Source organism: Spinacia oleracea, chromosome 5, assembly GCF_020520425.1.
Source record: "Spinacia oleracea cultivar Varoflay chromosome 5, BTI_SOV_V1, whole genome shotgun sequence".
In the NCBI taxonomy this organism is placed as follows: domain Eukaryota; kingdom Viridiplantae; phylum Streptophyta; class Magnoliopsida; order Caryophyllales; family Amaranthaceae; genus Spinacia; species Spinacia oleracea.
The window spans coordinates 69,305,032-69,377,120 of NC_079491.1; the positions used below are offsets into that span (position 1 = coordinate 69,305,032).

The 72,089-nt window shown below is 33.0% G+C and overlaps 6 protein-coding genes across 7 annotated transcripts; 3 read left to right on the forward strand and 3 right to left on the reverse strand.

The window, feature by feature from the left end:
- The first annotated feature begins 23,725 nt into the window (after positions 1–23,725).
- LOC130461587 (protein FAR1-RELATED SEQUENCE 5-like) lies at positions 23,726–26,096 on the forward strand. The gene is made up of 3 exons (XM_056829740.1): positions 23,726–24,226; positions 24,976–25,434; positions 26,005–26,096. Exons 1-3 carry the CDS (start codon positions 24,037–24,039, stop codon positions 26,094–26,096), a joined length of 741 nt encoding a protein of 246 aa, XP_056685718.1. The 5' UTR covers positions 23,726–24,036.
- Positions 26,097–26,111: 15 nt separating this feature from the next.
- LOC130461588 (protein FAR1-RELATED SEQUENCE 5-like) lies at positions 26,112–28,972 on the forward strand. Its single transcript, XM_056829741.1, has 4 exons — positions 26,112–26,516; positions 26,817–27,375; positions 27,725–28,255; positions 28,550–28,972. Exons 1-4 carry the CDS (start codon positions 26,112–26,114, stop codon positions 28,777–28,779), a joined length of 1,725 nt encoding a protein of 574 aa, XP_056685719.1. The 3' UTR covers positions 28,780–28,972.
- A 1,331-nt stretch (positions 28,973–30,303) lies between these two features.
- On the reverse strand, positions 30,304–36,031 carry LOC130461589 (uncharacterized). The gene is made up of 9 exons (XM_056829742.1): positions 35,507–36,031; positions 33,804–34,764; positions 32,916–33,300; positions 32,460–32,805; positions 32,203–32,380; positions 31,987–32,109; positions 31,233–31,370; positions 30,946–31,137; positions 30,304–30,804 (listed from the first exon to the last, which is right to left on the reverse strand). The coding sequence occupies exons 1-9, from the start codon at positions 35,881–35,883 to the stop codon at positions 30,304–30,306; spliced, it is 3,201 nt and encodes a 1,066-aa protein (XP_056685720.1). The 5' UTR covers positions 35,884–36,031.
- Positions 36,032–39,022: 2,991 nt separating this feature from the next.
- LOC130461590 (uncharacterized) lies at positions 39,023–39,883 on the reverse strand. The gene is made up of 2 exons (XM_056829743.1): positions 39,331–39,883; positions 39,023–39,036 (listed from the first exon to the last, which is right to left on the reverse strand). Exons 1-2 carry the CDS (start codon positions 39,881–39,883, stop codon positions 39,023–39,025), a joined length of 567 nt encoding a protein of 188 aa, XP_056685721.1.
- Positions 39,884–39,943: 60 nt separating this feature from the next.
- On the reverse strand, positions 39,944–47,957 carry LOC110802905 (protein FAR1-RELATED SEQUENCE 5-like). The gene is made up of 6 exons (XM_056829744.1): positions 47,790–47,957; positions 47,534–47,671; positions 42,093–42,180; positions 41,384–41,796; positions 40,858–41,171; positions 39,944–40,781 (listed from the first exon to the last, which is right to left on the reverse strand). The coding sequence occupies exons 1-6, from the start codon at positions 47,955–47,957 to the stop codon at positions 39,944–39,946; spliced, it is 1,959 nt and encodes a 652-aa protein (XP_056685722.1).
- Positions 47,958–51,734: 3,777 nt separating this feature from the next.
- LOC130460865 (uncharacterized) lies at positions 51,735–53,770 on the forward strand. 2 transcript variants are annotated; one of them, XR_008921054.1, is made up of 3 exons: positions 51,735–52,710; positions 52,802–52,862; positions 53,045–53,766. XR_008921054.1 is itself a non-coding variant. In XM_056828554.1 (3 exons), exons 2-3 carry the CDS (start codon positions 53,067–53,069, stop codon positions 53,571–53,573), a joined length of 423 nt encoding a protein of 140 aa, XP_056684532.1. In that variant the 5' UTR covers positions 51,758–52,862; positions 53,045–53,066; the 3' UTR covers positions 53,574–53,770. The 2 variants fall into 2 exon arrangements, 1 of the variants encoding a protein (XP_056684532.1); XM_056828554.1 differs by having other exon boundaries at positions 51,758–52,862; positions 53,045–53,470; positions 53,555–53,770.
- The last annotated feature ends 18,319 nt before the right edge of the window (positions 53,771–72,089 follow it).

Here is a 72,089-nt window from a genome sequence, read left to right on the forward strand (position 1 = left end):
GGAAAGTTATTTAACCTTAATTCTGCCATAAATAAGGCAACACGATAATATCGTCACCAATTTTTACTTTTATATTTTTTTTAAGGAAAATCTCGTCACCTATTTCCTTACGTGTTGGTAGGTAAATTAGTCGAAGTTCGAAGTAGCTTAGAAACCAGGGAATTGAATATAGACGAATCTAGGGATCGGAATAGGATCTATGACTACTAATAATTAATTCATCTTGTGGTACAGGTGGGAAGTGATAAATCCAAGGAAAATTATACTTCTTCCAAGGAAATCCACATTTTTTTTAAGTTGATTTCCTTGGAAGAAGTGAAATTCTTCTTTGGATTTATCAATTCCCGGTACAGGTTATATACAAGCCTTTTTTTCATTGGACTATCACTAATTAATTTATTTATTACGGACCATTTTTAATTTTTGAAAATAAATTTTTATAGTTAGAATTTTACTCCTAACTAAATTTACAAGAATATCACTTAAATAGGGGTTCTAGGGGTTGAGCCGCATGTCTAAAAAAAAGGAGTTCACTTAACAAATTCAAAGAGCTTCCACTTTAACACCATAAGACAACTAAGAAAATAACTCTATAGTGTTATTAAGTGAATAATTCTCAGATTGTTTTTACTAATGTGGAATGCTCACAAATATAATGTTTTGTACGACATATCTTAACAATATTCTCTATAATTAAAATGTCTTCACTAGTCACGTACACTATATTAAAAAAAATCAGTACATGAACGAGATGCAGTATTGGCCATTGGGTGTACCGTTTACGGTGTACCATTACAAGAAACCGTCGAATTTCCGACCGCCAAAAATAGTCGGAAAAGAGCGTTTTTGGTCGCAAAAAAATTTTCCGACTAAAAGTAGTCGATAAAGGGTTGTCGGTGATACTCTGGTCGGATTTTGGCCAAATTCCGACTAAAAAGTAGTCGGTAAAAATTTACGACTACCTTACCGATTACAAATAGTCGGAAAACTACCGACTACATTTTTAGTCGGAAAATTACTGACCAACAAATTAGTCGGAAATTAACGACTAAACAATGTAGTCGGTAATTTTCCGACTAGCAAAGTTGTCGGTAATTTACGGTGTAATACCCCGAAATTTTTAAAACTTGATTTATTAAAATTAAAAATATTTATTAACTTGATTTCGTTTTAAATAATTACGAATAATCGAATTTCGTTATTTAAACATTTTTACGATTTATTTTAAACGATAAATTTATAAACAAAAATTTATTTATTTTCGTTAACGATATTTTTTTTATATAAGAATTTATTTAGTTACACATTTCTATTTTTATAAATTTCTGAAAATTACAATACTTTCTGAATTTTTGCCTAATATTTGTGAAATTACTAAAATACCCCTCAAGAGCAAAATTCCATTTTGCTCTCTTCCCTTGCTCTCCACGTACAAACCAGGAAGTAAAATTTCCTTCCTTCCCACAATTCAGTCCAAATTCAGATACTTGGACCCCAAGCACACCTCCTTGTTCTTCACACTTCCCATATACAAATTCAGAAATTAAGATGGAATTTCAACAACAAACCAAATACAATTTCAATTTCAATCTCACTCCTTGATTTTCTGTGATTCAAACCAACCAACCAACATCAACCACCGTCTGCCGCCACTGCAGCCACCACCGTCCACCACCATTATCACAACCACCCAACACCCCCCCAACCACCACTCACCACCGAACACCACCACCCCACCGTAGATCCCTTCCTCTGCTCTCTCCTCTCTTCTCGCCTCCCCTGCCTCTTTCTCTCTTTCTCTCGTTGCACCACCCACGACAACCACCACCACTTCCAGCCACCCACATCACCTTGCCAACCAACCACCGCACCAAAATAACCTGGCGAGCCTCCCCTTCCTCCTCCCAGAACCGCCAACCACCACACCACAAATCCCTTGCTTCCCCTTTTATTTTCGCTCGACCTTTTCCCCTCTTCCCTCGTTGCTCCGCTGCCGTGAACCAACCACCATCACCGTCGTGCTCACCAGCGTACCCGGCGCCACCGAACCCAGCCCCAATCGCCTCCCTCCCTTTTCTCTTTCCTCCTCTCCCTCCTCCCATGTCGTGCCTTCTTCCCAGAAAAACCAAAACCAAAGATCAGATTTTTAGACTTTGTTTTTATTTTCCCTCAAACCCATTTTGAGGTTGGGCCATTTCAGTTGGGCCTTTGGGTGAGTTTGAGTTAATTTGTTAATTTTAGATTTCCAAAATTATGAATTTGCATGTTATAATAATGTTTTTGATATAAATATTTACTGATAAATGGGTTAATATTTTTCAGATTTAACTAATGATTTTAATAAAATAAGATACTAGCTTTATTCAACAAAAACCGAATTTATATAATATTTTTATGGAAATCGATTTATAAAAATATATATGTATTTTGATCGAAAATTTGATTAATAATATTTCGTTAAATTTCGAAATTATGTTTTATTAAAATTCGTTATTTATAAATTCATTACTTATAAAATTTACGAATTTATAAAATATTGATTTTAAATTAGTTATCGAGTTAGTACTAATTCAAATTATTTATTATTTTGAAAGAAATTGGATTCGGAGCTCAAGACGAACAAACCAAGGAAAATCCCTAGCAAATCGCGGAGTTAAGTAACGGCTATTGCTAGTACCCGCAAATCCTTTATAAATGCGATTATGAAATTACAACGTTATGATTGATTTATGAACTGATTGTTTTGACATGTTTTATGAATTGCGGGAAATGAAATATGTTTTGATTGAGTTATTTATTATCATATGATTTGATGATTACTCCTTATAATATTAATATGATTGATTGAAATTCTTATAAAAATGGTGTTTATGAGAAATGATGAAAGAAATGATGTTTATATGATGCCATGAAAGAAATGATATTTTATTGATCCCAGGATCTAAATGATGTTTTATTATGATCTCATGATCTAAAGGAATTATGTTACTTCAACTGAAGTAAAAAGGCTAAAACGTAAAATTAAACGAAACATGATAAAGGAAAGTGAAAGACCTAGTCCGTTTGGCAGTATATGTTCACATGTTACGATTTTCGATCATGCATGTACCCATGGGGCATCCGCCCATTGAGCCAAGGCTCTCATGTTTTCGGGCCAAGGCCCCATGTTTATGGACAGCGGTCCATCGTAGAAGACGTTCCACCATGTCATACTTGCCACGGCTAGCATGTGCACCCTAAAGTTATAAATGAATTAAATAAAGGACTTTATAAAATGTTTTACATTATTCTATTCTCCCTGTGTTATTAAATAAAATGAATTGAAATGAATTTACGCTGCTAGAATATTTCGTTACTGAGTATTCGGCTCACCGTTTTTGTTTTCTGTTTTAGGTACTGTTGGGAACGATGGGAACGAGTAGTGGCGAGGATTTCACCGGCCTTAATAATTTCCACCTAGTTTATGTTTTAATAGTTAATTAAAGATTTTTAGTAAGTTATATACTTTTACCTTGGGAATATAAAGGATTATTATGTTAATTTTTAGAGGATTTAATAGCTTATGATTGATGGTTGCCTTGTAATTCTCAAGCGAGAGTTACGGCAGATAATGTCCTGACCAGATTAGGTTAATTCCGCTGCTTATTATGCTTTAAAACTTGAATTAGAGGTCAGGGCGTTACATACAGACTACTTTGTTAGTTGGAAAATTACCGACTACTTTGTTTAGTCGTTAATTTTCCGGCTAAAAAAGTAGTCGGTAAAATTATATTTTGAAAAAAAAAAGGACTTTCGTTTCTTCCAATAGCATGCGTGCATATATACGGAGTCCCTGAAAAAATATCAAATCCATTCATTGGCTAGTAAATTTCATAAGACAGAATTTAATCTACAATCAAACACAAATGAATGAAACATCTTTTATATTTATTGTATACAAGATGATGTACCGAGTGTACAAAGAGAATTTCCCCACTTGTTTGGAAATGTTATCGTCGGTGACATTTAAATATGACGGTCATAACCAACAAATTATGTTGAAAACAATATTTTTGACTTATTGGAATAATTTCAAAGTATGATTAATTAATTCATAGTAAAGGAATTGGCATGAACAAAGCAATAAAGGATTCGTATTAATATTCAGCAATGTAAAGCTTAATTTTCGATCTATACAAAAATTAAGGAATAATACTTTCTTCCTTAAAAACAGAAAAAGTAGTATAATTATGTGAGCGAGAGAGCTAACTAGAGTAACAATAATGAAGAAACTAAAAAATCAATGACCGACCCCAGGACTAGGCACGGACCCTAGTATCCGATCAATCGCAGCAAGGTGTCGAGCGAAGAGCTTCTCGTTGTTGAGCGTGGTGGTGGTGGTGGAAGAATGACTCTTACTTGGTGAAGAAGGTGGGGTGTTGGTGCCCTTTGGTAGGCCAGGAAGAAGTAAACTCTCATATGATGATAATGTCTTCCTTTCTTTTGGATGGTTAATCATCCCTAACTTTCTAGCATGACAACTTACATGTGAATAATAATTTGATAATATTAAGCATAATATAAGTAACGTAGACTTGAAGGGATGCATTTTTGGGGGGGTTTTGGGAATGTACTATAAAACGACCTTACTTGAACACATATTGAACAGGATATGTTTAAGAGGCTTGTAAGGGAATGGAGTATAAAAGAGAGGAGAGAGAAAGAGAGAGCTCTTTTGACTAATAAATTTCAAGATTACAAATGGGAATGTATGTAAATTGTACCAGAAGTGGTGTAGCAGTGGGTGCATATATAAAGATTCTGGGGTTTTATTTAGAGATTAATAATTAATGAGGAAAAATAATGTTTGACAAATTGATGAAATATCGTGTGGGGAAGATTATTGGGAAATTTTTGACTAAAACTACGTGGTTATCGGCCACCATATTTAATTTTCTAATCTTATAGAGCACGATTGAAATAACTTTTAATTGTTTCAAAGTACTAATATAAAATTTATTACAATAAAAAACGAGTCAAGTAAAGGGTGAAAAGAAGAAATAAGCGTGAACAATATTTTTAGGAGAAAAACATTGTATAGGCAATAGTAGGATAAAATAGTCATTTTCATTCACTTTCTCAAACCTCTAATTACAAAAAGTACTTATATTCTGTTTTACCATAATTAGTTTTTTCATCCCAAAACTCTCTTTCAAACCTCTCATGACCAAACACTTCCAATTAGTTTTTTCTAAAGGTCAAATCTCTAATTCACTATAATTCACTCTTTTTCTCTCAAACCTCTCCTAACCAAACACCCCCTAAGTCTATGTTATGTCCAACTTACTACTTTTAACTTATGTCTAAGTACGGAAAAAAAAATTATCATATTAAAATGACTTTTTTCAATAATTTTAATTCACAAATATGGCCGGAATACTACATTGATCTTTAATTCCTTTATCTTCCTATTTGTGTGTTCTAGCCAGTTATCCTTATCAGAAACATAAATTTATTAAAATTTATAAATTGTACAGAGTATTTCAGTGGACCATAATTGTTCTAAATTTATATTATCGATCTGAACTTATAAAAATTTATTTTAATTAAAATTGTACATTACTTAGTAGTTTTATTTTTCCTGAACTAATCATATTTGATTTTATCTAAACTTATTTTTTCTGAAATTAGGTGAACATAACAATGTCCAAATACAGTTTCCATTTCTCAAAAAAAGAAAAAAACTGTCCAAAATAAAATAAATAAGGTAAATAAATAAATTATTAACTAGTTTTGTTTTTCACAAATTCTTATTTATAATGGGTGTACAATAAATATTGTACACCGGATTAAAAGTTGACTCAAAATGCTTAAAAGTTACATTTATATATGTAAATTTATCTATTTTTTAATGATAAATTTTTTCATTTGAATCAAAATTATTTCTTCAAAATCACTAATAATGTATAAATTAATCATTTAACCCTTTAAAATGTTTATCTATCAACTTTTTATTTTTATAATATAAAAGTTACAGAAAAATAGGTTAAAGTTACAAAAAACTGTATAAAAATTATCTTGGTGTACAATAATTTATTGTACACCTTGTGCGCGCAAGACCTTTTGTTTATTTTTTTAAATTATCTTCCAGCTTAACAAATACTCCATCCATTTCTAAATAATCGTCATTTCACCATTTGCACAATAACTTAGGGGAGAAAACTTGATGTTTTATTTGTCTTACCACTAACGTCATTTATTAAGGAAGTTCAATTCACTGTAATTGTTGACATTCTCTTGGAACTTATATCACTCTTTCACAGTGTTTAGAACCCAATTTAATGTGTGAAGTTTGAGAACAAAACTATGGAAAAGTCAATCTGGAGAAATATGTGGAAATATCTAAACTTTAATTTGCTTGGCTAATTATCATGGAAAACTATAAAAAAAACATTACATATTTTTCACTTGTTTAATTTTGTTTTCTACATGGTTCAATAGTTTTCCTATCACTTTCGATTGGAAAAGTGTGAAAAATAAAACAGGCAAAATATAACTAGTTGATTTCCATATATTTTTATTCATTTTCCTCACTTTTCCATTATCTAATATTTAGGAATTCCCTCAAAAAAAAAAAAGTTTAGGAATTCTCCTATTTCTACAATTTTCATACTTTTACTCATTAAACTGGAGTTACCAAACACGTTGTTAAATTCTCCTAGAAAATACTTTAGCTTACCCATATTATTCCTAATGAGAGTGGGAGATAGTTTAGTTGGTGAGCTTCTCTCCCGGTTTCAGGTGATCCTGGGATCGATTCTCATCCCGCCATTATGGCTCATTTGCACCAAAAAAAAATATTATTCCTAACTACTTTATACATAGTATATGTTATTATATTTCCTAATCTAGCGGTTTTACAATAATAACAAATACTACTATAAATTAAGTTATCAAAGTGAAATCTATACTATTATTAAATCTCAATGTCATTTCATGCCATCTCGCCACATGTTGCCACCATTAGATGGCAAGTGACATGGCATAGCCACATTGACATATAATATTTTCTTACAAAAAGATGAAGAAATGCAAACATCAATGCTTGAACCCATGACCTCATGTTTATAAGTTATAACTTTAACCACTAATCCAATAATACAACTTATGATATTAAAGCAATTCAAAATATATAAGTTATGTTTATTAATACCCTGTATTAAAAATTTAATGCCTACCATAATTATACATTTTAATAATTTTCTTATGAAACTAAACTATACTTTATTTTATTTTATTTTATTTCATTTTCATTTTCATTTAGGTTTATTTATGATTACGTTTTTTTAGCATGCCAGTTCATGTAAGTTTACCTATAGCAATAAAAAACGAGTATTACACATAACAAAAGACTATTCCATTTTAAATTTAGTTTACTAATATGTTTAACCAAATTTTATATTGAATCACCCTTACATAAATAAAATATAAAAATAAATTATGCACAAATATTTATATCATATTATATGTAAGTATTTAATTTCAAAATATTGTAATTGTATTTAACCCAAATTTTATCAAGATTAATTCTTAAATTACATATAGTCACCGGGGCATCGCCCGGGGCAATAACTAGTTTATGTCGAAAATTTAAAAACGACATTTAAAGAAGAAGAGAGGAAGTTAGTTAAAGGGAGTGATTATGTAAATCCAAAGAACACGGATTAAAACTTGACGGGTTTGAATTGACAAAAATTTGGTAGGAAAGTTGGCGTGGTCAAAGATTTAGCAGTATGTCCATAATCAACACTCGATCTCTCAATTAATATTGTTAGGTAAATGTAGAGTAACATGCATGTTTACATCAACTTTAACAAAAAAAACATGTTTACATCAACAATGCCGCCCAAATTTCAGCACTCGTGAGCTTTGCATATAGTTATGATGCCATGTCTATAAGCGTGTGGGTTAAAACTAGTTCAGACTCGGATTTTATTGAAACACTAAATAAATACTTTATCTGTTTTTATTTACATGATATAATTGGATTTTGGACATTATTCACACAAGCTCATTTGACTTTCTTTTGTGGTTTCTACTTAAGAAAAAACATAGTCGTGTGTGGTTTTATTGGATTCGTCTCGGTAAATATTTTTTAAATATCAACTTTTTATAATTTTTTCTTATTTATAATTGGAGATATTAACGTTTGAAATCGTGTATTGACAAACGTGCCTAAATAATTGTGTCATTTAAAAAAAAAACAGAGGAAGTATATCTCTCTTGATAAACAGTGGCGAATCTAGAAATATATGTAGTGGGTATCTATTTCATATTTGTCTCCTAGAAGAACATCATTACATTTATTTTTAAATGTATTTTTACTGCAACCTCCGTTTCATAATTTTAATTATGATTATTATTTGCACAAATATCTTACAAAAAAGAAAAAATGTGTAAAATGATGGATGGGTGTAATAAAATATAGATAAAGTAAGTGAGGGAGTATATAAAGGTAAGTAGATGTAAAAAAAAATCAATAAAATAAGAGTTAGTGAGTGAAAGAGATAAATGGTGTGGAGTAAGAATGGTAAGATAGTAAATTTCATTTCCAAAAATAGAATAAAACACAATATAAAAAATATTATGAAACGGAATAAAACAAAAAGTGAAAAAATCATTTTAAAACGGAGGTAGTTGATTTGAAGATATCTCCAACGAAGTGCATTAAAAAATGCATATATTTTTTCCGCCAAAAAATATATGAATATAAATTGAATAAAAACAAAAATCTATAAATTATAAGGTTTATGTCAATCTATGATGTTCGTTTTGTGAGAAATGATGTTCACATCTACTATTATAAAGATTAAACTTATGATGGTTAACTTGGTTAAGTTGCGGAACTTAAAAATGTTCATTTTCTGATAATGAAATGTTCATTTTTATAAAGTTTTATGTTCAAATTATGGAAAAGTAAGAGGTATGGTGTTCATAATGTGAATGTGTAAATGAATTCTCTCTTCATTTTCTAAAAACACATTTTCATATTCATTTTAGTAAATAATACATAAATTGTCTATATTAATTGAATAAGTATTATGTTTATTTATAAAATGATTAGGGATGTCAGCGGGGCGGGTTTCGTGGGAGACCCGCCCCGCATCCTCCCCAAGTAGGCGGGGATGGAGGTAGATTTGGTGGGTGGTGGGGCGGGTATGGGTAAAAAAATCGTACCCGCCATGGGTGATGGGGCGGGTGTGGATTTTGTGTTGAATCCGCCCCATCCCCGCCCGCCCCGCCCCATCCCCATCCCCATCCCCATCCGCTCCACCCTATCCCCACTCGCCCCACTTTATACCCGCCATGTGTGATGGTGCGGATGTGGATTTATTTGTTTGTAAGTGATAATATGAATTTAGATGAGACTTTTAAGTTTTTTTGTTTGAATTTTCTTTGTTATGGCGGATACTTTTTTTCGATTATATATGTTACTTTTAGTATATGGTACTTTTTCTAAAGTTAATTTTTCATTACTCCGTTTATGTGACAAATATTTGCTAAATGAGAAAAATTAGGAGGGTATTGGCGCGGGTATGGGGCGGGGGTGAGATGGGGATGGATACCCAGGCGGGTGGTGGGGCGGGGATGGATTTTAGTTTGTACCCGTTGGGGCGGGGATGGGGATTAATTTTGTACCCGCCATGGGTGATGGGGCGGGGATGGGGATGAAAAATTTAGGTGGGGATGGGGATGGAGGGACCTACATCCGCATCCGCCCCGCCCCATTGACATCCCTAAAAATGATTTACTATGTTAATAGTGCTTGATTTATATGATAACAATTCAAAAACATGTTAAAATTCATTTTGAGCATGTACATTTATAAAAGGTCGAGCGTTCAAGTATAAGCACATTTATTAATCTTTTTTATTTTTTAATTCATATTGATTATTCTTGTATATTACCACTTAAACATTTTGCATGCTCATCATTTCAGTAATGTTCATTTTTAAATTAGTTTTGATCATCTATTCATCATATCAAATTACTTATTGTTTTTATTTTCAGCCTACAGTTGTGAGGAAATTGAAATCGTGCAGGTCAAATATTGTGTTCAAATCACACTTCATACATACATTCAAAAGTATCAGAACTCAAAACTACATCAAAAGCAAGATTGAAGATTGAAAATATGGAAAAATAAGAGGATGATTTATACCAATATCATGTAATTCAAATACAATTTTACATAGGAAATTCCTAAAGTGTTCAATTTTTAGTAAAATATTTATTTTACATATTTTAATTGCACAATATATGTTCAATGTAATAACATAGTAATACAATAGCTATGTTCATCTTAAAATTAGTAAATACGCAGTTTACAATATGTAATTTCTAAATTGGTTGAATAAATGATGATTTCCAAATATTTAGATAAACGTTGATTTTCGCATTAGTTGATAAATGTTCATTTCCAAATAAATAAATAAATGTTCATTTCAAAATAGTAAATGTTTATTTTCGAATAAATAAATAAATGTTCCTTTACAAAATAGTAAATGTTCATTTTCATATTAGTAAATTAATGTTTATTTTAAACAACACAAACGACGTCGTTTTGGATGAGGGTACAGCCAGCTCTGGCTGTACACAGATACAACAAAAAAATTTGCGAATTTTAAACGTACAAATTTTGACATTGTTACATTTACCCATTAGGCGGATAATCCATCAACTAATACGGAGTAGAATATAAAAAATTATGGATAAGCTGAAAGTGGATTTCCTTTGTTTTGCTTCATTTTAACATCCTTATCACAAGTATAATATAATCGGGCCTTTTTCCACAATAGTTTTAGATACCGGTAAATTTGAATAATATTCCAGCAGGAGTCAGGAGTAGAGTTGTCAAAAATTAACCCGATCCGAGAAATCGATCTAAATCGACCTGTATTTTTAAGGACCCGAACCCGAGCCGATATCCGAAATTTTGTTAAAATAGGAAATCCGTAACCCGATCGTATCCAACCCGTTAAAATCGACGACCGATTTTGACCCGTTAATGCATGACCAGGACCCGAACCTGATACCCGACCGAAATATAACCGATAACAAAACTGAGTTAGCTTACCCGACCCAAAAAATGACCCGAACCGATTCAACAGCCGACCCGATGTCAACCCGAAACCGATTATAACCCGATGAAACATGTTATTGACTCAATTCGTGACAACCCGTTACTTGAATTTACGCGACATGTTGATAACCCGATTTGTCATTGACCTAACTAAATAATAACTTAAATCAAGTTAATATTATGTTTTATAATTACCTAATCTAGAACAAGTGAAAAGCGTTAAACCAAATTTAACCAAATTTATAAAAGTTAATTATAAGGTTGAAACTTGACTAATCCTGATAACTATCGTACATGGTCTTAAACCGTGTCCGATAGTGAACCTGACCTGAATTTTAAGCGACCCGGTAAGTATTTGATCCGAACTTGACCCGACTCGTTAAGACCCGAACCCGTAATTGTACCCGACTTGAAAAAGACCCGACCCAAACCCGAACCGAACCCGACCTATACCGAAATGGAAAAATAACCCGACATGACCTGACAAATTTTCAGCCTGACCGAACCCGACCTGAACCCGACCTGCACTCGGTGATAAAATGACCCGACACGACCCGACCATATCATGACCCGAGATGACCAGACCCGAACCCGACTCGAGTAAGCGTTTTGACAACTCTAGCCAGGAGTGGTTGTTTAATTAAATTAAAAGGTTAATCTATACTAAAAGCACTCTAATGGTTGTATCTAGGGACTTTCTTGAAATTTATAAAAGTTTCAAGCTAATAGCTACTCCCTCTGTGTTTATCTAAGGGATACCCTTGCCTTTTCCGGCCGTATTTATTTAAGAGATACACTTGCCATTTTTAGTAACTTATCAACCCCACCATCTAATTAAATAATATATCTACACCCTACCCCCACCCCCACTCCCTAAAATGACATGGTCCCCACTTGTTTTTCTTATTAAAATATGTACTCAACCCCACTTGTTTTATTACTTTATTTCATTCAATTCTTTTTCTTAATACCCGTGCCCGGCCAAATGTATATCTTAAATAAATACGGAGGGAGTATAACATTAGAGTGAAATAATAAATTAGATTGACCAAGAAAATTAGTTTAAACAAGCTAATTAGCTTGTCAACTAGCTCCCAAAAGTTGCTAAATATATAATTAACAAGTGAGACTAGTCTATACCTATTATTTAGAAAGCATAACTATGGCTTATTAGATTCCACGTGGCATCTTCTTCTTTCATCAATCAATTTAGTTTTTTCAATTTCCCTTTTGTTATTGTTTTTACAACTCTAACGTCTCTTCCACTTTACTATTGTCCATCAACATCAATTCACTATTTAATACATTTATTCATCAATATTTTCACCTCATCTCCCTCTTTAACACTCGATATGAATTTACCATTAAATTTATTTATATAATATTTTAACCTTCAAATTCTACATCTATTTAAATTATGTATTCCCACTAAAATAACAAACCCTTGATAAAATTAGAACTTTAAAAGACGGTTAAATAATCCTTATATGTATAATTGCCCGTTCTTTGAACGAGCTCAAGAACTAGTTTAAATAGTTAGTTAGTTAGCCATTGGAGCACAATTAGCTTGAATATGAAATAGCTTGAAATCTTATGTGGCATAACAAGCTAATTGTCAAATTATCTTGCCATTGAAGATGATCTAATATAATAAAAACGTTTATAACAAAGTATATGTGCCACGTGGAATCCTTTCCCACAGGAAATATGACATGTCATCAACTTAGCAAGAAATGTATGTACAAAAATTTCGCATAGTAAGTCTCGAACATGACCAACAAGATGTACAGTAGAAGTTTTACCATCTTAGCCAACTATTCATTATGATTTATATATATATATATATATATAGGGGAGGGATCCGGTAAGAATACTCCCTTATGTAAGTACACTTCTTATAATAAGAACACCTTCTACACCATTGGATTAGAATTGAATCAAATCGATGGCCACGATCATCCCAACCACTGCCATAATGGCATGATCGTAAATAAGAAAAAACGGAGCAAAAATATATATAAAAATAAAAAACATTCTCTCTCATCAGTTGCCATAACTCCCATTCTCTCACCATTTTCTCTCTCCTCAACCTCCCACTCACTCCCTACAACGGACGTTAAACCGCTCAAATTCTCTCTATTTAATAGAATTCCGGCAGAATTATTGCAAAAACAACAACAATTCATCATTCTATACTTCAATCACGCTTAATCAAAAAAATTGCAACAAAATCGCAAAAAATTTTGAAAGCCGCAAATTGTACGCATTTTCGATGGAGTCAGGTGACGAAAATGCGATTGATTCTTCGAACAACTGCGAAAATACAAGGTTAGTGATAATCTAACAAATTCAAATAGTTTAAATGTTTTCGTCAATTTCAATTAATTTTTTAATTTTTGTTGCTTAATTTTGAAATATTAAGGAAAATCGAGCACATGCAAAGCGAGGAAGCTGAAAACGCAATCGATTCTAGTCTCAATGCTCCTTCAACAGAAGAAAAAGCTACAAATACGTAAGGATTTCAAGTTATTTGGAGTTTCAAATAAAGAAAATCGACCAAAATTGTTATTCTGAACATGTTCTAATGTGTAAATTTATGTTCAAAATAAAGTTCTACAGTTAATTGTCATAATTTAAAGTTTTTATACCAGATCTGTTATTAAATATGAATGTTCCAATTTTTTCCGCATGTTCTAATAATATTAAGACATGTTTCAATATTTTTATGATGTTCAATACATCTTCTAAGCATGTTCTAATGTATAAATGATGTTCTAAGGCAAGTTCTAAATTTAAAAGTCATTATTGAATGTTTTAATGATGGATCTGGTGGTAGCTAAAGAATGTTTGAAAAAAATTACCATGTTCTAAAGATGTTAAGAATGTTCTAAAGTTATTCGAACATGTTTCATTGTTTTAAGCCAACATCTGCTTTATAAAACAAAACTTTTGAATTTGGAGCATGTTCTAAAGGTTTTAATCATGAATTAATATTTTAGCAAATATTCAAATGGTACATTAATGTTCAAAGCATGTTCTAATTTCAAAATGTTGTTTTAAGGAAAGTTCTAAAGTTATCAGTTATGATTAAAAGGATATTATAAAAAAAAAAATCCATGTTCTAAACATTTTAAGAATGTTCTAATGTCATTGCAACACATGTTCTAATAACATAAATATATGTTTCAATGTTTTCATCCTATTCTAAGCATACATTAATGTTCAATCCATGTTTTAAGCATGTTCTAATGTAAGAATGTTGTTCTAAGGCAAGTTCTAAAATTAAAACTAATTATTAAATATTTTGAGATAGATATATTGTACAAAAATTACCATGTTCTAAAAAACTCTAAAAGTGTTCTAAAAAATATTACCATGTTCTAAACATTCAAACATGTTTCATTGACTTAGTATATGATCAAATTTTATAAAATGGATATTCTAAAATGTTTGAGCATGTTCTAAAGCTTTTTAACATTATCTAACAGTGGGATTTATGTAAATATTCTAATATTTTTTCAGCAAGGAGGATGACCTCCACTACGAAAAGGTTGATAATGCGGTTGTTTCAAGTATTCATACAAATCCTACAGAAGAAAATATTTCAAAAACGTAAGAATTTAAAAGTATATTGAGTGACAAATAAATACTGTATGTTCTAAATGTTATTTAAAGCATGTTTTAAAGTTATAATGCATGTTCTAAAGTCATGCGTAAAATTTTCAAATATTATCATGCATGTTTTAAAACATATTTAATTGAAAACAGAGAAAAAACAGAAGAGGATGTTGCCAAAACAACAAACAGTTACATTTGGAAGTCCAACTGTGAACCAAGAAATTTTGAAAAATATTGTTTTGGAATGTGACATTATTAGGTAATTTTCCAGAATTTAAATTATAATATATTTGCAAATATTTAGAACATAACAAAAATCTTTAGAACATGTCTTCTGCACTTTGATTTAGTATACTTATTGTCTGGTCATTTCATATAATTAAATACAATTTATTCGTAGGAATGAGAATATGGAAAGAACAGACGGTGAACAAGAGACCGTGTTGCAAACAACTTCAACTGAATCAACAATTTCGATTCAAAAGTAAGTTTCAGAATTTTACTTCAATATTAAATGCATAATATGTTCTTTAATATAATATTGAATGGTCTTACCGCATTTTTTTATGTTTGAAAATGTTTTAACAATGTGATAGGAGTGTTCCTGAAATTGAATACAATAGAGTCCCTCAACCGAAAGAAAGGATAAAACATACCATGAAATTTATTACGGAAGAGGTACAAACCACTTCTGAAGTAATTCCAATCAAGAGGTAATAATCCTAATTAAATTTAACCATAAGAAAAAATAAATTTCAATTTAAAAACATTTACTAACAAATGTTTAAAATTACAACTAAACAGGAAAGAAAAAGAAAGGATCATAGTGAGGATTAAAAATCCACAAAAGGAAAAAATAAATCCTAGGTATGCTACTTATGTTCTAAATGTGTGTCTCTTATGTTCTAATTGTTAATTACTTAGAACTTGTTTAAATGTTCATACATTATAATAAAAAATTATGTTCTGATTTTGGAATAAATTATAATCATTTAGGAGTCAACCACCAAAAAAAGTTACATTCAAAATTAAAGGTGATCTTCATGGAGTGAAGGCGGTACCTATATTGGCCCATAACCAAAGGTAATTATTTTTTGTCAAGATATTAACACATTCAGAATACTTGAAAAACAGAACTAATTTAGTTTGATTTTAAATTTAAGTCACATGACTCAATGTTATATTTATCTGTAATGTATGTTCTAATATAGTACACTTATGTTCTAATATCATAGCTTTATGTTTTAATTATTCTATCCCATGGTATAATTTCATATATATATATGTTTTGATTTAGTTGTATGTGTGTAATATGTTATAATTTTTGTTTAAGGAATGAATCGAAAAAGTTGGAAATACCAACTGAGAACAAAGAATCTGAGAAGTTGAAAGAGAACACAAAAGAGCATCAAAAGGAAGAGGTGCCCCTGAAAAATAAAAAAGAAACAGAAAGTGCCGAGGCAGAGCCAACAAAATCAGAGGAAAAGAAGGAAGAGAAGAAAGACGATGATGAGTTAAGGTTGCCAACTGTTACAACTCATTCAAATGAGTTAGAAGCATCATCTTCGGGAACAAAAGCAATTATTGAAGAAAAAGAAGATGAGGAGTTAGAAATTGCAATACAATTGGCAATTGCAAACTCGTTGGAAAACATTGTTTCAAAGTAAGTCAAAGATACAAAGTTGGAATATAATTTTAATTTAAATATATATTTTAATGATAAAAAATATAATTACATATCTAATATATGTTTCAGGGATGAATCCAACAAAGAAAAAAGGATGATGAACAAGTTAATTATAATGATCAAAAGGAACAGGAAGAAGTCATCGTGGAAACTGAAAATGAAGAAACAGATGATGAAGAAGTTGGTGATGATGAAAAGAATGATAATAGTGACCGAGAAATACCAAGAACAGCTACAGGGTATGTTCTAAACTTAAACAAATATATTTTAGTAAATTATTTAAATTATAAGATAATAAGTTTTATTCATAAATTAACAGGTGGGAGAATGTTAAGAAATCAACTGGTTGCCCAATAGAGAAAAAGGATTCCAGGGAAGAGGATGATAATGCAGAAGGTGATGAAAATCAGAACACTGACGATGATGAAGATCAAAACACAGAAGCCGATGAAGAGGAGAACGATGAGAATGAATCTACAAAAGTCAAATCAACTTCAAGGTATGCAATATCAACTTATTAATTAGAACATGAGTAGTTTATATATAATATTTTGCATTTTCTAGTTCTTTATAAAATATTAAAAACAAATACAACACCAGAGATATTAATTAGAACATGTGTACACTAAGTTAGAACATAGGAATATTTAATTAGAACATGAGTAAACTTAGTTTTAACATATAAAATTTAATTAGAACTCACCAATAATTAATTAAAACATGTGTTAACTGAATTAGAACATGAGTAGTTTATTTGATTATGATTTAAGAATTTAGAACACATTACCAACTCATGTTCTAATATAAATTATAATGCATTTTTACTATTTAACGGGCAGGAAGTTAATGAAGAAGATGAGAACATTAACAATGATGAAATTGTTGCATCTCCTCCAAGAAAAATGAAGAGAAAAAGCATCGCACCAAAGACAAAATTGCAATCAGGGATCATTGAAAAACAAGCTGAAGATCCAGTGGAAAAAGAAGATGAAGAAACAGATGGTGATATACTGATTAGTCAATTTAGAGTTGCAAGGACACAACCACTAAGAAAAAGAAAAAAAAAAGGAAAAGAATGCAACAACAAAAAAGGAAGAGGAAAAGGATGAAAATGCTGTTGAAAAAAGAGGAAAGGGAGTGGTACAGAAAAAGGCAGCAAAGGCCTTGGGAACAAGAACACCAACAAGAAGAAGCTTAAGAGTGCAAGAAAGTGAGAAAGCTGTTGAAGAAAAGGAGGAAGAGAGAGAGATTGTAAAGGAAACAAAAAGGAGAGTTGGGAGAATACCCCGTAAAACAGTGAAGAAAGAAAAATCTGACATAGATGAAGAAGATGAGGAAGATGATGAAAATTATGAGGTGGAAGAAGAAGAAGAAGAAGAAGAAGAAGAGGAGGAGGAAAAGCCATTCAACAAGAGAAAGAGACAACAATTACAGGTAACATTTACAATATTAAAAATTCTTCATAATAAACTAGAAAACATAAAAAATGGTAGAAAAAGGCAAAAAAATAAAAGTTAGAACATGTTAAAAAAATTAGAACACAAGAGACAGTAATTCAAACATGTGTTAATTGAATTAGAACATAAAAATATTAATTAAAACATGTGTACAGTGACTTAGAACATATTAGTAATATTTAGAACACAGACCTGATTAATTAAAACATGTGTAAAGTTAATTAGAACATAATAAAATAAAATATTTACATGATGATTTAATAATTTAAAACAAAGTAAGACCTTATGTTCTAATATATAAATGAAAATAATTACATTATTTAAAATCCTATATTCTTATAATAAGTAATATATTTACATGTTCTAAAATATGAATGATATGTTCTATTACTGATCAACATATGTTCTATGTTTTTTTTACAGATTGTGACAAAAGCAGAAAAAGGCAAAGGAAAATTAAGGAAAATCGAAGAGGATGATGATGATGATTTGGATTTATTGGAGATTGATGATGATTCAAAGCCGATTGTTCCAAAGAAAAAGAAAAAGGTGGTGTTGTATCAGAAAATTCCCCCAACCCAATTGGTAGAACTTATCAAGAAAATGTCTGACGAGCACAAGGAAGCTATCAGGAAAATTGGATTTGGGGGATTTCTGAGTTTGAGCATGGCAAATCACAATTCATCATTGGTAGATTACATAGTGTCAAGCTCGAATGTAGACCGACAGTCAATCGTTCTGCCCGGAAGTGGTGAAATTTTTGTCACACCTGAAGACGTTCATCTGGTCTATGGTGTACCATTGGGAGGGGAAGAGATTGTGGAGCCAGAAAATGAAGACATTGATGATAATTACATAGAGTTCTTAGCAACATGGAGGAAAATTTTCAAGCTGAGGAAGGGAAGCCCAACAAACTTGCCACTAATTGCTAGAATAAAGGACCTGATGCTTGAACCAGTATCCAATGAGTTCATTTGGAACTTCGTCATTGCTGCAGTGAACTCCTGTATGAGATCAACCAACAACCCACAAGTATACATCAGATTCATGTACAACTGTATGAACACAAACACGATTGCTAATCTGGATTGGAGCACGTTTGTGTACAGACATTGGAAGAAATCTGTTTGTGAATGGAAAGCCGGAACTTCTTTCTATACGGGACCTCTACCATTCCTCTGGGTAAATATTTATGTTTCCTTTTTTTTAATGTTCTTTTAATACGTCCTTAATATATTGAATAAACAATAAATATTGTCATAATATGAACAAGTGTTGTACTTTGATCGATTACAAAGAGGAGGCCAACAAGTACCAAGAGAAATCCCACTTTTAACAGTGTGGAATAGAGAAAGAATGATAAACAGAATTGCCATTGAAAAAGCAAGAGGATTTGGACAAGGTATAGTGCTGAATCGCATAGGAGCTGAGCCAACTGTCCAGGAAAATGCGGTGCCCAAAGCCGAAATCCCAAAAAAACATAAGCAACAAATATGGCAGGAACTTCTTCAAATGCAAAATCTGAAATGATGGTAAGACCATTCATTTAGAATATGTTGGGTCATACTTAGAACTCATTCAAATGAAATTTAGAACATGAAAAGAATAAATTTGAACATACATAAGAAAACTATAGAAAATATGAAAAAACAAAAAATAGTAGAAATATTTGCAACTTGTTAATAAAGGGTTATGTTCTAATAAATGTTCTAATGATGAATACTTATGTTCTAACTTTCAAAATTTATTTATACTCATGTTTCTTTAATGTTCTAAATTTTTAAAGTAATAATACAATGATATATACTTGTATTCTAAGATATAAATTTCATAATACTTAAGTTTGTCAAATGTTCTAAACATTCCAGTTTGTGTTCTAATTATGTATGCTTATGTTCTAAGGTTTCAATATTCTTTATGCTCATGTTTTATAATGTTCATAATACTTAGGTTTTTCAAATGTTCTAAACATTCCATTGTGTATTCGAATTATGCATGCTTATGTTCTATATTTTTAATATTCTTTATACTCATGTTTCTATTATGTTCTACATTTTTAAACTAATATTACAATGATAAATACTTGTGTTCTAAGTTAGAAATAATCATAATAATTGATTTGTCTAATGTTCTAAACCTTCTTATGTGTGTTCTAATATATTATACATATGTTCTAAGTTTGACTATCTTAAAAACTAAATTAAAATTATATGTCCTAAATAGAAATATGAAGTAAAATAATATATTAATATATTGTTTACAAAATTATAGGAATTTTTGAAAATTTTTGGTATATTGGCAAAGACGCTTGCTTCAAAGGTCAGCGAGATGTACAACATGCTAGACAAAGAAAATGAAATGTTTAACGAGGCTGATACAACAGACAAAAGGCATAGCCTAGTTGAAAACATTTGGAACAAGTACACCTCTAAGAAACAAAAGCTGAGCCAAAACAAAGATGAAGAAGAGCCAAAAAACAAAACACCATCACTTCTAAGCCAAGATTAGCATCTGTTTGACGAGCCTGGTTTCATGGAGGAGTTGGATAAGTTAATGGCAAACGCATGGAATATGTATTATGAGCAAGAGGCTAATGAAAACAAGAATTAAAGAACTCCTACTGAAGCACAGATACATGAAGCAGTGGATCATCCAGAGAATTTCATTACTCCAAGGCTAGACATACCAACTCCACGGTTCAGATTAAGAACCCCAAGCCCAGAACCTGAAATTTCTTCCGAGTCTGAAATCAGGAAGCCTGCCAATAAATCTGCATCAAATGAAACACCAGAAACCACAAGGATTGCAATTGCAAAATACACAAGCTTCAACTTACTATCTCCCTCGCCAACCAAAAAAGGAGAACAACCTGAAAATGCAGAGCATGAATCATCTTCTGAAAATTTGATGAAAATGGCTGATGCAGCAGCTGAGGAAAGGGAGAAAGCTCTTAACAGTGGAGATGCAAAACAGAAGGGCAAGGAACAGATTCAAGGGTAAAGTAATTGTATTAATGTATTTTGAATGAAATTTTTTCAAAAATTATGTATTTAAAAAACAATATATTTATAAAAAATATTTTGAGGACTTCAAAATAATACAATTCTATCCAGTGCAAAATAAGTTTTAAAATATTATTTTGGAACATGAACAAGAATATTTAGAACATGTGCCTTAGAAATTGGAACATAAATTCCATTGTTTAGAAAAAATTGTATTTATGTATTTTGGATGGAATTTTTACGAAAAATTATGTATTTTTTTAAAAAATAGAAAGACTTCAATTCTTTCCGGTTGAAAATCACAATTAACATGTTATTGTAGAACATGAAGCGCATTATTTGGAACATGTGCCTTAGAAATTGGAACGTAGTTTACTTTGTTTAATAAAACTGTTTTCTAATAATAAATAAATATTATTGTGTTAAACAGGGGGAAAGAAAATATCATTGAATCAAAACCAGGAAGGGAAAAAAAGGAATGTGGATAGACTTCCATTGAACTTAAGGTCTCCTTTCATGATTGAAAATGAAAGCAAATTCAAGAACATTGAAGAAGGGTATAGGAGGGTGGCAGAGTATGCGTTTGCTGAAGGAGATATAACGTAAGTTTTAAAGTACATGTCTATTAATGTAATTTAAACATTTCATCTTTTTGATCTAACAATTAATAAAAACTATCATTTACAGGGAGATTTTGTATGATGACACCGTAAACACAATCACTAGACAAGATATTCATACTCTGGCAGATAAGGAACATCTGGTGAACAACATTATCGATGCATATTCATATATCCTGAACATCGAAAACAAAAGGAGGAGTGTAGAGAAAACAAACAGATTCTTTTTCTCCACACAAATTTACGTAAGTGTATTACATTTATATTTAATTAATGTTATATGAATAACTTATCACTAATGAAATCTCTAACACTGAATTTAATTTTTCAGCTTATACTGTGCACGAACAAGTATTTCAATGCAAAGGATACACAAGAAGCGAGGATGGAATTTCTGTTTACAAGGATGGAAAAAGAGATGAAACATGCAGGAGTGGACAGCTTCAAAAATATCCAACTGGTAAGCTGTAAACTTATACTTGATAAAAACCTTCAAAACATAATTGAGTAAGATTAGAACATAAAGAATCTAAAATTAGAACATGTTAAGGAATGATTAGAACATGAACATAGAACCTGGAAATTTTATTTGAGTTTAAACTGTTGGATAATATGAACATAGCACCTAAACTGCCATCTATTTGATTGAACAGGTATTCATGCCTGTCGTAAATGGAGCACACTTCTACCTACTTTGCGTGAATTTCTTGGAAAGAAAACTTGATCTCATCGATAACAGACCATTGCTGGCAAAGATTTCGTTCTTCAAGAAATATGCAAATGAACCAAAACAAATGGTAATACATTAATTTATTCTATTATTTTAATTATAAAATATAATAAAAAAAATGCAATTAATGTTTTTTTTCTTACTCAGTTGAGGGGGTTTGCAAAAATTTTCTGCCATATCGACAAGATTCAAAGCACAGAGTATGTGGAATCATTTAAAACTCGGACAATTAAAATGCCATGGAGAAGCTTAAGCAACAAGAATGATTGTGGAGTGTTTTTGTAACGCCCCGCCTTTTCGGCTCCTTAATTAGCGGTAATAAACCGTATTTAACTGATCATTAGCAGCGGAATTAGGCATAACTAATCCTGGGACCTGTGGGTATGGGCCCACAAATAAAATATGCCTCAAATAACCTTTCTTACATAATACAAATTTTTCCCAAAAATAAATATAAATCAATATTCTTATAACAACCTCAATAACAGGATTTCAATAATAAATAACTTCTCGTCTCGAGATCTCCATAATAAATAACCATCTCCAGTAATAACTCTCATTTGAGCAACTTGAACTCCTTAACCGAACCTGTACATCATCATAAAAATAGAAAACAGGAAAAACACAGAAAAATCCAAAAATGAGTGGAAAACTCAGTAATATTACTCCAGCCCGTTAAAACGGTTTTATTTTGAAAATCATTTGGCACATATCAATCATTAGCATTTATTGTTCAGAAATAACTAACTTAATCTCGTTATCTTGAAAACTGTGTCGGCAAGGAATCATTTCCTTTACAGCTCATTGGCAAGTACATGTTTTGGCGGGACTTTTCTTACATCATTTCAGGGGGGAACTGTTTCCCAAACTTTAACTTTAACATGGCCTCTACCTGTAACTCGCCCATTTACTAGTTCAGTTCACTTTTCCATGCCGACAAAAGCAACATCGTATTTCTTTAAAATAACTTTATAAATATCATCATTATTTCCGAACAACGTTTTTAACATCATAAAATAATAAAATATTTTAACATATCATCATGATCATAATCACAAACATATATCATATCATTTAGCACACACATAAAAATCATATATTCTCACATAATACACATACGGGCATAAATATAAACGTTGAACATAAAGATTACATAACATATACGGGCATGTAAGATAAAATGCTAGACATAATAATTACCTCGTTCGATAATCCATAACCATAACCTTAGAGTGTCGTACATCTTATACTCCAAAATGTATCCTTCATAATCTTAATTTCCACCAAGCCTTAGCTTTAACTGACATGCCCATTATTCAATAATACAATAAAACCCATAATTAGAATTTAATCAGCTATACATCAAAGGCTACTTTGATTTTAATGTCCTTACATAACCGAAATATATTTCCATAAAACAACTTTAAACCACACTCAAAAGGTCTTGTGTGCAACAGGTGCACATTAATATTAATGTGCACCAAGTTGTCACACGTGTGAACGGAGTAAACAAAACGCGCAGGAAAAAGAAAGAAAGAAATAATCACGCAAAGAAAGAAAGAGGAGAGAGAAAACGCTCACAAAAAAAATAGCAGAAAAATCGAAATCGAGAAGGAAGGAAGGAAGAAGGAAGAAGGAAGGAAGAAGAACGCAATCGAAATCGATCGAAATAGGAGAGAGAAACAACAAAAACGATCGAAAACGAGAAGGAAGAAGGAAGAAGGAAGAAGGACATTGAAATCCAAACTGAAGAGAAGGAAGAAGAACGCAATCCACTCAACAAAAGGAAGAAGAAAAAAAATGGAAAACCTAATTAGGAGTGTGATTCAATCCACTCAAAGAATTCAAGTTCCTGTTGAACCAGATATTCAAGATGCAACAATGGAGGACGTTCTCAACAATTGCATCGAAAACAATGCTTTGGCACAGGAACGTGAAGAAGAGGAGGCAATGGAAGCTGAAGAACAACATATTATTTCTGATTCTGAAGGTATGAATAATTAATTATATGTTTGAAGTTAAAGTTATGGTTATAAATGTAAAAGTTAGGGATATTCCTGTTAAAGTTAGGTAAATCCGTAAATGTGTTGGTTTGGCTGAAGTATTGGTGTTTGAAAAACTTACAGATATCAAAGTTAAAGTTTAGGTATTCAGAGTAAAAGTTAAGTAAGTAAAATGTAAAGTTATAGTTATGCATAAAAGTTATAGTTTATACGTTCAAAGTTAAAGTTATAGTTATGAATGAAAAAGTTAGAGATATTCCTGTAAAAGTTATGTAAATGTGTTGGTTTGGCTGAAAAATAGGTGTTTGAAAAAGTTATAGATATCAAAGTTAAAGTTGAGGTTTTTAGAGTAAAAGTTAAGTATTGAAATGTAAAGTTTAGAATATTTGCTTAGATTTTAATAAAGAATTTACATGGTTTTATGCATAAAAGTTATAGTTTGATGCATAAAAGTTAGCCTTGTTTAAATAGATATAAGGCTTGTTTTAGTAAAAGTTATAGTGTTATCCATAAAAGTTAGACTTATTGTTGTAAAAGTTACAGTTTTATGCGTAAAAATTAGGCTTGTTTTAGTAAAAGTTAGCCTTGTTTTAGTAAAAGTTAAAGTTCTATGCATAGAAGTAAAACTTGTTTTAGTAAATGTTGGACTTGTTTTAATAAAAGTTATAGTATTATGCGTAAAAGTTAGGGTTTAATAATAAAAAAAATTGCTGATTTTTGGTAATTGCAATAACAGAACCGGATCAAGATATTGTTGGAACACTGATGGGATACACTGCTGAAACAGTGGAGGAACTTCTAGGTTTCTACGAAAAACATGCTAGTGAGGTTGGGTTTTCCATAAGGAAAGGAAACACGAGATTCAAAGTTGGGACAAGAATCGTGCTTGAAAAGACATATGTTTGTTCAGCAGCAGGAGTAACAAACAATGGAAAGAACAAAAAGAAAAAAGTGCAAACAGTTGTTCCTGTGGTGCCCAAAAAAGAGAGAAAACCAAGGCAAGTTTCGATCACGAGAACTCAATGTAGGGCTTGCTTGAGAGTGAAAATGAATTATGAAGGCAGATATGAGGTTGTTAATCATGTGATAATGCACAACCATGATTTAACTAGAAGTCAATGGCACTACTTGCATAGATCTGAAAGGCAAATAACGGAAGAGAAGAGGGAGGCAATTGAAACTATGCAAAAATCTGGTAATAGTTACATTTTGATAGTTAAACTTTTATGTTCTGTGTAAAAGTTATTGTTTTGATACTCATCCTTTTGTTACTGCAATCACCTTCTAAGATGAAAAAAGTTGGAATTATAAAAGTCACACTCATCTCAGTTAAAGTTAAGCTTTTTAAAGTAACAGTTAGGTTAGAGTAGAATGAGAACTGTCTTTAACTTTGACAACAATTTCCTTAACTTTAACCTACATAACCACAACTTTAACACAAAAATTAACTATAAGGTGTTAAAGTTAAGTTAATGACAATTAAAGTTTTAGAAGTTAAAGTTAAGCTTTTTAAAGTAAAAGTTAGGTTAGAGTAGAATGAAGACTGTTTTTGACTTTGACAACGATTTCCTTAACTTTAACCTAAATAAAAACAACTTTAACAAAGAAAATTAACTATAAGGTGTTAAAGTTAAGTTATTGACAATTAAAGTTTTAAAAGTTAAAGTTAGCCTTTTTGTACTAAAAGTCAGGTCTGAAGAAGTAAAAGTTAAACATTTTGCCGAAACTATTATTTTATTTACATTCTTTTATGCTGAACTGACAGGTCTGTCATCCACGGCTTCCTTTAACTACATGGCAATTGAAGCTGGAGGTGAAGAAAATTTGAGACACTCGAAGAAAGACCATCTAAATTAATGCACGAGGTTAAAAATGAAGCAAATAGAAGGAGGTGATGCACAAGCAGTAACTGACATAATGTATTTAGAGCTTGAAGGTGACCCAAACTTCTTTTTTAGATTTAGATTGGATGAAAAAGGTAAATTGAGGAGTTTGTTTTGGAGGGACTTTATGATGATGGAAGACTATGGAATTTTTGGAGATATAGTGGTTTTTGACACAACGTATAGAACAAACAGGTATAACCTAATTTGCGCTCCAATAGTTGGAATAAACAACCACTGGAACAATTGCATGTTTGGTTGTGCATTCATAGGAGATGAAAAGATTGAGTCGTTTGTGTGGCTTCTACAAACTTTCAAAAAGTCAATGGGGGGAAAAAGTCCAATATCAATATTTACAGATCAAGATGCAGCAATGAACAATGCCATCAATCAGGTAAAAATCCAAGATTTATCCTTTTCAGAGTCCTTAACTTTAACTTCATATTCCTCAACTTTAAGTTCATAGTCCTTAACTTTAACTTCCAAATCTTTAACTTTAAGTTCAGAATCCTTAACCTTAAATTTAGAAATCTTAACTTTAATTTTAGAATCCTAAAGTTTAAATTTAGAATACTTAACCTTAACTTTAGGATCCTTAACTTTAACTTTAAGTTTATAATTCTTAACTTTAATTTCAATTTTCTTAACTTTAACTTCAAAAATCTCAACTTTTAACATTGAGTTGTATATGCAGGTCTTTCCAGATTCAAGACACAGATTATGTGTATGGCATTTGCATCAGAATGCTATTACCAGATTTGGGGCATTGAAACGAGATCCAACTTTTAAGAAGACATTCAACTATTGCTTGTATAAGTGTGTCACAGTAGTTGAATTTGAAACCAATTGGAGATCAATGCTGCAACAATATGAGCTGATAGGGGAAGAGTGGTTTACAAATGTATACGATTTGAGAGAAAAATGGTGCCCTGCGCTAAGCAAAGACTTCTTTTCAGCTGGGATTTTGTCTTCACAACGAAGTGAAAGCACTAATCACGCCATCGGATTTAGAGCAAACAGAACAACCAGTTTAACTGATTTCTATAGATTGTTCAAAGGTACAATACAACGTTGGAGAAGTACAGAAAAGCAAGCTGAATTCTCTTGTAGTAAATCGGTTCCATCCTCGGCTTTACCACTATCTGGATTGTTGAAACATGCATCAGAAGTTTACACGTTGTCACTATTCAGAGACTTTGAGGAGGAATTTGGATATTCAATTGCAACAACAGCAAAATTAATTTGGAAACAAGGTAAATATCAGAATTTAAAGTTAGTCTTTTTACTGTAAAAGTTATGCCTTTTTTTAATAAAAGTTGATAAACTGAAATATAAAGTTTATTAACTTTTAATTCACCAGGGCTAACTTTTATACATATTTTCATAACTTTAAGTAAAAAGTATAGGTTTTTTGTTTTAAAAGTTAAGATTTTGAAAAAGTTTAGGCATCTGAAGTTAAAGTTTAGAATTCTGAAGTTAAAGTTAGGTTTTTTGTTTTTAAAGTTATGTAACCTGAAAAATTAAGTTTCATAACTTTAAGTACACCAGGGCTAACTTTTATATTGATTTTCCTAACTTTAAAACATGGTACTACTAATGCAGAAAATACTGAGTTCTATGCTGTGTCCATTGATGAAGAACCTTGGTCTGCACAGAGAGTAACATACATCCACGAGAGCCAAACAGCATCATGTACGTGTAAAAACTTTGAAGCTTCAAGATGGTTGTGCTACCATTGCATTAGGATATTGCACCTTCATTCGGTTAACCGGATTCCAGAACAGTACATCAAAAAGAGGTGGACAAAATCTGCCAAGTCATCAGTTTGGAACAAATTAGAAAATGAAAAACCAGAAGAGGTGCAGTACACACCTTGGCGCCAAACCATGGCTAGGAAATACTACAACCTTATCTGGAAAAGCCAATCAAATGAGGAGACAAGAACCCTTATGGAGGATGGTTATGCCGCTAGTGTGTCTCTTGTTGATGAACTTCTAGCGTCATTAAATGTTTCAAACACTGACGACCCTTCAACCACAGAAACAAGTGCAACAGCAGCACCTGAAACAAGTGCAACAGCAGCACCTGAAACAAATGCAACAGCAGCATATGAAACAAACTCAGCACCAGCAGGTAAAAGTTAATTGTTTTTTGGTTAAAGTTAAGATATTCCCTGTTAAAGTTAAGTTAGAGATGATGAAAGTCTGTCTTAACTTTAGAATAAATTTCATAACTTTAACCTACAGAACTACAACTTTAAACCAAAAAAACTATAATGTGTGAAATAAAAACAGATTGGAACTCACATTTTCTTAAAAAGGAAAATATGTAAAAGTTACAATTTTATAAGTAAAAGTTAGGGTTTTATATGTTAAAGTTTGGGTTTTATAAGTAAAAGTTATGATAAAGTATGTTAAATGTTTGTAGGTACTCATGCAACAACAACAAGTGATACAAGTGTACAACAAGCAACAAGTTCTGAACCTGCAACAAACACAGCAACTGAACCTCCTATGGTGTTTGATCCTGAACGTTGCACAACAAAAGGAAGGAACAAAAGACCACGAGGACCATTTGTCAAAAAGAAGAAGGGAAAAACTGCAGCGCCTCCAACAGCAGACTTTGGAACAATAACTCCAAATTTGAGATTATTTTGATTCTTTTAATGTTTTATATCAAAAATAGAATTTAATTTTTTCTTAAAGTTAAAGTTAAGGTTTATGAAGTTAAAGTTTAACATTCTGAAGTTAAAGTTTACTAGACTTGAGAACTTAGTAAAAGTTTCTTTACATTGAAAGTTTGAATATATACATTAAAATTTAGTGAAGTATAATATTTCTCTGAAGTGTATATATCTTTTAATCTGTCTTTTGTTCAAAAATGTAAAAGTTGGATTTATATATTAAAATTCAGGCTAGATATAGTAAAAGTTGAGGTATATTTGCTTAACTTTTAGCATTAAATTAACAACTTCTAATATGTTACGTAACTTTTTCTAAACATCGCCAAAACCCATGTTACTTGGACTGACTTGGATACGTGTCCAAGTGTCTAAGATAAATTGTGATTTTTTTTCGGATTTAAGTTGAAAATAAAGTTTCAAAGTCCATGGATACTTAACGTACAATGAAGAATTGAAGTTATATACCAAAAACCAATATTATACTTAAAGTTGAGAGTTTTGTACTTAAAGTTACCCTTTTTGTAATAAAAGTTAGATAAACTAATATTAAATTTTCTTAACTATTTCAATAACAGGGCTAACTTTAATTGTGATAATCTTAACTTTAAGCATAGAATCAACAACTTTAAATACATGTTTCAGAGTCCTAAACTTTAACTTTAGAACCCTCAACTTTAACTCAATTATCCTAAACTTTAACTTTAGAACCCTCAACTTTAACTCAATTATCCAAAACTTTAACTACAGAATCCTAAACTTTAACTTTAGAACCCTCAACTTTAACTCAATTATCCTAAACTTTAAGCCTAAACTTTAACTTTATATCCCTCAACTTTAACTCTAAAACCCTAACTTTAACTCTATAATCCTCAACTTTAACTTAATTATCCTAAACTTTAACAGCAGAATCCTAAACTTTAATTTTAGAACCTTCAACTTTAACTCTAAAACCCTAACTTTAACTCTATAATCCTCAACTTTAACTCAATTATCCTCAACTTTAACTCAGAATCATAAATTTAACTTTGGATTCCTTAACTTTAACTTCAAATGCCTAAACTTTAACTTTAAAATCTAAATCTTTAAGTTCATAAACCTTAATTATAACTTCAGACTCCAAAACTTCAACTTCAGATGCTTAAACTTTAACAACAGAATCCTAAACTTTAACTTAAGAACCCTCAACTTTAACTAAATTATCCTAAACTTTTACAGAAACTGAACATTACCAAAAACCAATATTATTCTTAAAGTTGATCTTAACTATAACAATAACAGGGCTAACTTTAATTATAATATTCTTAACTTTAACCATAGAATCAACAACTTTAAAAATACATGTTTCCAAAATTCTACTGAACATCACCAAAAACCAAAATTATATGCCACATATACACAAAAATGGCATTATACTCTAGAGAAATATTTTTGTGAAAATGTAAAAGTTAAGATTATTGTACTTAAAGTTTTGATGAACTTTAAAACAAATATTAAAATTTCATGCTGCAGGTTTCTTTGCCGTCCGTTTGGTAGGAGCTTGCTTCTTCTCTGGTGGTCCTACATTTTCGGGGACAGATGCATCTGCTACATTCCTTTTAAGACGTTTTCTTGAAGTAAAAGTCTTCAACGGTTGTTTGTTGCCCTCTGCCGCATTATCATTCACATCTGCCACATTGTTATTCATCTCTGCCATATTACCCTCTGGTTTCTCGTTCTCATTGGCATTCTCCTGTGCAATTTTACCCTCTGGTTTCTTGTTCTCATTGGCATTCTCCTCTGCTTTCTTTTCAACTTCCTTCTCCTTTTTGGCAGCTTCTTTCTTCAACTTCCTATCGTCTGCCAATTTTTGCTTCCTCCTGGTTACCACATATGGATAGACATCTACTCGTTTGGAATTGAAATCAGCAAGTTTATTGAGAACTTCTGCCCGTTTGTCATTCATGTCAGATAACACAAGTGTGACACATATTTCGGCACGCAGAACAATCCTTTTATGGGGCTGTATTGTTTGAAAAAAAAAAGAATAAAATTATCAACATCATTTTAAATTCCAAAATAAATAAGGCTAATAAAAGTTAAGCAAATTGCTGTAAAAGTTAGGAATTTTGACTTAAAAGTTATGATTCGAAAAAATTCTAACCTCTTTCAAATCAGGACAGCTACATTTGATTCCTTCAAATGTCAACATACTAATCATTGTATAAATTCCACAGTCAAGGTCAGAACCTTTTGCAGTCTTCCAATCAAACTCAACCTCCTCCATGGGGTACGTTCCAATATCACCTTCATGATTATTGCCTCTATCATCAAGGAAAGTACCCAGGAGATCACACTGAAAACAATATTAAACACATTTATTGGTTTGTAATAGAAAAAAGAAAGTTGAACCGGTAATTCAACATTCTTAAATTGACTAGAGGTAATTACCAGAACTGTTGAAAAATTTTCCAACTCAATGATTTGAGCTTCATCATACACAAGATTGTCCAGGTGTTGCATCGTTTTGGTTTTCAAATTCAACACAAATAGGAAAAAGTGGTGTTCTCGAAAAAAAGGAACAAAAACCTACAAAAACAAAACATATTGTGATGTTAATAGATACACAAAAACTTAAACTAGTGAAAGTAAACTTTAACTTCAGAATCCTAAACTTTAACTTTGGATACCTTAACTTTAACTTCAAATGCCTAAACTTTAACTTTAAAATCTTAAACTTTAAGTTCAGATACCTTAATTATACCTTCAGACTCCAAAACTTTAATTTCAGGTCTAAACTTTAACAACAGAATGCTAAACTTTAACTTTAGAACCCTCAACTTTAACTCTAAAATCCTCAACTTTAACTCAATTATCATAAACTTTAACTTCAGAAACCTTAACTTTAAATTTAGAATCCTTAACTTTAACTTCAGAAAAATTTAATGTTAGAAGTTGAATTTTAGGATTCTAAACTTAAAGTTAAGGTTTCTGAAGTTAAAGTTAAGGATAATTCAGTTAAAGTTGAGAATTTTAGAACCCTCAACTTTAACTCTAAAATTCTCAACTTTAACTCAATTATGGTAAACTCTAACTTCAGAAACCTTAACTTTAACTTTAGATCCTAAACTTTAACTTCATAAAACTTGACTTTAAATTTAGAATCCTTAATTTAATTTTGAGGTGATGCCAAGTAATAACTGACCAGATCAACACAGGTGATGTCAAAGCCATTGTTGTGAATATCAATCCACTCTTTCCAACAAATTAGAAGCTGATCCATAGCAGCCTCGTTAGTTGAATCTTGCCAAAGAAGTTCCAAAATTTCCTACAAGGGAAAACAAACAAATTAGTACAACACAAACATTTCCTAAAAATACGTTAACTTTTATTAAACTACTACACAATTTAAGAAACTCACACTTTGGCGGACACCAAAACAGAATTTTGAAGGCGGTGAGGCATGCTGCATTTCATTTGCATTTATCATTAATGCCCAACACTCAATAATAGACAAATAGATCTCTTGATCTTCAGCAAGTGACAACATATCCTCTCTTTCAATCATATGTACGGTATCAAACCAGACCAAAGTTTCCCTAAAAAAAAAAAATTTAAGATTTATTAAGTTAAAGTTAAACCTTTTGAAATTAAAGTTAGGACAATTAAAAGACTTACTCTGCCTTCACTACGACAGGATCATCCAGAAGGCAATAATCAGCAACTTCTTGATACAACTCGGGCAAACGTTTCATGTTCCTCTTGTAGAAACGCATGAAATGTCCGACAAGGAATGGTTCAGTGTTAACCTTTCCACATGGAATTCCAATTTTAGCCTTGCCATCAGTGAAAGAAGAGTGTATAATGGAATGATAACCGACAGTAGGCTCGTAAACTTTTAATTCTTTTGGAGCAGTTTCAGCACTTGCAAGAGGTTCAACACTTGGAAGAGGTTCAACAATTGGAAGAGGTACAACCAGCTGCTCAGATAAGCTTGGTTGTACATCAACCTCCAAAGTTGCGCCTGTAGTAGAATAAATGATTCCTTATCATTTAATGTGAAAAGGTTAAAGTTTTTTTTAGATATTTCTAAGTTTTGAACATATAGTAAACTGAAATAGAGTAAAGTTGCACCTTGATTGGTCTGCTGAGCTGGATCAGTGGTAGCATCAACAATACGAGGTTCTTCACACTGTACATCAGTCTTGTTAGCAGTTTCATTGACATTAATTTCATCAAGAACTCCTTGGATCTTTTTATTTGGACTATCATCTTGAGGTATAGCATTAGGTTTTCCATCACAATATATGTTCTCCAAACCTCCTGGCATAGACTGAACTGAAACTACCATCTCACCCAATTCTTGCATCATGGCATAATACCTTGGATCCAAATCATCATCCGGCAGCGATGGAGATGAACGTCGCCTCAGTGCTGCTACAGCTTCAAGTTGTTTCAAATGAAAATTTGAAACAATTTCCAAGTTCCTCTTCATTCTCAAAAACTCCGCATGCATTTCCTTCAAGATTCGGGAAAAGTTATACTTTTTGAATTAAAAGTTAGACTTTTGAACTTAAAAGTTAGACTACTGAAACCTAAACTTTAACTTCAGAAACCATAACTTTAAATTTCGAATCCTTAACTTTAACTTTAAAATCCTAAACTTTCAAGTTCAGAATCCTTAACTTTAACTTTAATATCCTAAACTTTAAGTTCAGAATCCTTGAAACAATTTTAGAATTCTAAACTTTAACTTTAGGATCCTTAACATTAACTTCAAAATCCTCAACTTTAACATTAAAGTCCTTAACTTTAAATACATAATCCTTAACTTTAACTTTAGAATCCCTAACTTTAACTTCAAAATCCTCAACTTTAACATCAAAGTCCTTAACTTTAAATACATAATCCATAACTTTAACTTTAGAATCTTTACCTTTAATTTTAGAATCAAATCTCAAAACTAGAATAAAAAATTTAATAAAAGAGAAATAACTATAAAAATGTTGAGAAGAAACTTACATCAGTTGAAATTGATTGAATTGCTGAATTTGACAATTGCCCATCAGGAATGACGAACCGTATATGGTTCTCATCATCGTTCACAGCATCATGCCTACCACAAATCTTGGCAAAACCTTCTTCAAAACCCAACTTCTGACAAACAGGGTAGGTCACTGTATTTAATAAACCACTGCCAAAGCAAGCTGAATCCTTTTCCAAAACAAGCCTTTCATGAATTTTAGTACCAGACCAATGCTTCATCAACGGAAGACTACAACTCTCTGCAATGCCTCTAAATTGAAGGCGATGAAAATAGACAACTTGTAAAACCCATAAACAACCACCAACGTTACCCTGGCAGCCTGAAGTTTTATGCTTCCTAATAGCCCGAAAAAGTCTCTCATGGACATATCCACACCAATCAAGATTCTTTATTTCATCTACATCCTCAAGAACTTTAACTAAACCCAAATCAGCAGTCCTATTAGCTATAGGAGCTAAGAAAACAGAGAATGCAAACATCACAAATATTCGCTTGAACATTTCTCCACCTTCCACTAATTCACCCATCTTAATCTCCAACAGACGCAGTGGAATGGTTGCATTTTTTTTAACTTTAAAGTAGTCTCTCCACTGATTTTTCAAACCTACATCCTTAGTCCTAGTGCTGCTATCTACAATAGGATTGTCAGAATGTAATGGGAGAAGAAACACATCATGCACATCACATGGACTAAATATGAATTCCTTTCCAGCTTCAATTTTAAACAACCAACTAACAGGATCAAAATGATCAATCAACCAGGGAAATAATGTTGTATCTAACTTAGAAGTTTGCGTAGGTAAAGATAACAACCAACCGAATCCAATTTCTGAAACAGACTTAATTTGATTTGAATTGAATGTTTCTATGACAGCTAACAAAGCAGTTGGTCTACACTGGGTAGTCAAGTTTGAAGTACTGCAACCCCCATCCAAGCTGAAAAAAAGTTAAACAGGTAAAAGTTAGACTTTTAGCAGTTAAAGTTTGGTTATTAACAGTAAAAGTTATGTTTCTGATGATGGAAGAATTTCTTAATATTTACAACAAATACCATAACTTTAACCTACATAAGTACAACTGTAATATTTAAAAGGAAAAAGTTGACTTTTAGCAGGTAAAGTTAGGAGAAAAAAAGTCAAAATCCTTAACTTTATATTTAGAAATCTTGTATGTAAGATTTGACTTTAACATCAAAATCCTCAACTTTAACTTCAAAATCCTTAACTTTAACTTCAAAATCCTCAACTTTAAGTTCAGAATCCTTAAACTTTAAATTTAGAAATCTTAACTTTAACTTTAGAATCCTAAACTTTTAATTTAGGATCCTTAACTTTAATTTCAAAATCATAAACTTTAACTTTAGGTTCCTTAACTTTAACTTTAAAATTTTTAAGTTTAACTTCAAAATTCTCAACTTTGAACTTCAAAAATCTCAACTTTGAACTTCAAAAATCTTAACATTAACTACAAAATCCTTAACTTTAACGTCAAAATCCTCAACTTGAAGTCCAGAGTCCTTAAAACTTTAATTTCAAAATCATAAACTTTAACTTTAACTACAAAATTCTTAACTTTAACTACAAAAATCTCAACTTTAACTTCAGAGTCCTTAACTTTATAAAACAACTTTAACACAGAAAAGTTCAAATTGAGAAATAAAACAAATTGTAAAACTCACATCTGGACATCATTTTCAGCATCAACAGGAACATTAGCATCAACCTCAGCCTTAATCCTTGCCTTCTTCCCTTTGGTTTTTATTTCAACCAACTCACTCTTAACCATTACTTTCTTCTCCATGACTCCCGGCTTCTTCTTCCCTTTGCCTGTCGGTTTAACCAAGCCAGCATTAACATCCTCGTCCTCGTCCTCGTCCCCGTTCTCATCCTGTTCCCAGTTCTCGTCCTGGTCCTCATCAGTATTAACATCCTCATCATCTTCATAAACAACATCGTCATCATCGTCATCATATTCAATATTTTCTGAATCTGGATATTGAATGTCATCATCTTCTTGTAAAATCTCCTTCACATTAACAGTTTTACTTCTCGGCATGATTCAATGATGTCAAAAATCACTGCAAAAGTTAAACTCCCATTAGATGAAAAATTTGTAAATATAAAAGTAATAGATTTAACTGTTAAAGTTAAGATATTAATAGAAAAGTTAAGTCTTAAATGATTGAAAACTGTCTTAACTTTTATGCCAATTTCCATAACTTTATTATATAAAACTATAACTTTAACACAACAAAGTACAACAGTGAAATAAAACAGACTGAAAGACTCAATTTAGTTCTAGAAAGGTAAAAACGTGAAAGTTAGACTACTACCAATTAAAGTTAAGTTATTCACAGTTAAAGTTAACTCAACTATCCTAAACTTTAAGTCAATTATCCTAAACTTTAACTACAGAATCCTCAACTTTAACATTAGAACCCTCAACTTTAACATTAGAACCCTCAACTTTAACTCTAAACCCTCAACTTTAACTCAATTACCCTAAACTTTAACTACAGAATCCTAAACTTTAACTTTAGAACCCTCAACTTTAACTCTAAAATCCTAACTTTAACTCTATAATCCTCAACTTTAACTCAATTATCCTTGCAACTTTGATACAGATTCAATGATTCACGTGCTTGCAACTTTGAATACAAATATTCTTCACTATTAGGTGAATAACCTTAACTTATTAACAGATTTATAAACTTTAACATTTATATAACAGAAATTAAAGCACAAAATTGAAATCGCAGCAAAGAAACAAAATCGCAACAAAGAAGCTATCTGTGCAAAGGAACAAAATCGCAGCAAAAACAAACGATTGTTGAAGAAAAACCTAAATCAATACACACAAATACAAATTCGAAGCAACACAAACAAAACGTGACATAATTGGAAGAATAATTCAAGTAGACCAACTAAAATAATTAAACCTAATTATCAAAATACGAAAAATCAAAGAAACTAGGTAGAAAACTAACCTGGATGAACTGTCGAGGTATATGTAGCAAAATCGCGAAGAAATTGCAGAAGAAATCGAAAGAACTTGCGGTTGAGATGCAGAAGAGAGAAATTGCAGTTGAAATCGCGAAGAAATCGCACCTGAAATCGCAGCAGAAATCGCAGAAGAGGGAGAGAGGAGAGAGAAAAGAGAGAACTGGGAAGATGATTGAAGATCAACTGACTTTCCCTAATTCGCGTTTCACTTGTTTCACTTCACACGTGCCAATTATTTTGAGTTGCCTAATATGGGCTTGGTGTACAATAATTTATTGTACACCCATTTTAAACAAGATTTTGTGAACCACACTTTAAAACTAATAGTAGGACTTGAATTATTTTGGGCCTTTAAAGGTGTAAAAATAAATAAAAATAATATAGTGGGCTCTTTAAGAGGCTCGCCTTGCAATTTGAGAAACAATCAGAAGATTTATAAGAAGCATCACGCAGAAGCAGTAGCACTCAAAAATAAAACAGAGGAAACAGAGCTCCGTCACCGGCAGCGGACGGTGCAGCAAGGGAGGTGGCTGGGTGGCGGAGGAAAAAGGCTCGCCGGCATCAGGTGGTGGCAGCGCTGGCGGTCCCGCGGTGGTGAAATAGAGGAGAGAGAAAATGGGTTGTAAATGGTAAGATGATTTGGGTTTTTGGGTTTATACATTTCTGGGTTAAATTGATGTTCTTTGTGGGTATTTTTGGGCGAAATTAGAAGCTCCAATTAAATGAAAATGGATGTCAATACCCACGAATTAAAGGAGAAGAAACAATGAAAATTATGATCAATAAATTCATAAATGGAGATGGAATTGTGAGGTTGAAGATGACAAAAATTGATGTGATATTTATACTGATTATTAACATAGATGAGTCATGGAATGTGAAGAAATTTTTGAACATTTGTCACTCTTAAAATGCTTCAACTTACACGTATGAAGGAAGAAGAAAATTTGATTTTGCAAGCTCATGTATTTGGACTTATTTATGGGAAGAACAAAAGTCAAAAACTTGAATGACAAATACTCCATATTACACGTATGAAGAGGAAGGAAAATTGAGACTTTGGTCTCCTTAGAAATTTGAAGGCAAAAAAAATGGAAATCAGATTTATCAAAAAAATAAAATTAGGATTCAATAATGGTATTATGTCACAATAAAATGGTAGACATAATAAGATAATTAAAATATATCGAAAAATTTTAGGACGTAATTACCTGAATAATCGTAATTACAGATTAATAAAAGTGGCTTAAAATACGGGGTGTTACAGTTTTTGATGAGGCACATGCAGACATATGAGGCAGAAGATGCAGAAAAATGGCAATGTGGACTTGAGAAAGACAATGTAAGTATTCTTTTTTCCAATATGAATTCATTAAAAAACAAAATAAAATAGTTTAGAACATGTGTGACACACATTAAAACACATGACACTCTGTAAAAGAACATGGTACATCAAATAAAACAGAGGAACAAAAAAGAACAAACAACAACTAAACAACAGAAATAACAAAAAAGAAGAATGAAAAACATATTTTTCCCACAATATTGTACATTCAAGTTACAAACATTGTTTCTAATGTTTTTTTTTTTGTTATTTGCAGATTGAAATACTCCAAAAACCGAGGGTAGAATATTGTGGGAAAATATTATTAACAAAGATGAATGACGAGCATCATGCAATTTCAATGAAGTCGAGGAAATGGAAGAGAGAGATGAGGATAGATTAGATTAAATATGATTAGACTAGAACTTTATTATATAATACTTTGATTTGAATTTAGTTTGAATTATAATTTCTGTGTGTTCCTTTTTTAATTTGAACCAAGGTTATGTAGTCTAGATAATATTTGAACAAGATTATGTGTGTTGATTTTCACATGTTATTTTGGATAATATATCCTTGTTTTGATTTCTAAAAATAGATTTATCGTGAGTTCATTGTGTGTTTATTTACTATTAATTTAACATGTTCTAAACATATATTGGCAAGTTCTAATAGTAGCAAGATACGTTCTAATACAAATTCTGATACACAAAATAATATTTTGAACATGTAGTCGTCCTATGTAAAACAATGTTGAAATATCAAAAGTTAACTACACATGTTCTAAAACACAAAGGATATGTTCTAAGATGATATGAACATGTTCTAAGGAATAAAAATTATACAATATATACAAAATTAAATCCTACTACAGATGGCAAACTTTAAACAAACAATATTAAAAAGACCAGTAATTCATATATAAAATAAATATTTCAGAAAAAAAGAACAAAAAAATTACAAAGTAATAAATGTCAACTATAAAATAACATTTGTGTTCGTAAAACAAATAAATTATACTATGCGATAAATAAATAAATAAATAAAAACAAAAATAAAGTATCTGGCCTCCAAAGAAGTCAGTGAATATTTTACCTACAAAAAGGAAAACAAATCATGAACATTAATATTTAAAATAAGGAAAAAAAACAGGGAAATATATAGAACATACAGTACCTGAATATAGAACACAGGGACAATTACGAATATCATGGTAACCCAACTTCTTACATCCTTTACACAACCTCTTCTTCTTTTGACTTTGTTCTACATCTTTTTCTTTATCACTCTTTAACCGTTTATCACTTCCAGTACCTTGAACATGAACCCCGGTTCCTTTGTTCTTTGATACTTTAGGAGGTTTGATCAAAATTTCAGTAGGCACACTAGCTCCAATAAGCAATTCAATATCTTGAGCTTTGCTAGAAACACTACCACTCAATCCATCAACAATACTACTTTGAGATTCCAAATCTAACCTCAATGATCGTAGATTGTCCATAAGAGCACTAAGTGTCAATTCATTCCCTTGAGCCAAACTCACACAAGAATGAATTTCACTCCACAAATCATTCAACAGTCTCTTCCTATCTACAACTTGGACACATTGCTCCAACTCATTCCCTTCTAAATAAAAAATCGGCTTCTTACATGCCATTATACTCCATCGGTTAAGCACATAAGCCTCGGGAATTTTTGGAATATGTTTTGCCTTCCAAACCCAAACCATATGCCTACAAGGAATCCCTTGCCTTTCAAATGACTTGCATAAACAACTATTATCAAATGTTTAAACATTAAAAAGAACATCAAACTTACGGACACGACAACCTTCTCCAGTAGTATAAACATCCAATCCAAATTCTTTCTTAAAACCATCAAGCCCACAAGAGAAAAGAGCTGATTCAACCTCGTCTGTAATCTCATAAAAAACAGTTGTCGTGTAAACTTCAGAAGCAAATTTCTCTATGGCAGAACGTGTTTTGCATTCAGGATGTTTATGTTTAGAAGAATTATCATTTTCATCTTGAGTATGGCGTTGAGCATCCAAAGCACTTTCGAATCTCATGTAAAACTCAACAAGGGTAAGATGTGGATTAGTGAACTTAGTATAAAAGTTATTCTCACTCTCTAACCTTGATGTGGTTCGCATAATACCACACAAGAATAAATCCCTAAAATAAGCCGGAATCCACATTTCATGCTTCTCATAAATTTGCAACAACCAGTCATGGTTTTCCAACTTAAATTCACTAATAACCTTAGCCCATCTCTCTTCAAACTCAGCCGGTTCAATCTCTACACTCCAAACAGCTTTGCAAATCTTTTGTAGAAAGTCAGAATCTGGTGAAAGATCACGGCACACTTTATCAGGCATCTTTTTCATAATATGCCACATGCAAAACCGATGCTCTGTAGACCGAAACACTTTGGGAAAGACAACTTTCATTGCATGATCTTCATCAGTAATCAAACAGAGAGGCTCATTACCTCCCATTGCCTTCACAAATGTTTTAAAAAACCACTCAAAAGACAATATATCCTCATTAGATTTAAGGGCAGCAGCAAAGGTAATACACTTTTTATGGTGATCAACTCCAGTAAATGGCCCAAATATCATATTGTACCTAGGAAAAAAACAGAACAATTTAGAACATAAGAACAAAACGTTTAGAACATAAGGCATAAAGAATAGAACATTACCTATTTGTTTTAAATGTAGTATCAAATGAAACCATATCTCCAAAAAGAATATAATTCTTTCTACAAATAGGATCTGCCCAAAATGCTCTACGGAGATGATCTTCTTCATCTAACTCATAATCATAAAAGAACGCACTCCATAATAACTTTTTATTCTGAAAATTGTTGATAAACATTTGTGCATCGGATCCTTCAATTAATGCCTTCAAATCTTTCTGAAATTTTTTGAAATCTTGCTTTGATGCACCAACATTGTCATATGATCCAGTTAACTCCTTCATTATTTTAAAGGACTTCACTGGACCAATGTTAACCTGTGGAAGGAAACAGAGCACACAATTTAGAACATACACAAAATATAATAGAACATAGGAAGGAAACATTAGAACACAAGAATAAAAAACACCTTTGAATTATCAATAATAATCTTCTTATGCAAAATACTCATTTTCCTCCCATGCTTATGAAATTTTGCACAACCAGGAGTTTATAGAGGATGATTATGTTCTTCTTTGAAGTATGTCACAACATATGATCCATTAATGTTTTTCATACACATTTGAGCACCACAACCAATACGAGTAAGCATTCGCCTTCGTGTAGAACGAGCCTTGTCTGATTTATCTTCAATAGCTTCCACAACAGGCTTACGAGACGCCTTAAAACCTTCTTTATTGCATACAACATACTGGAACGCAACTACACCAGTCTTCTTCCTTCTTGTAGTAGTACTTTTTTTAGAAGTGAAACCTGAAGCAGTAGCATAAGCTTTATAAAATGATAAACCTTCCTCGGGATCTTTAAAATTCATTCCGACAATAGGTTTTAACTCCTCGTAACAAGAAGGAATCCATTCTCTAGTACCACCAGGACTCAATGAAGTAAACACTCTAGGAGTACCAACAAAAGAACGTGATGGTTCATTAATAATAATTTCAACTGCACAACATAAAATAAAATAAAAATTCAAACCAGTGCACAAAATATGCAGAACATAAAAACAAAAATTTAGAACATGAGATAAAAACTTTAGGAAATGAAATTAAAATTTTAAAAAATGCAAAAAAATAGTAAGGAACATAAAAACAAATAGTTACAACAAAAAAAAAAGTTACAATATGAATAACAGTACAGACAAATGAATAAGATCTAAAGAACATAAAAAGAAATATTTAGAACATGATTGAAAAAACTTTAGAACATCATCAACAATAAAGGCGAGAATTAAATCATACGTGATTGAGTAACTGGTGAACTAGAACCATGAGATAACATATCAACTTTAGCAGAAGCCATAAAAAATAAAAACAGAGCACAATTAACCTGAAAAATTAAAATTAAGAATAATCAGAGATTAAATACAAAACAACAACAAAAAACGAACACAAAATCAAACAGAAACAATTTAAAAACAAAAAAATCTAGAAATCGAATGAAAATCAAAAGAGGAAAAAGTTCTAATCAAAATAACAAAGTTCATAATCGTTCGATTGAGAATTAGGAAAAAGTTCATAATCGAATTCACATAAATACAAACAACAAATAAAGAAATTCAATTAGTCTTCAAATACCTTCGACAATTGCTGAAATTCTAGGAAAAAAATTGATGAACAAAATCGATCGATTAAGAATAATCAGCAAAATTTGAAATCGAAATCCGAAATTCAAGGTAAAACGCAGAAGATTTAATAAATTTGATGTAGAGTGTGAACGAAATCCGATTTGTGTCCTTCGTGTTCGATTGAAGATCGTTGCGCGAGAAGAGGAGAGAGAAAGAACCAAAAAAAATTAGAGAGAGAAAAAGAATCGAAGAACAAAAAAAAGAAGGAAAAAAAAAACTTCAGGAAATTTACAAAACTTGCCATTAGTAATGAGCAAATCTCAGCAGTTAGATTAAATTAGATCCAATGGTTAAGAAGGTATTCTTACCATAAGGAAGTGTTCTCACCGTAAGAAGTGTTCTTACGGGAGCCTTCCTATATATATATATATATATATATATATATATATATATATATATATATATATATATATATATATACTTCCTCCATTCCGGAAATATCGCACCATGGTTGACTTTTACTCTTCTAACCTTGACTCTTAATATCTCAAAGTAATACCCCTGACCAAATATCTTTGGTCCGGCACTGGTTGGAGTAATAAAGGATCCAACAAACATTAGGAGGTACGTTAAACTTTGTAAAATATATACCGTTCCTTGTTAAAAATTAAATAACCCTTAATATTATGTTAAGTAACTCCCGGATAATATGAAAGTAACTCAAATATGTACATATTGATAATAAATAAATAAATAAATAAATAAATAAATTTAAGTAACCCTTAATATTAAAATGAGTAACAGTAAATATTTCAGTGCATTATGATACGGAGAACATAATCTGTAATAACCTTTTTATTTGTTAACAAGTTCACCCTAAAAATTAAAATTAGTAACCTTAAATATTATATTAAGTAACTCCCAAATAATACGAAGGTAACCCAAACTAGCTTTAATAATAATAACCCATTTTAAAATAATAACATTTTTCCCCTTAAGGATTAAGATTAGTAACAATAAATATTATATTAAGTCACTCTGCATAATAAAATTTTTCTGAATTTATACAATAATAACCTTTGTTAAAAAAACTAAATAACCTGGGAAATGATAAATCCAAGGAAGAATTTCACTTCTTCCAAGGAAATCACCTTTAAAAAAATGTGGATTTCCTTGGAAGAAGTAAAATTTTCCTTGAATTTATCACTTCCCCTTAATATTATGTCAAGTAACTCAAATACGTGCATATTGATAATAACCCTATTTGAAAATAAACAAATAAATTTAAGTGACACTTAAGATTAAATAAGTAATGGTAAATATTATGTTTAGTATCTTTTTTATGATACATAGTACATACTCTGGAATACCTTTTTCGTTAAACAAAAAATCACCTTAAGATTAAAATTAGTAATTTTAAATGTTATATTATGTAACTCCCAAATAATGAAAGTAACCCAAACTTTAATGATAATAACACATTTTAAAATAAATAAATTAGTGACCATTAAGATTGAGATTAGTAACGCTAAATATTATATTAGGTAACTCTAAGTAAGATAAAAGTATACCAAATTTGTTAGGATATTAACCCTTGTAAATAAATAAAGTAACCCTTAATGTCAAGTAAACCCCGGATAATATTAAAGTAACTCAAATATGTACATATTGACAATAACCTTATTTTAAAATAAATAAATTTAAGTAACCCTTAAGATTAAAATGTGTAACGGTAAATATTATGTTCAATATATTTATATAATACGGAATACACACTCCGTAATAATATTTTTCTTTAAAAAATAATCACCCTTATATAAGTAATGAATGTTTGAACTATGTATAAGCATTTACTAAGTTAAACATCAAAGGATCTAAGTGAGATTCTTAACCTATATTATATGTCAAAGAATTTAGCTGTATTTAGTATCTACTGAAACTAGACAAGCTAAAGTTACATGAATAGAATTCAATTGGGAATTATTCTGCAAAAGAATTTATCATGTATGATATAATATGAGGATCGCCAAAAACGTATCGTATGGCTTTAGGCATGACGAACATATACCAATCTCTATTGATCTAAGTGAAGATCAACTAGATTGAGATCAAAAATACTTATGGTACTTGAAAAAGTACATAAGAATAGTTCTTGATTCAAGGAAATAAAGATATGCTAAATATTGATGCTACACGCATAAACACTAGCAAAGGATCAAGCAAGATTCCTTTGGAGTTAACCATTGACAAAGACGAGCTAAAGAGCATCGTGTTTTTGAAATGGCAACATGGATTGGAGACCATGGGTTGTTGCGTGGGAAATTAAATATTATTTTCTATGTTCTAAGATATAGTTGGAAAATCTTCCGCATATCCATGAACTGCTTGGATAAGTAAATCCAAACAAAGCATCACTAGCAACCTATACAGTTGAAGTAAAAGTACTTATTGCCTAAGAAGCGATAAAACAGGGTTGTTTATGTTAAAGAGTTCTTCACTGAACTTGGGTAGATCACATGTCTGTTGACTTAATGGTTCTTCATTACAAAAATGCGTAGAACCGCTATCGAAGTAAGAAAGACTAGATCACATAATAAACAAACTCAAAAGATCTTATCATCTATCTCGAAGAACATTCGATGAAAAGAATATTAAGATTGGCAAAGCATGATAACTAAACCTATGCAACAAGTGAGAAGCAACACTCACATTGTAGCACTGGAAATCAAGCATAGCTTTGAAATTCCATGAACTGTTTTAAAGATGGGTTTGAGGCCCATGGTTGTAAAACATTTGGGTTGAACATTTATCATATATGAAATGTATTTTCATATACCATTTAATCTTGGTTTAGTATTAAATGATGAGTCCCTTCAATTTGACAATATATTCAAGATAGATTGTCAGGACCAGTCCTGTGACTAAGAAACGTCTATCAAGTGAACTTGAATGTCAAAAGTTAAAAAAGGTCCCTGGTCGGAGTTTTCTATAAAGATGGACGCATAGAAAACGTTAGACGACTAGAATGCAAGATGACTAGTAGTTCTGTTTCTTGAACTATGTGGACATGGCAAAGTCGTAATCATTTGCATAGATACTTACTTTGGGAAGACTAGTATCGGACAGACCTATGAAACTTTACTGTAAGAGATGAAAATCTGTCACAAGTAAATTTCATTAAAATTATTAGACACTAAATCCTCAATACCTGAGTGATTTGAGATTACTTGTTTGAGAACTGGTTACTTTGACGTTGACCAACCGTCGCACCGTAAAAGGAGGCTATAAAGGCAATGCTCAGGTAATCACCTATCAAACAAAGTCTAATCTCAAGATCACAAGATTGGGATTGTCCTCCCATAAATCGGGATGAGATGCTTAAAAGTTGTACAAGGCCACTCGGAGAGCTAGAAACTGTAAAATGCATGGCCGTGATCGGATGAATCATAGGCTATAATTATCTGTTTATTTGATCAGTTGAACTCTGAAACCGAGAAACACCTCTGGACATAATAAGGATGACAACTCTTACCTTATGTTCAAGAGCAAGCATCGAGCGACAAAGGAATTAGGTAATGCACACTTGTCCCTAAGGACAAGTGGGAGACTGAAGGAAATAGTGCCCTTGGTCCAAGTATGCATATAATATTAAGTCTAATAAATGCGGTTCAGTATTAATTAACAAGTTAATAATTCAGTGAGATCAAGTGAGCTGAATGCCTAGCTAGAGGCCGCTTCAGTTCAAGTGGAATTAATGATATTAATCCACATCTTACTCTTGACTGAACCCGTAGGGTCACACAAATAGTACGTAAACGGATCAAGTATTTAATGGCATTAAATACTCCATCTATGGATATTCAGAATCGACGGATCTTAGTTTCAGTGGGAGCTGAGATAGTCACAAGCAAGAAATGAATACTCCGGAAACGATGATATTACCGGAAACGGAAAGATGGATCGTATCGGAAATATAAATATTATCCAAGTCGTAAATGTTGCCGGAAACGGAAACATGGTACGTATCGGAAAATATTAATGGAAATGGAAATATTGCCGGAATCGGAAATATTGCCGGAAACGGAAATATTGTCAGAATCGGAAAATAATTCCGGAAACGGAAATATTAAATATTTGTTCGAAACGGAAATTAATTCCGGAATTGAAAATATTAAATATTGTTTGTATCGGAAATAAATTCCGGAATCGGGAATTTAATCGGAAGCGTATCGTACGAATTAGCATCGGACGAGACCTGCCAGACGAAGGCCCAACACGAAGCCGGGCCATCGCCCAGCGTGCCACAACGCACCAGCCAAGGCTGCGCCTGGCCAACCGCAAGGCAGGCCCAGCGCGCGCCAAGGCTGCGGCAGCGTGTGGGCCTTGTGGCAATGGGCTGCGAGTGCTCGCGGGCTGCGCGCGCGCGCATGGCTCCCCTCGTGGTCTGCTGTGCGTGCGTGTGTGTGTTTGTGTTCGTATACGAATCCTAAAGCTATCAGGATTCGATATATATATGATTAAATTCCTAATCCTAAAAGGATAAACTAATTAAATAAGAGTTCTACTAGGATTCCAGTTTAATTAATTCGTATCCTAGTAGGATTCCAGTTTCTTTTTCATACCTCTATAAATAGGTGCCTAGGGTCATAATTTATAGATACAATTGAAGTATTCTAAAGGTAAGATTTTGAAGAAAAATCAGCCATACACTTGCACCTAAATAGCCGAAATTCCTAAGCAACCTTAAGGGCGTTTCTAGTTGGTCAAGCTTAAGGCGGATCCGGACGTGCTGTGGACTATCTACGGAGGGACGACACTTGGAGTCCTAAAGACTTGTTCTTGTTCGGTTCGGGCGCAGCTAGGGAGGGCACGCAACAAAGTGTATGCATCTAAACTATGCTAAATGATTATGTGTAAATAATATGCTTTCCTGGCTTTATGGTTTTTCCGCATGATTTATGTTTTGTCATATGAATCATAACCTAACACGTCCCTAGTTCAATCTCGTGGTCGCAGCTCCTGTTGTTTCATTTCTTATCTGCCGGGATCTTTCCCTATTCTCCAAATGTTAGGTCTTAGTGGTATTCCATTGGTGCGGCCTGCCCCAGCATTCACCCATAAGCTGTGAGACACATCTCTTGCTTCAGTTGTTCGAGCTATGCTGGCACCATATATCATCATGCTCTTCCCGATTTCTTCTTGAAGGGTCAGTTGCATATGCGCTTGAAAAGACGTATTCATTTCCTGCTGACCCTTTAAGATTTGTCGTAATATGCCTATTAGGACTGGATGATCCAAGTTCTCATCTATCCTTGTGTCTGTGATTTCTAGATCTATGTTGTGTCAGGAAATGATCTTCTTCACTGAACACCTCTATGTCACATTTGCGGCGAGGTGTAAGGCCTGCATGGAAAATATGATTCGCCTCTTCTGTGACGAGGGCTCTGTGGTTGCTCTTAAGTGGGTCCCTTCCTCGAGAAGGTCGATCACCAAAGCATGCTTGGTGTTCGACTTCCACGTCAGGTTGCTGATAAGCCATGTTACTGTACCTCCCCGCAGACGACCCCAAATGATGTGATGTGTTTCTTGATGCTGAGGTGGATGCTATTATGTAGGTATATGGTACACGTTAGCCCGATCTACAATGCAACGTTGTAAAACAAGAATATTCCTTCAAAAGTATTCTCTCCGATGCCTAAGTAAATATTTGGTTTAGAGAGAGAAAGTAAAGAATTTTTTAAGGCAGAGCAGAAAGAGAGTAATAGTAAGTGAGAGATTAATTGTGTCCCATCTCATTAGGATTTGGAGTATTTGTAGTCCTAAGTTTCTTTGGAAGTGCCCTATAACCTAGGCACTTGATTGGCCAATCATTGATGTGACATGTGTTCTTTACTGTCAACCTCCATTTTGAGCGAATGGTTAGATGGGGTTTTATTCTTTGGGATAAACATCTGAGTTGAACCCAAGAGGTTATTTTGCTGCTCTGATGGAATGACTCTTAGCTAATCATATGTGCAACGCGTGTCCAGCCACATGGCATAATTTAAGTGGACCATGTTGGATTGTTAATTTATGCCACATTAGAAATGTACTTGTCAATCATTATTAAAATGAGAATAGTGAACCAGAATAATCTGCAATGAGCCAATGGAGAATTCACAAATATATATACAATGTGGTTTCATTTAAACAATATTTAGGGAAATACTACCTCCGTTTCAAAATGATATTTACACTTTTCGTTTTAGTCCATTTCATAATATTTTTTACACTTTGCTTTATTTTCTGTTTGGACATAAAAATTTACTATTTAACCTTTCTTACTCCACAATATTTACAATTTTATACTCAATTTCTCTTATTTTATTCATTTTTTTCTTACACCCACCACTTTTTTACACAACTCTTACTTTATCCGTATTTGATTATATATAATCAACTTTTCTATTTTTATCCTAATATTTATTTAAATAATAACCGTAAAGATTTTTATTAAACGGTGATGGTATCTCAGTAAAAGACTAAAACTGATGCTCATTCTTTCAACGTAACTCTTCTCGTCGACTCCTCAAAATACATAAAACAAAAGGATAGATGAATATCTCTTACGCGTAATGTCGTTGAAAACTGCAGGTAGTGGTGCGTGGTGGATAAGAGTCTCTATCAGTGTCTTGTATATGCAAGGGTGAGACCAGAAAAGGAGGAAGTCCAAATACATGCCAGGCATGTATTTGCAAAAACATGCCAACTCCAAATAAAAAGGTAAATCTAAATGGTAAATATTTTTGGGGGGAAATGTAAAACGGTATTGTACACTTGTAAAACGGGGTGCTGACTTGGCATTGCTGAGTTGGCAATTCATTAGAAAAATGGTATTGGTATTACAAAAATGGTACTAAACTTTTTCTAAATGAAATTCATTTTCCTTAAATGGTACTCGTTTTGTACTAAATTTTATAAAGTGGTATTAATATTACAAAAATGGTGCTAAATATTTTAAAATGGTATTCATATTACAAAATTGGCAGTAACGGGATCTAAGTTGGCAAACGGGGTTGACTATTCAACCATTTCAAAATGGCTGGGAAATTACAAACAAGCCCATGGCATGTATTTCATAATACATGCCTGGCTGCGATTTTGACGCCCTCCCAGAAAAGTGGGTATATTCGATAGGCCGGATGATTAAGCTTTGACCAATTAATTGTAGTTCTATGCTTCTTGTTAAAGGCAGACACCCAAGTCCTCTACATTTTAGTTTTTTGAAGGACCCTTATGTTTTCTTGTTGGGTGTACATACAAGCTTCCTTTGTCCATTATCAATTTATATGACTTTTCATATATTAATAATATATAGTATAAACTTTAATAACATTGAAAGAAGGATAAAATATTTTAATAGGTTTAAGAGTTTTAATTTAATGTATCTATATCTTGAAGGCAAAATAATGCTACATGTCAATGATTTAATTAAATTGACAAGGTCCTAATGCTATATACGGAGTACACCGTACGTAGTTTATCGATCGATCTTCATGAAATGAGGAAATTTAATTTATCTACCGATGCTGATTGTATCATGGATTATATAGACGGTAAATTAAGATAGTGTTTGATTTCTTACAGGAGTATTCATAGAGAAAAGGAAAATGGATGCATGTAGATGGGTGAGAATTGATGGAAAAAGAGAACAGGAAAGTAAAAAAGAAAAGCGGTTTACCTTACTTTTAAATGTAACATTGAATAAAACAACGGAAAATGATTGAAAAGAAGAACATCATTTTATTCATTTTAGCAAATTAAAGCAAATAATTTCTAGAAAAATAATGTGTTACACAAGTGCAAAGTATAACTTAATAAGTTATGATAAATTCCAATAAGTTCTAATGAGTTCATATAGATTAGTGAAAAATCAAGTAAACATATCACGTGCTTAATGTTTTATGTTTTGTGTTTCTTTCTTTCTTTTTGTACTCCAATTTACATTTACCTAATAGAAACCAGTTAGACAAAACTTACAACTGAAATAGTTGACGATTAAATAATGTTAAAATGGATATAGATGGGTGAGAATTGATGGAAAAAGAGAAGAGGAAAGTAAAAAAGAAAAGTGGTTTACCTTACTTTTAAATGTAACATTGAAAAGCTATTTCACACTTTTGTCAAAACAAACAACGGAACATGATTGAAAAGAAGAATATCTTTTTATCGGAAAACATTCACTAGTGCAAAAACGTTTAATTGCATCGCTGCATTTGCATCGCCAATCTAAACATGTGACGCAAATGATAAATTTTAGCATAAAATTTAGTCATTTGCGTCGCAGCTTTATTAAACAGCGAGGCAAATGACTCTAAAATGCTCCCAGAGTCATTTGCGTCGCAGATTAGTAAAACAGCGACGCAATTTAATCAATCAAGTGCGTCGCAGTTTTATTAATCTGCGACGCAAATGACTCTGAGAACATCTTAGAGTCATTTGCCTCGCAGTTTAATAAAGCTGCGACGCACAGCTGCGACGCAATTGTTTTCTTCAATATTCTGACTTGCTCCAAATGACCTAAATCTATCGAAACCAGTTAAGCCCAAAACATCCGTTCTCACCGGCTTCACCCTTCCGTTTACCAGCTTCACTGCCGTCGTCTTCCCTCCTTCTGCGTCGTTCTCTCCTTCCCCTGCGCCGTTCAACTTGTTGTTCGTTCTCCTCTTCAACCTGCTGCTCGTTCTCTTCTTCCCCTGCGTCGTTCAACTCAAACTAATCAGTGTCGCTGCTCCGTGTTAACGCCGCCTTCCACGGCAGCCGCCCACGCCGCCGCCCACTCCTCCGCTCCTGGTCAATGTCTTCTCTCCTCTCCTAGGTATATTTAAAGATTGAATTTTAATTTTGATATTAAGATTGAATTTTTGTGGATATTGAATTTTAATTGTTCATTTTAATTTGAATTGTGCATTGTCTCTTGACTGTTAAGGTTTTGAGTTCGTTTGATTTTTGACGGAAAAATGCACTGATAATTCTTAGAATTTCGTTGTTTAGAATTTTACTTTTTTGGCATTGGACTACTATTCTGTAGGTTTTAGGCACGGAATTGCTATTATTTTGTGAGATTTGGATGTATTTGGGAGAAATGTGTTATGATTTTGATTGTTGTTTAAATTAATTTTCAGCTTTACCCTTATATCCTTGTAGTATTGGTCTTCTGACTTGTATTGGTCTGGTTTCCTGAAAAAATCAAAATGTTGAGGGTGAAGTGCAATTTCTCTTGCTGCAATATATTTTTTATATCATCAAATGTATGGATAATATTAATGCAATTTGCCAAATTCGGTTGCTCTCATTTTTGTACTCCATGTTTTAATTGGGAACTTGTGAAGAAACCCTTTCGTTGGCAACTTGGCATTATTTTCTTTATTTTTCTTTCAGGTAAAGAGCTTCACTATTATTTTCTGTTATGTTAAATACTAGATGTTGTTAAGGTCCCGTAAGGATTTTCATGTGGTTGCCACAGAAGCTGTTTGGTAATATGTGCTTGAATATTACGTATACTACCTCCGTAGATGCTGAAGATAACATACAAGAGTTGTTTGTGTTAGGTGTAGAAGCAATCCCGGATTGACAGAGGTTTCCTCTAGTTCTGTTGGCTTCTCCTTTTTGTGTTCTTGTTTTATTTATTTTCTTCAAATTTTGTGAAGACTTAACAAAAGATAGTTGTCGAACACTTGCATATCATTGCATTGAACATGATCGAACACTGTAATTTTCAATTGTTGTTGGTAATTAGATCACGAAACTGGTGATTTGGCAATTAGACATGTAACCAATGTATAAATTTCGTAGTTATGAAGTGGACTCGGAGCAGTTGTCTTGGCATATGCTCCTTTTGGTGATTAAAGTTTCTACACGACCTTTCTTTCTGTGGCAATTTGGAATTACTTATTAGTTACAATCGTTGTCAGAAACTCTGTGGAGTTGGATGTTTTAATAGTGATTTATCGCTTTTTAAATTGGAGTTCACTCTTTGAATAATCTATAATATGTAGACAGGGCACTGACGTGTCTCTGAAGGATCTTGACTACCTTTTGTCTCTACTTGAGGAAAAGAAGAGAAAGATGGCCGGAGCAAGAAGAAGCTAGGGTTTGAAGCCAGTAAACTCGCTAAGAATACAAGGAAATGGTTAAGATTGAAGCCAGTAAACTCGCTAAGAAGCATCCACGTGTCTTGCAGATGGAATGAGCTACTAGGACGGTGGTTGACTGGTACTTTCATTCCGGCAGAAATATTAAAAGTACAAGAGGTTGTGTCAATGAGATCAATCAGTATATTTCGCAACATAATCAGCTTTTGTTGGATCACATAACTGACCTTTGGAGCTCTCTGATGCCCAGTTTGTGTTCTGTGATGTTTACCAAGGCTTCATGCGTATCTTGTCCAACCCTAAACACTATGGTAAGCACTTTCATTACATTACATTGGTGGAACTGTTTTTAACCTATGATCTTGTAACAATGCTGGTTATAATGTTGTACAATACTTAGTGTTACTTATGCAGTTATATATGCATAATTATGTCTCTAAGCTGATTCTGTTGTGATGTTGGTAGTGATGGTATGTGAATTTTTGGGTGGTAGGCATCAAGGAAACAAGAGGAGCATGTTGTGGAATAGGGTGGCATGGAGCAGCATCGGGGTGCGACACCATGGAGATGGTTTGCAACCAAAGTACAGCTCATGTAATCCTTCTAAGGCCGTCAATTATCTGCTGGCCGACTCTGCCTGGTTCGGTCATCCATTGGGTGACATCTTTCATCCCTTGAGCGTCCGAGCACTGGTGAACATAGCTTCAGCAGCAGCAGCAGCAGCAGGTGTTCTGGCAACAACAGTTATCGATTACAAGCTAGAAGCAGCAGCAGCAGTTCTGGCAGAAGTAGAAAGCAGCAATTCTGGCAGCAGCCAGTTGAAACAAGAACAAAACCAAGCCAGCCTAAAGAGTGTTTATTTTCACCAGTTGCTGGACTTTCTTGAAGTTCTCTGCCTTAACTGTGACTATCACCGTTGGTAATGCATCCCATCTTTGTATTGAAAGTCATATCTTGATTTGTCATAGATTTGATTTCTAACATCTTCCATTTTTATATCCAGGATAGAGATATTTACTTAAACTTTTATGTTTAAAGTGTAGTTAGGTTATCAACATGTTGGTTGATCTATGGTGAATTTGCCTTTTATTGGGTTGTAAACTGTTTTGACAGGTATATATTAATGTATTATAACATTCCCGGTATTGGGGAGGGTCAAATTACAAAGGAAATATTGTCAAAATTTTCACCTAGTTTACTTTTATTTTTATGCTCTGAATATACTAGTACTGAAAGCTGCTTATTTTATTTAATCTATGGATTAAATAAAATCAGCAGCTCATTTTTTTTAGAATATCCAAAAGTCATTTGCGTCGCACATTTAGCTAATGTGCGTTGCAAATGACATTTTTTTAACATATTGAAAAGTCATTTGCGTCGCACATTTAGCTAATGTGCGTTGCAAATGACATTTTTGAAAAGTCATTTGCGTCGCACATTTAGCTAATGTGCGTTGCAAATGACATTTTTTTTAACATATTGAAAAGTCATTTGCGTCGCACATTTAGCTAATGTGCGTTGCAAATGACTTTTCAGCACCATGCCTGAAAAGTTATTTGCGTCGCACATTAGCTAATTGTGCGACGCAAATAAGGTTCATTTGCGTCGCACAAATGTGCGACGCAAATGACTTTTAGTCATTTGCGTCGAGAGCTTTTGCCACGCACGATGTGCGACGCAAATGTGCTTAAAAGTGCGATGCAAATGACCCTTTTTCCACTAGTGATTTTAGCAAAGCAAATAATTCTAGAAAAATAATGTGTTACACAAGTACAAAGTTCTCCCTCCGTTCCATAATATTCCTCACTTTTCCATTATGCGCGGTCTCCAATACACTATTTTGACCGTTAATAATTTTAATTTCGCATTAGTAAAAATTATAAAAAAAAAATGGTATTTAGAAAATTTATATTAAAACGAATCCAATGATATCCCACAAGTTAACATTTATATTCTTAATCATACTATTAATTATGGTCAAAAATTTTAAACTTTGACCATATGAATAGTAAACATGAGAAACATTATGGAACAGAGAGAGTACAACTTAATAAGTTATGATAAATTCCAATAGGTTCTAATGAGTTCATATAGATTAGTGAAAAATCAAGTAAACATATTACGGGTTATTGTTGTAAACATATTAGTTGTTACACGTTACTTTTTTCGTACGTCCCAGATTTGTTGTTAAACTTCTAAATTAGGAATATCCCCACAATTATTATATTGTCTCTCTCTTCCCACTAAATTGTTTTTTGTCCCCACACCCTCTCTCATTCAATTAAAAAAAATAACACACTAACTCCTATCACATCTACTTTTTCAATAAAATAACAATTGATAATCAAACAACCACTTATCACCTAAAACTTTCTGCAAATGTAAGTATAACAACTAATCTGGGACGGAGTAAGTATTAATTAGAGTTACTTAATATAATATTTAGCGTTAATAATATTAATCTTAAAGTCAAATTTATTTATTTTAAAATGGGTTATTATCATTAAAGTTTGGGTTACTTCATATTATTTTGGAGTTACTTAACATAATAGTTAAGGTTAAGGTTACTTATTTTAATCTTAATATTATGAAAAGATATTCTGTAATTACTTTTCAATAGCTTTGACGAATTTAGTTTGGTGGTAGTTGAGCATTTTGTTTAGAAATTATAGGAAAAGTCTTTATGATCCATCATTGATCGAATCAAGTACTAATCAACTTCGATCATTCCAACTTAGATATGCCATATCTTATGGAGCTAGATTGTGAATTTTACTACACACAATCATTGATGATCATTCTTGACTTAAGTGATTATCAACATGATCTAACCTAGATCTTTATGATTTCTTGCCAAGTGGGATATATACTTCTAAATCTTTGAACTAGCCAAACAGATTCAACTTATATCACATTGGGTAAATAAACCTATATTCACTCAAACCTGTGTGAAATAATAAAGTCATAAAACCTTTCTTTAGCTTTGAACTCTATTGTCTAGGCGTTCTAACAATAGTTCATATCCTTTGTTACTTTCAACAAGTAAGACTAGCTTGTCTTAAATTGATCTAGAAATCAATCAACTTTCAAAAGTCCATCAAAATAGAGCTTTAGAACGTTAACTTGTTGATATGGTCTAAGCAACAATGCCAAAGATTAGTGGAACTCAAATCAAGGGGTTGATTTGAACCTAGTAAAGTTCTTATTGTTAAAGAGTTGTTTGTTTTAATCAAGCATATTGACTCAACCCGTAATTGACCATTTCATTCAAATAAACAAACAAACATTGTTTTTGTTTTTCTTGAATGTGAGTCTTTCTGTGTTTGAAACAGAAATCTAGGTATGCTGATTATGGAACAAAATAGCCATTAAGTTCCAGCCTTTGAAAGGACTTAAAACAAACTAGATGACCCTAAAACTAATGTAGCATTGCCATGCTTCATTTCCCACTTGTAGGCCATTAGTGTAGCCTTGCTTCCATTGTTTGAGTTATTACCGAAGTAAGAACCTCAAGCGGTATATGATACCAAGGAAGTTTGATTGCTAGGTCACTTCTCTTTAAACATAAACTTATAGGTAGAAACGGAATTGTAAATTCCTTTCATTTGTTCCTTGTTTTCCTATTTCTTGTACCCTTTCTTATAGTCTTAAGAATTGAATTCTTTAGTGTTGACTTTTATACATTGTTTAGACATGTCCAATGTCACTCCAACAAAGTTCTTACCATTTTAATTTATGTTGAATATTTTGTTTCAACTAGATGATCTTACCAGAAGCTTCTAAAGTTCTCTAAGCATCGATCTATTCGAATGTCTAGGGACTAGACTCATTCGAGAATTAAATGGAAAAAGATATTAGGTTGTTAACCATTGGTAAAGCTGAGCGTTTAAACTCAATGCTTTATGATCTCAAAACTACAGTGTATTTTGAATTCACAAGCACCAATCGGTTTGCCATTCGATTTTGATATCGAAAACAACCATAAAAGTCGCTAAAAGAAACGTACATTTTAAGTTGCTCATTTTCTCTCATTTCCGTGAATCGTTATTGGATTCACTACCAATCGAGGAAATTTACTGTTACCTTTCTAAAAGGATTTATTGCAGTGCAAGATATTTAATTATAAAACAATAATTGAAGCATGCAAAGTCTAAACATTTATCATGAGTAATAACTTGAAAATTAAAGCAATCATGCAATTTAAACAAGTTATTAGCATTTTATTCGATTTTATTGTTCCGGCAGGTGTGAATAAAATGATTCCAAGACCCTAAAACCATTGAAGAATTAAGCACATTATGTATTTTGACTCAATTCTAAAACATTTTAGGTAAGCAAAAGCCTTTTGCTAATAGTCTAGAAACTACTCTTGGTTGATAGGTACGTCTAAGAACTTATTAGGTAAACCTATCGATTTTGCCACGACATAAAAGGACTCCTTACTTGTATCATTGAGTTTCACCAAAACTAACATGTACTCACAATTATTTGTGTACCTTACCCCTTTAGTATCGATAAGTAACACCTCACTATGGCGGAAAACTATTACTAAGATCGATGAAAAAAGGATATCCAAGTAGGTGTTATTTTGGCATGGCACCTTTTAACTCAATTTTTAAGTTTGGAACTTAAGGCTCTTACTATGTTGGTTAGATTTTAAGTGAACTAAAATCCTTAATCATGCAACATAATCAAGCTTCGATCTCATGCATATTTAAGACATATTTAAAAGCAATAAATAACTTAAAACATGCATAAGATAAATGTGATCTAGTATGGCCCGACTTCATCTTGAAGCTTCAACTTCAAAGTCCGTCTTGAAAATCTCCGTGGGAGGCACCATTTTCTTCAAATAGGATAAGCTATAATTAAACTAATTACAACTATTTGATGGTACGCAGACCATATTTGAATTGAAAAACAATTTTGGTACTTTAGACCAATTACATTCAAATTAATAGTACGCAGACCATATTTTCTATCCTATTTGGGCCATACTAGTCACTTCATAACCTGCAAAACAGTACATATACAATATATACCATTCACCCATTCATTATCATGAATGGCCCACATAGCTGGTTAGTAAAACACGTTATGCATCACATAAATATTTGCAGCAATTAATTAAGGGCACCAATAATCTACCAATTATTCAGTCCTTATTAATTCTAATCAAGTTGTTTAACCTTAAAGGATTTGTAGACCTAATCAAGAGTTTATGACTAAAATTGCTCCCACTTAAACCAATAAATTCATATGCTTTACTAATTTTAAACATAAAAATGTATTTCTAGTCTAACCGGAAACATACAAATTTAATTAAAATTTAAAGCTCATATAAATTTATAATTGAATCCACTTATTTAATTTATTTTCAGTCGAATTTAAATTAATTCAAGGTTTTTAATTTTAGTAAAATAATTAGAATAAATTAAAATTTATTAAAATTATAATATTCAAAATTAAAATCCAAGAAAACAATTTAAATTATTAATTTTAAAATTAATTAAAATTATATGAACTGAAAATCTCAAATTAAAATTTAAAACTTGATAATCGTAACATGACGAGCACTTGGGTTTGCGCCCAAGCCCCGTCGAGTGCACGACCTATCGCTGGCCCATGGCTCATCGCAGCAGCAGCCACGCGCAAACGCAGCAAGCCAAGCCACGCTTTCGCGCAGCCTGCTCGCCCGCATGCATCGCAGCAGCCACGATGGGAGTGCTCGCTCGCTCGCGCGCAAGAAAGCCCTCGAGGCCACGCGTGTTGGTGCGCGGAGCAGCGATCGCTGGACGACCAACTCTCGCCCTCTCGCGCGCGCGCGCGCCTCTACTCGTGCCATGCCTTCGCCCATCGCCCATCGCCACAGCACACAGCACACACGCACAGGCTCCCTTGCCTCGTGCGCGCGCCATGCGCTATGTTGCTCGCTGCATTCGTACCGCACGGGCGACGAGCTCCCTTGCTCGTCGTCGCGTGCCCGCACTATAAAACACCCCTTAAGGGTAACACGTACCTTCCATTGCTTTGTGCGTGCAACATTAATGAGCGTTTTCAAAAAAAAATTAAAAATTTTAATTCAAAATTAATTACAAATTAATAAAACATTTTAATTTTATAATTTTAGGGCGAAAAATCGAAAATTTATTAATCAATTAATTTCCGATTAACATGGATTCAAATTTAGGACATAAAATTAAAAATTTAACATAAATTAACAATTTTTATGGTGGATTTTAATCATGGATACCTAATTAAATTATTAATTAATTAAGAAAATCAAATTAATTCTAAATTATTCGAATTTCAACAAATTAATCATAATTACAAATTAGGTTGTATAATTAACAAGGCTAGGCATTCAAACTTGTTAAACATATACTGTAGGTCAATCAAAAATTCAAGATTTATCAACAAGAATCGCAAATATTTAATTTAACATCTTAAATTTACAAACTTTTGCGTTCGAAAAACTAAAACCTCCGAAAAGTCATAGTTAGGCTTCGAATTTGGGAATTCTGGGTTCGGCTGAAAAAAACTTTTCTTTGTCAAAATTTTAGAATGCCTTTTACATGCGGAATTGACACAAAAATCACTCGATTTGGATGAGTAACGAAGAAACTGCCGAAAAACTGCGTACATATAATTAAATAAACGCAATTTGCAATTAATTAACAATTACGAAAATTAATCACCCCTTTTAATTCTTTGCAAATTTGTAAAATTTAACCATGTTTATGCAATTTAGATTATGAAAATAATAAGAGGCTCGTGATACCACTGTTAGGTTATGATTCATATGACAAAACATAAGTCATGCGGAAAAACCATAAAGCCAGGAAAGCATATTATTTACACATAATCATTTAGCATCGTTTAGATGCATACACTTTGTTGCGTGCCCTCACTAGCTGCGCCCAAACCGAACAAGAACAAGTCTTTAGGACTCCAAGTGTCGTGACTGTCGTCCCTCCGTAGATAGTCCACAGCACGTCCGGATCCGCCTTAAGCTTGACCAACTAGAATCGCCCTTAAGGTTGCTTAGGAATTTCGGCTATTTAGGTGCAAGTGTATAGCTGATTTTTCTTCAAAATCTTACCTTTAGAATACTTCAATTGTATCTATAAATTATGACCCTAGGTACCTATTTATAGAGGTATGGAAAAGGAACTGGAATCCTACTAGGATACGAATTAATTAAACTGGAATCCTAGTAGAACTCTTATTTAACTAGTTTATCCTTTTAGGATTAGCAATTTAATCATATATCGAATCTTGATAGCTTTAGGATTCGTATATGAACACAAACACACACACGCACGCACAGCAGATCACGAGGGGTGCCATGCGCGCGCGCTGCCCGCGAGCACTCGCAGCCCATTGCCACGAGGCCCACACGCTGCCGCAGCCTTGGCGCGCGCTTGGCCTGCCTTGCGGTGGGCCTGGCGCAGCCTTGGCTGGTGCGTTGTGGCGCGCTGGCTTGCTGGGCGATGGCCCGGCTTCGTGCTGGGCCTTCGTCTGGCAGGCCTCGTCCGATGCTAATTCGTACGATACGCTTCCGATTAAATTCCCGATTCCGGAATTTATTTCCGATACGAACAATATTTAATATTTCCGATTCCGGAATTAATTTCCGTTTCGAACAAATATTTAATATTTCCGTTTCCGGAATTATTTTCCGATTCTGACAATATTTCCGTTTCCGGCAATATTTCCGATTCCGGCAATATTTCCATTTCCATTAATATTTTCCGATACGTACCATGCTTCCGTTTCCGGCAACATTTACGACTTGGATAATATTTATATTTCCGATACGATCCATATTTCCGTTTCCGGTAATATCATCGTTTCCGGAGTATTCATTTCTTGCTTGTGATGATCTCAGCTCCCACTGAAACTAAGATCCGTCGATTCCGAATATCCATAGATGGAGTATTTAATGCCATTAAATACTTGATCCGTTTACGTATTATTTGTGTGACCCTACGGGTTCAGTCAAGAGTAAGTTGTGGATTAATATCATTAATTCCACTTGAACTGAAGCGGCCTCTAGCTAGGCATTCAGCTCACTTGATCTCACTGAATTATTAACTTGTTAATTAATACTGAACCGCATTTATTAGACTTAATATTATATGCATACTTGGACCAAGGGCACTATTTCCTTCAGGATACGTCAATCCAAACCATTTTCTCCCTTGTCGAGAATAAAACCCGCGGCAAGAACCACAAGTATCAAGGGAAACTCAATATGAGTGGCCACACATAAATGTACAACCGATAGAATTACTAAGAACCTGATACTAAGTCTGAACTATCTGACACTATCTCTAGTCCCATCATTTAGCTAAAGGAAATGTGTTCTTCACCCAAGGTTCATTGGTCTAATACGAAGGTTCAAATTAATTAATGGAATAAGTCATTCAGTTGATCAAGTGATCGGAACAACTAGCTAGAGCAATGATTTCGATCAGTGAGTTCTTATCCTTATTAGGCTCACAACTTAGTCTTGAATGAACCTGCAAGGTCAAACCAATGGCATATAACGGATCGCCGAATTAAATGAATAGGAAATTCATTTAATGGCTAATCAGAATTTTAGTTTGAAAATATTAATAAACGATAAATCGTTGATCGTAATCGTATATCTTACCGCGTATATCATGGTCGGGCTGCACAAACAATCGTATGTACGACGTTTGATCGTCAAGTGCTTTACGATTAATATTGGCCGCAAGCCCATATGCAAATGGACGAGGGAGCTTCCAGCCCACGAGCCAAGCGCGTAGGCTGCCCAGAAAAGCGCTAGGCCGCACACAAGAAGCAGACCATTTCCTTTAAATGGTGTGTGGCGCGGGCAATGCAAAGAAACAGCAGCAGCAGCGCTGCACAAATGCTAACTTGGGTGCGGTCCAAGGCCTAGTGCTGGCACGCGGGCTTTGTTGTGTCTGATGGCCGACCAAGGCTTTGTACCTAGGTCGGTCAACTATGTTTTCCATACTCCAAACCATACACAGTACTAAGCCTTATTCTCTGTGTGTCTCCAAGTGAGTGAATTTCCCCATTGCCAAAATACCTTGAGAAAGTTCTATGCTAACGGAATCAAGGCGGATACGAACGTGCCGGTGGACTATGGTAGAGGAACCACACGTGGAGTTCTTGTTCATGTTTGTGAGGCAAATGGAAGTACCCGCTACGAATGAAAGTCACGTTTAATTCATGCCTTTACATGTGATTCTTGGTTTGGTGATTGTTTTCGCTTTGTTAATTAGATTATCATTACATCCCAACAGTGGTATCAGAGCATCATGCTCTAGGCGTCTTTTATTTTGATTTTCATGAATTAATATGGACCGAATTTTGGTGTTAATTTCAGAGTTTTTTTTACCATTGGATGAATTTGTAGAAAAACTGCAGATTTGAATCTTGTCAGATTTCTTCGATTCCTCAGTGTATTTTGGGTGGAAGAGAAATTATAAACAAGAATCTACAATTCCAAATTCAAGGGGTTTTATGTTTCGGGATTATTAATAATTCAAGCTTTAAAAATTATTTATGATTTCAAATCAATGAATGATTAATTGTGGCTTTTTCCTACTGGTTGTTTATGATTTTTACGATTTAAGTAAATTACTTTGGTTGCTCATAATTTTTTATAAACCCTAATTCCGAAAACATAAAATTTTGTAATTTTTTATGGAAAATTAATTGGATTGGTTGGTTAGATCTAAAATTATGCTTAGGTGAGTATGGGAATATGTTTTCATTGGTAAATGACTCATTTAAAAATTAAAAGATTAAAATTTTGATTGAATTAGTTAATTTTTAATCATTCTTTGGAATGAAATAAATTGTTGGACTTCTTTATCTATGCATTCGACTTAGGGAGTCCAACAAATAAGGGGGGTACTTAACACACTACCAATCCGACTTAGGGAGTCCATACCCCAAAAATTTAAGGACAAATTAGGGAGGTGAATCCACAAGGGGACAACCTTGAGAATTTCACCCTTGAAATTGAAATTAGGCACCCAAGGTTTGAGGAGGGCAGGGCGATTAGCAATGATGTACGTCCCCGAACACACAACATTGTTCCGTTCTTCCATTGTCTTAAATCGAATTACGAATTACCCTTCACCATGGAAGAAAGCCCCAGGATTGTTGGCAAATGATCAGTGTTTATGTATGTAAATGTTAATATATTTAAGAGTTGGTGCTTCTCCTACCACATATAGTGTAACAACAATTTTCCATTTCTTTTCCTCACAATCAAGGTCTGGTTCTTTCAAACAAGCAGTTGGACATCCATTTTGAGGGTTGGAGTGATGAAGGAGAGTTTCATACCTTTAGTCGCAAAACGATGCTACCGAGGAGTCCCCTCCATCTCTAGCCTTCTAGCCACCCCTGATTATGAGTCCTTTCCACCCCCGACTGTGATGGCGTCAAATAAGGAGGAATCGGAACTCGAGTTTCAGACTTAGAAATCGATGTAGACCTCGGCGGAATCACCGAGTCCTGTGGTGTACCACCTTGTGAAGCCACCTACATAGTTAATTGAGGTTGACTCTTCCTTGGCCTTCCCCTCTTGTCTATTTAATGGCGTTGGAGCACGTTAGCAAATTGTTGGTAACGTAAGTCGAGAGAGTTTCAAAAGCTCGTATTTTAGAAAAAAACATATTAGTCATGGTCATTATTTTTTGGATTATTACTCTTTACTAATAATTTTAAATGATAATTCAACTTAACTAGTTGTTGGCCCGTGCGCTAGCGCGCACGGTCCCCCAAGTTAAAAATAATATGTTATGTAAATAGGCTTAAGTAAAATATCGATGCAACAAACTTATGGTAAATGCAAACATATATTTAATAACCTGACTTATACTTGGTGATAAATACGCATACAGATGATACTTACACCATGTTATCGTCAATGAGAAAACTCATAATTGGGGAGTCGGGAGTACAAGATAGAAAAAATAATTCAATTCAGAGGTTGTTTGGTGTTAATTACATTTTTCATGTATGTACTCATAGGAGTCCTTTCAAGAATATGTATTATCAGACCTGTCCTTTGTAAATTTGTAAAGAAACTGAGGGATTTGATGCGGAAGGAAAGGTCATGTCTATGTTCTTCTTAAATCATCAAGCAAGAATTAAATCTACCTTGTGAATATTAACTATATGCAGGGAGAATATCAATCAATTAATTATTCAGCATGGAATGCAAAGCAACTACAAGGAAAATAATCCATCAATACGCTTGAATATTGAATATATTTTACTCTAGATTAGAGGGAAACTATGTAATGCATGGAATATAAAAAACATGATTTGCTAACATTACTGAATAGCAAAAGTTGATAAGAGAGAGATATGATGGCCTTCCTCATGAGCACGCAATGGCTAAGCTAAACTCATAACAAATATAAATAGTTGACTTCATACTGCATACAACAAAAAACTATTTGCCTCCGTACGTGTTTTTCAGACTCAATTAGCTCACATAACTCTTCTTCACATAGGGGGAGGGATAATGGGAGAGAGGGAGTGGATTCATAAGGATATTGAGAGAGAGAGAGAGGAACAAATAATGAAAACGGATAATTATCCCATATATATGATGTATTCTCCTTTTCCAAATTATGGTTCTCTTTAATACTTGAATTGGGTTCCTTTATAGACGCAAGCACATTAAGTAGAAAAAGACGCACAATAGCACAACACTGAGATTTCCTTTGCGATAAGGTACGAGTAGTTCTCACCACATGATCACTGAAACACATTGTTTAATAAGGACTATTACTATTCAAACTAATTTCAGAATCTAATTAACACAAAAGTAATCTATATTACTAAATTATTTAACAATATCTTCAACCCTTTTTTAGTGGAGGGCATTACTTGTTCCACATACCATATAATCTAACAACGATGAATATGCACGACTCTAAATATCACTATAAATTATTCATGACCAACTTCAAAGACTACTTTATCTCTATGATCCTTCATCATAACCACCCAACATTCACCAGCAACACCAATTGTACTCTTAAAAATACACTAAAAACCTAAACTCAGCATACTATCCCTGGAATAGGCATCTGAAGGAAATATGTCCTTCCCCCAAGGTGCATTAGTCTAATACCAAGGTTCAGATTAATTACGAACAATTAATTAAATAAGATCAAGTGATCGAAACAGCTGGCTGGAGCAATGCTTCCGATCAGTGAGTTCTAATCTATATTAGGCTCCCAGGTTAGTCTTGACTGAACCTATAAGGTCACACCATTGGCATGTAACAGATCACCCGATTAAATGAATCGCAAATTTATTTAATAGCTTATTTACTCGGCTGGGCGCGCGCGGGGACAAACAACAACAACAACAACAACAGCGTACACGGCAAGGCCCACGACCCAGCTCGTGTGGCTGTGTTCTCGTGGGCTTGTGCGAGTAAACGCTGGCCGGTTCTTGCCTTTGTGGCTTGGCCGGTTGGTGTTGTTTTCGAGTATCAAAGTAGAATGGGAAACTAATTTGTTCTTGTAGATTCAAAATACCATGTAGTTTTGAATCATAAAGCATTAATTTTAACACTCAACTTTACCAATGGTTAACAATTTTATATCTTTGTCCATTTAATTCTCGAATGAGTCTAGTCCCTAGACATTCGTATAGATCGATTCTTAGAGAACTTTAGAAGCTTCTGGTAAGATCATCTAGTTGAAACAAAATATTCAACATAAATAAAATGGAAAAAACTTTGTTGGAGTGACATTGTACATGTCTAACAAAGTATAAAAGTCAACACTAGAGAAGTCAATTATTAAGACTATAAGAAAGGGTACAAGAAATAGGAAAACAAGGAACAAGTGAAAGGAATTTATAATTCCGTTCTTCCTAAAAGTTAATGTTTAAAGAGAAGTGACCTAGCAATCAACTTCCTTGGTATCATATACTGCTTGAGGTTCTTACTTCAGTAATAACTCAAACAATGGAAGTTGGGCAACACTAATGACCTACAATTGAGAAATGAAGTACGGCATTGCTACATTAGTTAAAGGGTCATCTAGTTTCTTTTAAGTCCTTACAAGGCTGGAACGTAATGGCTATTTTGTTCCATGATGGACATACCTGTATTTATGTTACAGCACAGGAAGACTCACATTCAAAGTAAACGAAGACAATGTTTATTTGTTTGTTGAATGAAATGGTCATTTCGGGTGGAGTCATGTATGCTTGATTAAAAAAAACAACTCTTTAACAATAAAAACTTTACTAGGTTCAAATAAATCTCTTGATTTGAGTTCAACTAATCTTTGGCATTGTTACTTAGACCATGTCAACACGTTAAGATTCTATACCTATATTTTTATGGACTTTTAAAAGTTGATTGATTTCTAGAGCATTCAAGACAAACTAGTCTTACTTGTTGAAAGTAACAAAAGAAATGAACTATTGTTAGAACTCCTAGACAATAGAGTCAAAAGCTAAAGAAAGATTTTATAACTTTATTATTTCACCTGGATTTGAGTGAATATTAGTTTATTTACTGAATATTATATAAGTTTGAATAATTTTGGTTAGTTCAAAGATTCAAGAGTATAAAATCCACTTGGCAGGAAATCATAAAGATCTAGGTTAGATCATGATGATGATTACTTAAGACCAAAAATGATCATCAATGATTGTGTGTTGTAAATTCACGATCTATTTCATAAGATATGGTATGTCTAAATTGGAATGATCGAAGTCTATTGGTACTTGATTCGATCAATGATGAATCATAAAGAATTTTCCTATAATTTTTAAACAAAATGCTTAACTACCTCCAAACTAAACAAAATTCGTCAAAGCTAATGAAAAATAATTTCAGAATACTTTTCCAATAATACATATCTAAGATTTCTTAAACTCAGTGGGAGCTTGGTGTTTGTTATCCAACAGACTAAGGACCACAAATAGATTTGTGTTTCATTATGATTAGTTTAAATGAGACAAAAAGGGTAATATTTCTACCACAAATTTTGAGAACATACTGTTTGTTTCTCGAAATAATGTCCTTTTGAATATTCGTTTCCAAAATGACAAGTGGTAGAAAATAGACCTCGAAAGTCTTCGAGGCGAACAATAAACATAAACGGACGTTCCGGAGGCTTTTCGAAGTTCTTCAAAAAATCTGAATACTTATTATTTAAGGACTTTAGAAGTTGCTTGAAAGAATAGACATCTTTTAGAAGACTTTACAAGTGATTCAAGGGGAATAGAATATTCAAAGGAATTTCATAGTTGTTATTGGTATTCTATTGGTTGATGTCTTACTCCCATGTAGGCATAGAGTTCAGGTCACTGAAATTATGAGATTTTTCTATTAGATAGTGAAGAAACCTACAATTTACAGTCAAACTATTACCATGTATAGTAATGATTTTATGACTTGTAAGAAAGCTATGACGAAACCCATATTCCCTGAAATGTTAAGAGGCCATAAATAGACTCAATGTTTAAGATGGTTAAAGGCCATAAAACAGAATCAATGTTTTAATGACAAAATTAAAATTTTGTTTATTTGCAAGAATGGATTACACTTTTTGGTTGCAGATTGATTTAAAGGATAAAATCCATTAAACATGGAATTGTGTTGTCACATAAAGCTAGATTAGTTGCTAAAGGTTGCAAGCAAATTCACGGTGTTGATTGTATTGGAACCTCATGCTTAATTGAAAAGCTTAAGTCTGTAAATCAAGCAAGGATAATGATACATATGGCAATTGAATGACAAAATGTATTCCTCAAATAAAATGTTGGATGAAACTATGTACATGATATGTCATAGGATTTGTGGATCCAAATAGTACTTGAGTTGAATACTAGCTTATGAAATCCAAGTATGGGTTTAAGCAAGCAATTGAGAATTGGAACTGTGTTTTAGTGAAGCTATTAAGTATTTTAGTTTCATAAAAAGTACATGATTCTTATAGATATATAAGAATTTTAGTGGGAGTACGTAAAAATCAATTGGTCCTATGTGTATCCCACACATATCTCTATATTGTGAAATAACATTCAAATGCTAATGACTTGGATTTGAAATTCTTTATCAACGATGGACCAAGGAAAAACTTAGTACATACTGGGTATTAAGATCTATATACAAAGATCTTAGAATATTGTTTTGGATTAAGTAATGGCATTTACTAAATCAAACACGAAAGACTCCATTGGAGATATTCGATAAATAAATCTAGTAATGATTGTTTGAAATATGTATAAGAATTACTAAGTTAAACATCAAAGAGTCTAAGTGGGATTCTTAATCTATATTATATGTCAAAGATTTTAGCTGGATTCAGTATCTACTGAAACTGGATGACCTAAAGTCACATGGATAAAATTCAATTGGGAATTATTCTGCAAAAAAATTTATCATGTATGAAATAATATGAGGATCGCCAAAAATATATCGTATGGATTTAGGCATTACGAACATATACCAATCTTTATTGATCTAAGTGAAGATCAACTAGATTGAGATCAAGAAAAGCTTATGGTACTTGAAAAGGTACATAGGAATAGTTATTGGTTCAAGGAAATGAAGATATGCTAATATTGATGCTACACGTAAACACTGGTAAAGGATCAAGCAAGATCCCTTTCGAGTTAACCATTGATAAGGACGAGCTACTATGCAACGTATTTTGAAATGGAAACATGGATTCAAGACCATGAGTTGCTGTGAGGGAAATTAAATACTAATTTCTATGTTCTAAGATACAGATGGAAAATCTTCCACATATATGTGAACTGCTTGGATAAGTAAAATCCAAACAGAGCATCACTACCAACATATACAGCTGAAAAAAAGTACTAATTGCCTAAGAAGCAATGAAACATAGTTGTTTACGTTAAAGAGTTCTTCACTGAACTTGGGTGGATCACATGTCTGCTGACTTGATGGTTCTTCATTGCAAAATGCGTTGAACAACTATTCAAGAAAGAAAGACTAGATGACAAAATAAACATACTCAAAAGATCTTATCATCCTCTCTCGAAAGTCATTGGATGAAAAAGGATATTAAGACTAGCAAAGCATGATAACTAAACCTATGCAAAAAGTGAGATGCAACACTCACATTTTGGCACTGAAAATCAAGCATAGCTTAAATTCCATTAATTGTTTTAAAGATGGGTTAAAGACCCATGGTTGTAAAACATTCGGGTTGAATATTTACCATATATAAAATGTATTTTCAAATTTCATTTAATCTTGGTTTGGTATTAAATGATGAGTCGTCCTTTCAATTTGACAATATATTCAAGAGAGACTTTCAGGACCAGTCCTGTGACTATGAAATGCATATCAAGTTAAATTGAATGTCAAAAGATGAAAATGGTCCCTGGTCGGAAGTTTTCTATAAAAGTGGACGCCTAGAAAACACTACACGACTAGAATGCAAGATGACTAGTAGTTCTGTTTCTTGAACTATGTGTACATGGCAATGTCGCAATCATTTGCATAGATACTTACTTTATAAGATTAGTATCGGACAGGCCTATGAACCTTTACTCTAAGAGATGAAAATCTGTCATAAGTAAATTTCATTATATTATTAGACACTAATCTTTAATACCTGAGTGATTTGAGATTACTTGTTTGAGAACTGGTTACTTTGACGTTGTCAAGCGTCGCACCATAAAAGGAGACTATAACGGAAACGCTCATGTAATCACCCATCAAACGAAGTCTAAACTCAAGATTACAAGATTGAGATTGTCCTCCCAAAAATTTGGATGAGATGCCGAAAGTTGTGCAAGGCCACTCGGAGAGCTAGAAACTGTAAAATTCATGGTCGTGCTTAGATGAATCATAGGCTATGATTATCTGTTTAATTGATTAGTTAAACTGTGACATCGAGAAATACCTCTTGACATAATAAGGATGAATACTCTTACCTTATGTTTATGATCAGGCATCGTGCGAAAAAGGAATTAGGAAATGCACACTTGTCCTAAGGACAAGTGGGAGACTGAAGGAAATAATGCCCTTGGTCCAAGGTTGCATTTAATGCCAGGTCTAATTGTGAGGGTGTCGATTTTCCCTCTTCTGGATGTGGCAAGCATATTAAATAAATAGGGACTAACTGCGGGCGTTAGCCTCTTTTTACTAGTATTTAGGAGTCCTCATTCAGTTTAAAAAAACTGACAAAACCCAGTTATCGTGACATGCTTGGAGTGCAAACATGTGCGTTTCACGACGGCCATAGATTCCCTTGTGATCCCTAGTGTGGATATCCCTTAATGTAACATCCAGCGAAGCAGAGATTGAGAGTTCATGGGACGTTTACTAATACGGGGAGTGGCCAGCATTAGCGCACGCGACGCGGTCCTTACTAGTTCAATTGTGACGATGATGGGACATGCGTTATGCTACATTACTACTCTGGATTGATTTTAATGCAAAAATATTTACTAAACAGATGTCAAAATACTGATTTAGATTGATCAAAGGGGCTTAATAATAAAATGATTTGTCTAAGTATTATCTGATTTAGGCGTGAGCAATATAATAGATTAATGTTAGCAAATTTATATGGCGGGGAAAGAAATAAAAATATAATTCACGTTACATCAAAGCGTAGGCTTTACTGTGGTTCTCAGGAACACTTACCACTCGCCTTAGCAGAGCCTCCTTTTAGCTTTTAGAACAACCTTTATACTGACTTTTAGATTTTTATCCTTCCTTTAATTCCGGCAGAGTTTCCTTTTATATTACTTGGTTTTGGCTTATGAATTGGCTAGAATCTCGGTAGTAATTGGGATGGTTTGATTACTTGTATGGACATATATCTGCTTAACAAGAGTTAATACGGCAGAACTGTTACAAATACGGGGCGGGACGTCAACAGAAACTTAGTATGCTAGAGAGGGAAGAGAGAATTCAGAATATCAGAGGAGTGAGACTGAATTGATGTAACACCCTAATAATTCCTTGCTTTTTATAAAACATTTTCCAACCTTAAAACAAAGGAATTACCAAGATATTACCGCCACCGTGATAACGGCTAAGGCTATTTACCAGAATTACGCAGCGGAAATAACTAACTTTCAAAATGTATTAAATAGTTAATGACCATTAAAACAATTTGGAACCATCAAGGCCCAAACCAAAGTAATAAATTGTTTCAAAAGTAGTAATAGTAGTAACGATAGTCATGACTAAAAATAAAAGTAGAATTTATAAAGTACGGAAGAGAAATAAACTCTCAGACACGATTCTTATGATAACTTCTCCCGCAAGTTATCTCTACAAACCTGTTTTATTAAAATCTACTCCCCAACAACGCAAATGCAATGATCGATCATCATAGGGTCATTAAGGCGAAGGCCTTGACCAAAAGACATGAAGCACGAAGTCAGCAAAAGCTGAGTACGAACAAGCTAGAATAACATTCTATCCTACATGCTTCACTCAACGAATTAATAATCCACATGCAAAAGCCATTTAATAACCAAGTAAACATGGAGACAAGACTCGACACTTGACACGACTCTTGACTCACAGTTTAATTAAGAAGTAGCTTTGAACGGGTAAAATAAAGTATCCTCAAAAGGAAAGAAAAGGGTGATGGGAGCCAACCATACACCAAATAATAATAACTCGGACTCCAACCGACAGTCGGGCCATACCGACGGAATTCCAATGCATAACAGCGTAAAAAGAAGAATGAAACAACGTCTTGTATCATTCAAGGAGTACAAGTTTTCCGGGAAGACTCGCCCCATTGTTCATACTCGAGGTATATACGTTCCAAGAGTTTTGAAGCTCATTCGGGTTGCACTTTACGTTAATTAGTATGTTATGTTCAAGACTCAACTCAAAGACATAACTCACAAATAATTCAACAACTACACCAACACATAATTCAACCATGACACTTCATTTTAATCCTTTAGGACTTGTGATCAAACATAGGACTCAAGTGAAATTACTCCCATTGTTCCTTCTCAAAAACACTGTTTGAGATAACCCGACATTGCTTGTTAACAAGCGGGGTGTGCCCTTAGCACGAATAGTCCTTAGTTCAATTCATATAAACTCCTTAAATGTATTCTACACTTGCGGTAGAATAAACGATGCACTGAGGCAATATTCAATAGGCACATTGTATGCTCGACATCCCGTACTATAGCATAATCATAATAACTTGCATGCGCAACACTCATACATGCATACCAATTTGAACAACATGCTTGAAATAATTCAACGATTATAAAAGTCCATAACATGATAGTTCAACATAATCTATAAAGCATAAATCAATTCATAACATGCTCGTTCACATAGATTCAATAACAATTCTCACATGCTTGTTCACACATCAAACATGAATTCCCAACACATAAGTTCACATGATTTGCATCCAATACACTTCATAAAGTCCTCAAAGGATGGGTGGTCACCCTAGTCCTCAAGGAATACCTAAGTACGGGGGCCACTGTGCGAATCACGACTCACTAGAAATCAACTCATA

Excerpts from the sequence above, each read along its gene's own strand:
- LOC130461587 (XM_056829740.1), top strand. The coding sequence starts at position 24,037 with ATGGAAAACCTAATTAGGAGTGTGATTCAATCCACTCAAAGAATTCAA. Across the intron at positions 24,227-24,975 it reads TATTATTTCTGATTCTGAAG|AACCGGATCAAGATATTGTT; the intron begins GTATGAATAATT and ends TTGCAATAACAG. Across the intron at positions 25,435-26,004 it reads TGAAACTATGCAAAAATCTG|GTCTGTCATCCACGGCTTCC; the intron begins GTAATAGTTACA and ends CTGAACTGACAG.
- LOC130461588 (XM_056829741.1), top strand. The coding sequence starts at position 26,112 with ATGAAGCAAATAGAAGGAGGTGATGCACAAGCAGTAACTGACATAATG. Across the intron at positions 27,376-27,724 it reads AAAATTAATTTGGAAACAAG|AAAATACTGAGTTCTATGCT; the intron begins GTAAATATCAGA and ends CTACTAATGCAG. Across the intron at positions 28,256-28,549 it reads AACAAACTCAGCACCAGCAG|GTACTCATGCAACAACAACA; the intron begins GTAAAAGTTAAT and ends AAATGTTTGTAG.
- LOC130461589 (XM_056829742.1), bottom strand. The coding sequence starts at position 35,883 with ATGCCGAGAAGTAAAACTGTTAATGTGAAGGAGATTTTACAAGAAGAT. Across the intron at positions 32,110-32,202 it reads GTTTTGGTGTCCGCCAAAGT|GAAATTTTGGAACTTCTTTG; the intron begins GTGAGTTTCTTA and ends TTTCCCTTGTAG. Across the intron at positions 31,138-31,232 it reads AAAATTTTTCAACAGTTCTG|TGTGATCTCCTGGGTACTTT; the intron begins GTAATTACCTCT and ends TATTGTTTTCAG.
- LOC130461590 (XM_056829743.1), bottom strand. The coding sequence starts at position 39,883 with ATGGTTTGGGTTTGGAAGGCAAAACATATTCCAAAAATTCCCGAGGCT.
- LOC110802905 (XM_056829744.1), bottom strand. The coding sequence starts at position 47,957 with ATGGCTTATCAGCAACCTGACGTGGAAGTCGAACACCAAGCATGCTTT. Across the intron at positions 47,672-47,789 it reads GCCGCAAATGTGACATAGAG|GGTCAGCAGGAAATGAATAC; the intron begins GTGTTCAGTGAA and ends CAAATCTTAAAG. Across the intron at positions 41,797-42,092 it reads TTCACCAGTTACTCAATCAC|TTGAAATTATTATTAATGAA; the intron begins GTATGATTTAAT and ends TATGTTGTGCAG.
- LOC130460865 (XM_056828554.1), top strand. The coding sequence starts at position 53,067 with ATGTTGTGGAATAGGGTGGCATGGAGCAGCATCGGGGTGCGACACCAT.